General features: G+C 52.6%; 1 protein-coding gene and 1 long non-coding RNA gene across 4 annotated transcripts; both read left to right on the top strand.

The window, feature by feature from the left end:
• The first annotated feature begins 30957 nt into the window (after positions 1-30957).
• Positions 30958-39241, top strand: LOC116738088. The gene is made up of 3 exons (XR_004343685.1): positions 30958-31059; positions 38241-38340; positions 38769-39241. It is a non-coding gene; the product is annotated as an uncharacterized LOC116738088 (long non-coding RNA).
• An 11606-nt stretch (positions 39242-50847) lies between these two features.
• TBXT (T-box transcription factor T) lies at positions 50848-58988 on the top strand. Of its 3 annotated transcripts, none has more exons than XM_030314638.1 (8): positions 50848-51053; positions 51447-51711; positions 52473-52607; positions 53406-53467; positions 53589-53650; positions 55193-55366; positions 56800-56929; positions 58715-58988. In XM_030314638.1, exons 1-8 carry the CDS (start codon positions 50848-50850, stop codon positions 58986-58988), a joined length of 1308 nt encoding a protein of 435 aa, XP_030170498.1. The 3 variants fall into 3 exon arrangements, with proteins under 3 accessions (XP_030170498.1, XP_030170497.1, XP_030170499.1); XM_030314637.1 differs by having other exon boundaries at positions 55190-55366; XM_030314639.1 differs by lacking the exon at positions 55193-55366.
• Positions 58989-69972: the final 10984 nt, after the last annotated feature.

Raw genomic sequence — 69972 nt, 5'->3', positions numbered from 1 at the left:
GTAAAACTGTCACACGTCAGGCCCCGATCACCTGTCACTGCGGCAGGTGAGCGGAGAATTGGGTGGAGGAGAGGGAGGGGGAGGGGAGGAGAGCGACACACAGGAGACTAGGGGTGCTTGTGTCGTCTTATAGAGCGTGTCAGGGAGAGATCTCTTAGAAGGGAGATTGCGGACGCCCCGGGAAGGCCATAGCAGGCCAGAGACGTTTACAAGCTGCCAGTGTCCAAAGAGCCAGATGCGAACCGCGGTTTTCCGACTCTGGGGAAAGACTGTCTCGGAAGCAATGTGTTCCTGGGCATGTGGTAGGTGACAGTAGATCACTGAGGACTGAGGAACTCCTAGAATCATGGAGCTCATTCCCCAGTGAGGTGGGCGGAGCGCCAGCTGGATTCCCTAGAAATGAGCATCGTTTCTGCCTGGGAATGTCCAGGGAGAAGTGAACCGGGGCTGGGTGGCTGTTTATGGATTGGCGTCCCTGTGACGCTGTCCTCATGAGATCCCCCCACAACTGTTCTCCCTTTCGGTGTTGCGTCCCCTCGGTGAGCTGCTTCTGGAGGATGGGAAGGGCCGGGTCCCTCCTTCAACTCTCAGAGACAAACGGCCATCGGCGTCCATGACTCTGGAAGGGTCTGTGGTATCAAGCTTTACCTTGCTGCCCCCTCACGGTCTCGGCACCCGGACGCGGAGCTGTAAGGAGTTCTTAGTTCCCTGTGCGTCCTCGGGGGACCGGTGACTCTTGCCAGCTCTGTTCACTCCCAGCGCTGGCCCGCTTCCGCTTCTGAGTGTAGGAACTTCCATCTGGCCCGGTCTCGGGAACGCCTGCCTGGTACCCTCAGACCGTGCCGCTGACGACGGGGACTTGGGACCAGATTCGTGCTCCTGCTCTGGGGAAGAATGAGCTCCCGGCTGTGAGGGCGACTTTGTCCTTGACTCGTCTCTCTCGTCCCCGCTCGCGTCTGATGTCCATGGTTGTGTGGGCCCTCCCTTCGCAGAATACCCAGAGGAAGCCCCAGAAAAGCTGTGCCTGTGTCAGAACTTTGTGTAAATGCAAACATACTCCGGAGTGGGGGGACTTCTAGCCGCATCGCCGAATTTGTGACTAACGACACGGCCAGGCCAGGCTCGCCTCTTGTCAAGGTCCTTGCCCCTCCGCTTCCAACGCACACGCACGTAGTCTGGTGTTAACGCAGGAGCCACACTGATCCCGCACAGGGCTGCCGAAATCTGGAGGATTCTTTCGTTGGTCTCCTCGGGGCTCAATCACGTGGCTGTGTTTGGCTGTGAGCTGGGCTGACGCTGGTTCGTCCAAGATGGCCTTAGACCTTCTCTGTCTCTGTGTGTGTGTCCGTCTCTTTCTCCCTCTTGCTCTCTGCCTCTCTATACCTCTGTTTCTGTGTCTGTCTCTGTTTTTCTCTCTTTTCTGTCTCTCTCGGTCACTCTGTGTCTGTTTCTCTCCCTTTCTCTCTCTCTCTCTCTCTCTCTCTGTCTCTCTCCCTTTCTCGGACGGGGCCGCTGCGTTTCCTGAGTGGTGACTGTCTTCTAAGCCAAAGGAAGCAAAAATGGGTTGTCCTCTCAAAGCTGGTTTGGGAGTCCCAGAACTGCGCTCTGTCACATGCTAGGAGTCAGAGCAAGTCACAGGGCCACCCGGGTGCGAGGGGAGGGGAGACCCATCCTGCCTCTTCATGGAAGCAGCCACAGAGGCGAAGGAGCTGGGCTGCCCTCAGAGACCAGCTCCCATAGACGTAAGCCTGCGAACTCACCCAGACGCCTTCTTTTGCTGCAAAAGCCGACGTGCCGCCTCGCTACAGCCTACAAGACCCACTTGTTTTCTCCTTATTTGTCCTGGCGCCTGCCCCCCTTCACCTGAATGCGAGTTCCTTGAGGGCGGGCATTTCTATTCACTTGTCCCCTGTTGTTCTCACCGCCCAGAGCAGCGACTCGTGAGTAGGAAGAGGTGGACGATATTTGTTGAATGAGTCAGGGGACGTTTGGGCGAACCCATACCTGGGCTCCCACCTAAGTGCCCGACTGTATTGGTAAGCGTGCGCGAAGGGAGGCACAGAGACGACGCCACGTGACTGGTGGCTGCGGTGACGTGTGTGACACAGGAAATGCCGCCTTGAGTCTGGCTGCGGTTTTGTGCTTGGAGCTCAGGTGCCGTCTGGCCGAGCCCGTGTGCGCCGCACCTGTGCAGCCAGCTGCTCGGAACCCGGGAACGGCGTGGCAGGCCCGCGACACTGAGAGACCACAGCGCGAGGTGCCCACGCTGGGCCTCTTCAGTCACAGGATTTGCCAGACAAGTTTCTCTCTTCCTACGGAATGAGACCTGACGCTCAGGGCAGTGACGACCATCGTCCCCGGCATCTTGATCGTCCGTGGATTCCCATCACGTTGAGTTTTCTTCCCCCTCTTCTGGGTGGGAAACCCAAACATGCCAGTTTTATGATGACAACTATATTAAACGAATATAGAAAATATTTTTGGCTCGAATCGATCTCCAGTGCTGACTTCTTTCCTTTAACATGCTTTTGGGGCATAGAGGTAGATTAGCCTAAGGACAACACGAGCTTCGTCTGTTGAGAGTCTTAATTCTAGAAACTTGGTCCATGCCACAACAGGGCCCTCAACGTTGGGAGGTGTTCCCTAATTTTTTTTAATGTTTATTATTCATTTTTGAGGGCAAGAGAGACAGAGCACGAGCAGAGGAGGGGCACAGAGAGAGGGGGAGACACAGAGTCTGAAGCAGGCTCCAGGCTCCGAGCTGTCGGCACAGAGCCCGACGCGGGGCTCGAACTCACGAACCGCGAGATCGTGACCTGCGCTGAAGTCGGACTCCTGGCCGACTGGCCCACCCGGGCGCCCCGCTAATTTTCATACCATCGGAAGGGTATCTGCTAACGTTCTCAGTAGGGATGGAGGAGGAAATGTCACAGTTACACTGCGTCCAGGGTCATAGTAAGGAGGAATCCACGTGTCTAAACGCCAAGGACACATCAGAAATGTGGCAATGTCCTTTGGCAAGAGCACTCACCTGGCCATTCTTCCCTTGTGAGTGTCACTCTCTCTACATCGTCATTTCTCTCTCCCCGGGCCGGAGCCTCCGTGGTTTAGGGGTGAACTGTCAGCCCGCCCTGTTCTCACACACGCTCAGTTTTCGCAGATGCCGCGGGTTGAAATCTTCATGTTACTTACACCTAAATGGAAACAATATTTGTCATTGATCGATCAGGAATAATAAAACTTTTCAAACTTCAAACAGGAAAAGATGAAACAATTATGGTCATATTAAATATAGACTACTTTGACTTGACCCACTTCTAATGAAGCTGGAATTGCAAAAAAATATCGGTTCAACTTTTCTCCTTATGTTACTTTTCTCCACCGCCGGTCTGCCCACCCTTACTTTGACCAGAGCGCTGTGCCGAAAGATTAGCTAGATATCCTGAGAAGCAACAAATAACACATTTTTGGATACTTAGTGCTACGCTCTACAAATCTTATCAGTCACTGATATTGACATAAAAGGACATTTTCCAGAACTAAAAATAGTTTTCCTCTAAAAGTGATACAAAATAATAATGCATTTTGGGTTCCTTATTACATTCAGGTATTGTTATACGTTGAGAATCTAGACTGTATTTATTCGAGTGGGGAAATACTGGAATGACCAAATGTATGTCTTTTCATTCCGGAAATATTGAAACACACCGTAACGTCTCCAGATAAGAGGTGTTTCATGTTTGCGAAATGCTTTTGATCAGTGAGGCATCTCTTCGTTGGAGCTTACCTTTCACCGAGTTGAACATTTAGTGTTTTTTTACAGACCAGGGTCTCTTCCCGGGCTTCAGCTGCCTGCCTGCTTCAAGCACAGGAAGATTCTCAGCAGCCCCTTCCCAGGGTGAGTGACATGAGACCCTTCTTTGTGGCCTTGAAATCGAAGGGTTATTTGCCAACTTGATAATTAAACCAGGACTCAGCGTGGCGAAAAATGGCCTTCCTGCCCCAGACACTAACTGTAGAATCTGTGTGGGTGTGCACATGCCTGTGTGAATGTGTGGACATGTGCGTGCACGCGTGTGTGTAAACCAGGAGAATATGGCCGCTGTCTTTGCTGTTAGCACATTGTCCTGTATGTGAGGGTGTGCGTCTCTAAAAATCCGGGGCTTCTGAACTTCATCAAGTATCGTCATCCGTCCCTCCACCCAGCCGTAAATTGATCTGCTGAAACCACTTACTTCAGGATGCACCAAAATAGATTCTGAGACAGAGAAAGAGAGGAATCAGCTCCTCAAATGACTAACATTTTGGTAAATTCTTAGCATTTATCGCACCGCAACCTGATCTGGGTTTTAGAAATAGCAGTAGAGTGATTTTTCATGATGATAATGTGCAATTTGGTTTTTTTTTCCCTTAAAAACAATTCCAGTATACGAAAGTGTGTAAAAGGGCGGAGAAGTTCCAGCCAATGGGAAAATGTCAACGAAAATACATACACGTTGTCCCCTTGTTATCTCTCTGATTCACTTGGCAATGTTTCCATTTTCCTTGGTTTGGCCAGGGGCTCCCTCCCACCTGCACTCCCCGCACACAATCTGCACTGAATGGGGAGGGAGTGGTTTAGGATTATGTTTGCAAAGAGTTCCTAAAAGATAAAACAAACAAACAAACAAACAAACAAAAAAAAAACCAGTACTCTTTCCGAAGCTCTTATAATCGAACCATGAAAGACATTTTTGTAGTTGCAAGATCTTAAGGGTTCGGATAACCCCCAGAAGCAAACAGGGGAGGGTGGGAGAGGGGTCCACCTTGCTCTACGTTTTTCTTGAAATGCCAGCATCAGAGAACCAGCTGCAAACAGTCCCCTCCCCTTTCACCTGGTGAAATGAAAGCGGAAAGAATCTGACTGGTTTTGACAAGACCGAGGTGACGTTTTAGGAAAAACGAACTCTCCTAAGGAGGGGCGTGCACGTCCTGGGACTCCGGGTGATTCCCGGGTGCTCGGACCATAAACAGCCTTCAAGGCACTTCAAAAATCTGCATTTTGTGGGTGTTGGCAAAACCACCCTGGCTTCCTCCTCCGCCATCTGTTCTTTGTGTGTGAGTCTCCCTTTGAACATTTGCCTTGGCTCGTAAATACCTCTATTTATTTCACTCTGGGCTTCGAGTTGATGCTATTTTGCCAAATGCACTTGTGGTGGCTCTGTTCCCAAAAAAGTCTGCGCTTTTGTTACCCGGACTCAGCTTTCCTTGGTAAAAGCCCAGTGCAGGTTTTAGGGAACTTAGGGGCGCCCCTGGGAGCCGCCAGCCTGTCCTGCTGATGGCCACGGTGAGGACAGAAGCCACCTTTCCCAGCTCCTTTTACGACCCGCTCCAGACTGTCACTTTAGAGCCCACGTGCAGGTCCCTGCAGGCCCACTTAGGAGACGTGCCCTCAAATCCAACGTCCCCTCGTCCCCTCAGGACCCTCCGGACCCAGGCCGGTGTCCCGGCCCCGCGCCGTCACTCGTGGGCACACGACACTCGTATCCGAGAGAACGCTTTGTTTCAGGGGGCAGAAACGCTGGGGTCTCGCTGTGGGCACGATGGACCGGGTCCCTGTTTTACGGATTTTCTCGAAGAGGCTTCCTAATACCTCAGGAGGACTAAAGAAGACTTTGCGACCTCTGCGACTTGCAAAACCCTTCACGATGTAAGGACGGAGCCAGAATTGGTGAAGCATCTCGTGGCTGTGAGATGAATCTAAAGATCGTGCCATGGTGTAACAAAAGGCAGTCTCGCCCTGTGCAGGTCTGATGATGTTCTGGGAACTGTCCCTCTGGGGTCTCAGCTCCCTGTTTCCAGGCCTTTCCGTAGGTTTATCCCAGCAGCTGTCCGCTCCTTGCTCTTTCTGCCCTGGCCACCCCAGGGCCTTTGCACACGCAGGTCCCTATTCCAGGAAGGCCCTCCCCGCAGAGTTCCCCATCGCTAACCCCTCATTTCCTTCTTTAATCCAAAGGCTCACCCCGAGGACCCTAGTGGAGCTCCCACACGGCCTCCACGCCCTGCCTTATGTCTAATCACCGTGGCCCGCTTTGGTTTTCTTCCTGGGGCTCGTCACCATCCAGCGTCATGAGTACTTTATTATCCTTGTTAGTGCTTTGCTCTCCCGTCTACTCCAGACCATCATTCTCACTCTGTACAGTGTTTTCTGTGTCTAAAATAAAGGGGGGGGGGGAGGGCCTGTCATTCAACAAACACTTGATGGATTTGCGAAAAGATTAGATTTTCCTTTTTTTCTTTTAATCTTTTTTTAACATTTATTTATCATTGAGAGACAGAGAGAGACAGAGCATGAGCAGGGGAGGGGCAGAGAGAGAGAGGGAGACACGGAATCCGAAGCAGGCTCCAGGCTCTGAGCTGTCGGCACAGAGCCCGACGCGGGGCTCGAACTCACGGACCGCGAGATCATGACCTGAGCCGAAGCCGGACGCTTAACCGCCTGAGCCACCCAGGCCCCCCAAAAGTTTAGATTTTCTAGGAAATGTTGTTTTCCTCAGCTGCGCTTTTCATTTGATTTCGTTACACGGTTTCTGAGCCACCGGCACAAGGCGGACGGAGCGTGTTTAACTGGAGATAAGGTCAGACCTGACGTTGGAGGGTCTGCCATCTGGCGGCCGCTCCCCCCGGGGCCGCAGGGCCTCTGATCCCCTCGCCCCGGCCGCCCACCGTTCGTTCCCTCCTCCCGGGCCTGCTCGAAGTTTCCTGGGCCAGGCTCGTGCCTCCCCTGCCCTGCAGGCCTTCCCGGACCGGCCGCTGCTCCTGGCTCTTCCCCGAGGTGTGCGTGGGCAGCTCGGTCCTGGCAGGGACCCCACGCTCCTCGGTGGGACCGCTGTGCCCTCTGCTTCGGCACCTCCCCCGGGCTGGCCCCCCGAGCAGCGCTGTGCATACTGCGGGCTCGGCCCAGGCTGCGGGGAGCCCCGTGCTCCCCACGGCACATCTCGTCCGGTTCGTTGACCTCCTCCTCCGCCCCGTTTTCCCTCTTCCTCTCACACCCGCACCTTCCATGGGCAGCCCCTGTCATCAGCCTCTGGGTTCACAGCTCGGTAGGGACACAGGTGCCTTCAGACAGAGTCGCGATGATCATTCGGTTAGAAATGGGGTTCCCGAGGCCGTGGCCACCGGTCCCCTCCTGCACGCTGGATCCGTCGGCCCCAAGGGGCGGAAAACTTCCTCCCCCGGCGTCAGCCTCCCTGGCAGTCATTCCCACGTGTTTACTGAGCTGGGGACAGGGTGCCTGTGCCCCGTGCCGCATGTAGGTCTGTGAGGAAGGCTCAAACACACCTGCTGAGCGATCCTCTTTTCTTAAAACAATTTTCTTTTGGCTCAAAGTTCCATTTCAGGGAGCGCCTGGGGGGCTCAGTCGGGTGAGCGTCTGACTCTTGATTTGGGCTCAGGTCAAGATCCTAAGGTCATGGGATCGAGCCCCGAGTTAGGCTTCGCCCTGAGCGTGGAGCCTGCCTGAGCTGCTCTCTCTGCCTTGCTTCTCTCCCCCACTCGTGTTCTCTCTCCCTCAAAAGATAAATAAATGCGGGGCGCCTGGGTGGCGCAGTCGGTTAAGCGTCCGACTTCAGCCGGGTCACGATCTCGCGGTCTGGGAGTTCGAGCCCCGCGTCGGGCTCTGGGCTGATGGCTCAGAGCCTGGAGCCTGTTTCCGATTCTGTGTCTCCCTCTCTCTCTGCCCCTCCCCCGTTCATGCTCTGTCTCTCTCTGTCCCAAAAATAAATAAACGTTGAAAAAAAAAAAAAAAAAGATAAATAAATGCGTCCGTACGGACATAAAAATAACAGGTCTGGGGATATCTCACGGGTGGTGAAGTTGTTATGAGTACCGATGACATTGTCTTGGCCTTCTGTGGGGACCACAAGTTCATTGCCTCCTCTCCCAGAGAGGCTGTCAGCTCACCAGATGCCCCGCCCTCCCCCGGGAATGGTCACCATACGGATTCTACTCCGTCGGAATGCACGGACAGGTAGGAAAAATATACTTTTAAAGCTTACTTACCACCTACATGTAGGGTATTCTCAATTATGCCTCAAAGCACTTCACTTTTTTATCTTTCTCGGAAAATGTTTTGAGCCGCGACATGCCTGCCATGCTGCCGACTTATTCTGCGTCACCCAGATGTGGGCTTTGATGCCACCTGTCGGTCGGCGACCTTGGCTAAGTCCCTTGCGTTTATCATGTGTCAGCTTTTTTTCTAAGCTTTTATTGTGATTCCAGTTGGTTGACACGCGGTGTTGTGTCACCATCAGGTGTGCAAGATCGCGATCTGGTGACCGTCACTGTGTTCTCCAGGGTGAAGAGTCTGTTTCTTGGTTTGTCTCTCTTCTCTCGTTTTCTTCCCCCCTCTTGTTTTTCCATTTGTTTTGTTTCTTAAATTCCACACATGAGTGAAGTCATAGGGTATTTGTCTTTCTCTAACTGAGCTTATTTCAATCAGCATAACACTCTCTAGCTCCACCCATGTCATTGGAAATGGCAAGATTTCGTTCTTTTTTGTGGCTGAGTAATATTCCAGTGTGTGTGTGTGAGTGTGTGTGTGTGTGTGTGTATGTGTATACACCACATCTCTACCCACTCATCCATCGACGGACACCAGGGCTGCGTCCACAATTTGGCTGTTGTAAACACTGCTGCCATGAGCCTAAGGATGCGTGTGTTCCTGTAAATTAGTTCTTCGATCCTTTGGGTAAATACCTAGGAATGCACTTCCTGGCTCGGAGGGGAGCTCTCCTTTTAGCTTTTTGAGGAAGCTCCACGCTGTTGGCACTGTGGCTGAACCCCTTTGCGGTCCCACCGGCAGTGCCTGAGGGGTCCTTCTCCCCCACGTCCTGGCCAACACCTGTCGTTGTGGTTTCAGCCATCGTGACAGGTGTGAGGTGCGCGCGTCAGCTTTCTTATCTGTAAGATGGGAGCACTGATTCCTACCTCCTAAGGTTACTGAAGAATTCAACGAAACGAGTTACACAAAGTAGCTCATACAAACTTACCCCTCATTAAATGCACTTTCTTCTTTTCTTATTTCTCCAGCTGAGGTCAAGTTAAAAAATAATAGCCATTCTGGGGCGCCTGGGTGGCTCAGTCGGTTGAGCATCCGACTTCGGCTCAGGTCACGATCTCGCGGTCCATGAGTTCGAGCCCCGCGTCCGGCTCTGTGCTGACAGCTCGGAGTCTGGAGCCTGTTTCGGATTCTGTGTCTCCCTCTCTCTGACTCTCCCCCGTTCATGCTCTCTTTCTGTCTCAAAAAAAAAAATAAACGTTAAAAAAAATTAAAAAAAATAGCCATTTAAATGAAAAATGTCGGTAGAAATATGAAGAACTGAAAACAATGGGGAGACAACTTATGCTATCCGGCATCTCTGCTTATAAGTTTGTCCTAATTTAGAATAAACTCAGTAGTCAGGTAATGCCACAGCTAGTTTCTCTGTTTTATAAACTTAAGAAATGGTTTCGTATCAGGTCAATCCAGTGCACAGTTTTATTCTTTTATATGAGCAGGGGTGGGAAGGTTTGGTTGCCTCCTCCCGGAGCAGTGTGAGGTCCTCCCTGCGCTGCCAGGCGCTCCTCCCCACCTTGTGAGGTCCTCCTTGCACTGGCAGGTGCTCCTCCCTGGGGGCGGTGTGAGGTCCTCCCTGCACTGCTAGGCGCTCCTCCCCACCTTGTGAGGTCCTCCCTGCACTGCTAGGCGCTCCTCCCCACCTTGTGAGGTCCTCCCTGCGCTGCCAGGCGCTCCTCCCCACCTTGTGAGGTCCTCCTTGCACTGGCAGGTGCTCCTCCCCGGGGGCGGTGTGAGATCCTCCCTGCACTGCTAGGCGCTCCTCCCCACCTTGTGAGGTCCTCCTTGCACTGGCAGGTGCTCCTCCCCGGGGGCGGTGTGAGATCCTCCCTGCACTGCTAGGCGCTCCTCCCCACCTTGTGAGGTCCTCCCTGAGCTGCCAGGCGCTCCTCCCCACCTTGTAAGGTCCTCCTTGCACTGGCAGGTGCTCCTCCCCGGGGACGGTGTGAGATCCTCCCTGCACTGCTAGGCGCTCCTCCCCACCTTGTGAGGTCCTCCCTGCGCTGCCAGGCGCTCCTCCCCACCTTGTGAGGTCCTCCTTGCACTGACAGGTGCTCCTCCCCGGGGGCGGTGTGAGATCCTCCCTGCACTGCTAGGCGCTCCTCCCCACCTTGTGAGGTCCTCCCTGCGCTGCCAGGCGCTCCTCCCCACCTTGTGAGGTCCTCCTTGCACTGGCAGGTGCTCCTCCCCGGGGGCGGTGTGAGATCCTCCCTGCGCTGCCAGGCGCTCCTCCCCACCTTGTGAGGTCCTCTCTGCACTGCTAGGCGCTCCTCCAGAGGCAGGTGGCTGCTTGATGTCAGATGCAGACGACGTCATTCTCTGTTAAGTGGTTTTGTTTACTAGGGAAAGTTACATTCCTGCCTCTCAACAAGAGGATTCGATATGAATCCCAAAGTTCTTGGAACGTTTAGGGGAGTCTGTCTGCCTCGTCTGTCCTCGCATTGACTCCAATAATCTTCCCTAATTACTTGTGTCTATGTTTGATCTCCCCAAAACTTCGCAACTCGGCACAGTCCCCCGGGCCACCAAGATGTGTCTTATCACATTCTACGCAAAGCGATCGAAAAACAGACTTTGGGACAATACGTGGCTGTAGCTGACGGAGCGGCTTGCCATCGTGCAGATTTAGAGGAAACCTCTTGTTGTCCCTAGTTGATGGGGCGGGATGGGAGTTTTGCATGCAGTTGCCTAACCGTGGCAGGCAGCGTGTACTTAATCAGACCCCGCTGGTCCTGCAGGTAAGTTGTAACAAGTAAGCCAGTGCCTGTCCCTGTGGGGTCCAGCTGGCTGCAGAGTGTGAGTCCAGGTCTGGCCAGTACAAATGGCATTAATGGCCTCGAACGGGCATATGCCAAATGGAGTCATCGGTTTTAGGAACTAGCCATACCCTCCACTTAGATCAAGGATCCAACTTTTATTTTGCCTGGTTCCAGAAAAACACGTCTTGTTATCTTTATACTGAGCAAACAAATAATCACTAAGAGGAGGACAATCCGGGACAAATTTCCTTCTCATCTGATTTGCTTTCTTTTTAGATGCTCTGCATATGAATAGGTAAATCTAGGCTGATCGGTTTCGCCTTAATTTCTCAAAATGCTTCAATTTCCCTTCATTACCAAATAGACTTAAAACTAATATCAAATAGCAAAAATAATGTAAAAGTTCTGAAAATTCCAACTTCAGCCTACGAGTAGTTTACCGCATCCACCTGAGGACAGCGTGTAACTTCACCAGCAGAGACGGAAACGGCTTCCTTGTTCTTCTTAAACCATGGCATAGGTAGCCGGGCGTAATTTGGTAAAGACTTCTCTTCAATTACACCTGAAAAGTAGCTGTATCCCAGGTGACACAATCTGGGTGGTTTCGATGCGGTTAGGAACCACGGTTCTTAAAAATGCAGGTTGGCGTGCACACTCATACACGCGGGCACATAGTTTAACCACGTGAAGTGTCTGGGTTAGAAGAGGCAGCAGACGGAGTGGGCCCGAAAGACCTTTCAGAGAGCCACAGTGTTCGGATGCCCTTGAACGTGTAACGTACTGATTTCCTCGTGAGGACTAATGTGCCCTCAGTGCTAACTCGGGAATTCAGAAATAACGTTAAGATTGATCTAAATTAAACATAGAGCCCGCCAATATCTGAGACCCTGACAACTCTAAGAGCAGGAGGGAAATGATGTGGAGTCAGTACGGCTTTTTTTCCAGCTGTACTCAGATCCAGGCAAACATTTTCTGGAAAGGACTAGGTGCCAGTCGTCCTGGCCACATTTGGTTCGGTCGCTTTCTTTTTTGTTTTCTTTTTCTTTTTGATGGTATGGCTTAGTCATTCCGCCTGAAAGGACGAAGGAAGAGATTATAGGGACCAGAAGAGGGGGGAGTGGGGGGGAGGGACAAAGGGGAGGGAGAAGGACGGGGGAGGGAGGGAGGGAGGAAGACAGGAGGAAGGAGGAAGGGAGGACAAAGGGAAGGGAGGGGGGGAGGAAGGAAGGGGCGGGAGGAAGAGAGGGGAGAAGAAAGGGGGGGGGAGGGAGGAGCAGGGAGAAAGACAGGAGGCGGAGGGAGGGCGGACCAGAGGGGAACGGGCGGGCGTGAGGAGGCGAGAGCGGGCAGCCAGAACTGGGGGAGGGGAGCGTGCGGGGGAGGGGGGAGGGGGAGGGGAGGAGGGAGGGAGGAGGGCGAAAGAAAGGGGCGTCGGGAAGGGGAGCAGGCGGTAAGCGGGAGGAGGAGGGAGGGGAGGGAGAAAGACAGAGAGGGGACAGAAAAGGGGGGGGTTGCAGGGAGGGGATGGAGGGAGGGCGGAGGTCGGATGGAGGGCGGGAGGGTAGAAGACGAGAGGAGGCGGGAGGCGAAAGGAGGGAGAGGGGTGGGGGGGGGAGGAGGGAGGTGCATGGGAGGGAGCGCTAGAAAGAGCTGGGGAGAACCAAAGGGGTGGAGGGGGCTGGGGGGACGGGCGGCGGCTTGCGTTAGTGATAGGAGGGGAGGTCGTAGGGATGGGGTCGGTCTGGATTCGTTATCCGTCCATCTTCAGTATTTACGGGCTTCCTAAGTCTTTCATTTTCTTCTGGATTTCTTTCTTTTCTTTCTCCATACCTCTCTCTTTCTCCCTCCCTCTTTTTTCTTTTTCTCTTTCTTTTTCTTTCTTTCTTTCTTCCTTTCTCTATTTTCTTTCTTTCTCTTCTTTCTTTCTTTCTTTCTTTCTTTCTTTCTTTCTTGTTGTTTTTAAATAACCGTTTGAAAATGTAAAAGCCACACTCTGGCCTCAGAGTTTGCAGACCTCTGATCTAGGATGTTAACTCGGTGGTTCTCCTTTCTGGACTCAGATGATAGAAAAATGAATGGAAATACGCCATTCATCTTTTGGAAGCTAAAAGTACCAAAGCCCATCTTCTTTATGATCTTGTGTGCTTCTATTTACACCACATGCCTTATTGTGTTTAATCCTCATATGCCAAGATCCTCGCCCAATGCCTGGCATATGGCAGGTTCTCAGAAAATGTTTGCTACAGAATAGCATTCCTTATTTTCGTCTAATGCTACAGGATCGAAAGGACGGCTTCATTTCCGAGAGATGGTTATTTTACCGCCGGCCTTAACAGTGGTGTTTCCAGGGCCACCCCTCCCCCCACCCAGCAGTTCTCTCTGGAAGTTAAAGTATGGAATCCAACAGATGGGACTGATCTAAACTGCAGCCTTGATGAGCAGCATTATGTATGATGCAAACACAATATTGAAGAGTAAAAATAATTTAAGAGTGCAAGATAAATTCCTGGCTGCCTATTTTAAAAATGCATCTAGGGGCGCCTGGGTGGCGCAGTCGGTTAAGCGTCCGACTTCAGCCAGGTCACGATCTCGTGGTCCGTGAGTTCGAGCCCCGCGTCAGGCTCTGGGCTGATGGCTCAGAGCCTGGAGCCTGTTTCCGATTCTGTGTCTCCCTCTCTCTCTGCCCCTCCCCCGTTCATGCTCTGTCTCTCTCTGTCCCAAAAATAAATAAACGTTAAAAAAAAAATTAAAAAAAAAATGCATCTAAACCCAGTTTATGTTTATTTTGGGGGTATCCCGATTATAAAGTAATGTCTTATAACATCGTACGTCAACTATATTTCAATAAAAATTCACATAATGTCCTTGAGGACAAAACCAGGACTTTAAAATTTTCTTTCTTTCCTTCATTCCCACCTACCCCCTGCCCCCCACCCCCTGCAAAGTGGTAAAGTGATCACTAGTGAACACACAGGGGCTTAATAAATACCACAGACCACTGTATTTGCTTTGCGAACCGTCTCTAGGATGGGTCCTCCCCTCTTCTATGTTTCCTTTCCCGTGGCAAAATGCCGCGCCCACTTTTTCCATTCCTTTCAAGAAGTGTGCTCATCTTTCAATCTGCCAAGTAAAAACAATATAAACAATTTATCTTTCGATCCATTTTCTGGGTTTTTCCCCTCCCCATCTGGTTCAAAACACGGGATCAAAACCATAAGGTGTGATGAGCTAGTGCTTTGCAAAGTTTTGTTACGATCGACTAACACACCGTCTGTAATTATCGATTTCTTCTATCAGTAAAAGAAAAGGGCAAAACGCAGTCCATTTTTCCTATTCAGTGCCAATCGGCAACTGACGTCTTGGAGAACGCGTGTGATGTTCATTTCTGTCTCCCAGCCTGGGGAAGCGACAGAACTCGATCTTGCAGATTTTAAAGCACTCCGCCGTGGGGCTTGACGTGGTTTGACCTCTTTTTTTCCCTTGGGTTGTCACATGTTGGGGTTGACGGGGCTTCCGTCTGCTTTCCCCGTCCCGGTGGCCTGAGTTCCAATGGACTTGTGCGCGGGACCCAAGTCTCTGTGGGAGGTTCTGAGACCTGCTTCCCCGCAGCCCCACCCGGTGCTGAGGGCAGCAGTTTTGGGGATCGTTTTTGGGGGGAGCTGACCCGCTCACCCTCCCAAACAGACAGAGCTCCCATCTCCCTCCAGCCCCAGCTCCAACCCAGCCGGCCGGGTGTCAGGGAAATCATTAAGGGGGCATCCTGGCCTCTCCCGCCCACACCTGCGGGTCCTGGTCCCCTGCTGTAGTTTTATGGGCCGTGAGGAGGCAGGTTTGACGCCACGGGGCACAGGCCCTGCCAGCGGCTGCAGACGAGTCAGCTCCCCAGACAGTAAAATGTAAAGCGGGGGGAGGGAGAGAGAACCTTTGAAGTTCACAAAAAAGCCTGACTTTGACCACTTCCTTCTTCCTTTTTCAATTGGTGTCCCAGGTATGGTGAGAGGAGCCATCCGCTAACTTTACGAGGAAAGACCCACTTGCTCCCAACACTTTAGGGCCACGGGATTCCCAGCATGTGAGTCCTCGGCGGCCTCCTTCGATCCGGCCCATCTGCAGCGAGCAGGGGAGGAGGGTGTTTGAAGCCAAGCGGTGTGTGGGCGCCCAGAGGTGACGCAGACGTGTCTCTGGAAATGCGCGCTCACGTATATGCAAAGAGCATCTGGATTCAAGTTTAAGGTTAAAGGCGCAAACCCTCCCCGGGCGCCCCCTCCCGCCCCCCCCCCCGCCCCGGCCGCCTTCCCCATGGGCTGACGCTGCTTGGGGGCTTCTCGGTTTCCTCCTGAGAGGAGGTGACGGGAATCTGGGCCCCTGTATTTTCCCCTGATTTTCATCTCAATTTTGTTCTATTTTTTTTTAACGTTTATTTATTTTTGAGAGAGAGAGAGAGAGAGAGAGAGAGCGAGTGGGGGAGGGGCAGAGGGAGAAGGAGGCACAGACTCCCAGGCAGGCCCCAGACCCCACGGTGGGCTGGGTGTCCCCCACGTGCTGGGTGTCCCCTGGCCGTCAGACACCAGCAAACTAACTAGTAGTCCCGGGGGTCGACAGGACAAAGCTATGCGGAGGGTGGAGGGGGTCCAAGAGGGACGGTTTCTGAGTCTGGTGGGCGGGGGGCACACGGACGCTCGTCCTTTGATGGGCACCTAGAAGCTTTGCACACGAATCATCACATAAGAGCTCAGAGTGGGACTGCTGAGTTGAGTCTGACGTCTTCACGGTCATGGTGACCTAAGCTGTCTTCTCGTGCACGGTGTGCAAGCACCTGTCTTCACACTGTCCAGCACTGAGGGGTCCATAAAACCCGTTTATACCCACATTATAAATACTAGAGGTTGGTTTCGCATCCTTTATCGCTGGTGAGCTAGAACACGCTTTCACGGTCTCCTGGGTGTGTATTCCTCACGTCCCTCTCCCTAGCAGCCATCCCTGTGTGTGCGCGGGGGGCCGGAGGAGGGATTTTGACGGCCCGGTTTCTTTTTGCTTCCTAGGATCTCATCATCGCGCTATCAGCCCCGTGCCTGTCATAGAGGGGCAAAAAGTTACCAGTTTGTCATTTACCTTTCAGCGTTCGTGTTTTTTAAATTTGTGGAAGCCAACGATAGCTTCAATTCGGAGGTGATTGCAATGTTTCAATCTTTCCCTTTATGTCGTTTATCTTCCTAAAGCAAGTGGTATATAAGTATTGATCCGTATTGTGGTTTGTCACTTTGGCCACACATTGGAGCCCCCTGAGGAGCCTGAAAACCTAGTCGCCTGGGACCCACCCGGGGGGGTTTCACCACGCGGCCGCACTTGAAAACCTGTTTATGTGGCGTGGTAATTTTTATAATTTCACTCTCTACATTGGCTTGCTCATGAGGTCGGAATCTGACCTTGTATTGCCAAAGTATTTAGCCGTTTTTCTTAAAGCTATTTGTTAGACAATTCATTCTCTACCAGATACTACCCTTGCAAAGATGTTTGAGTGTTTTCCTTTAAAACATTTTTTTAATGTTTATTTCTAAGAGAGAGAGAGGAAGAGAGGGAGAGAGAGACAGAGTGTGAGCAGGGGAGGGGCAGAGGGAAAGGGAGACACAGAATCGGGAAGCAGGCTCCAGGCTCCGAGCCCGACGCGGGGCTTGAACTCACGGACCGTGAGATCTTAACCTGAGCTGAAGTCGGAAGCTCAACCGACTGAGCCACCCAGGCGCCCCTGGGTATTTTTCTGTGTTTCGATTCTGTCCACCCGATTCCTGTGAAAGTACTTTACGGTATCGCAGAGGACGAATCTCCCATTGTTACTTTTTGAGATGTGGAGGTCACATGTCACTCCTAAATTGAGACTAACTGGACGGAACCTAGAGGCTAACAATTCGTCGAGCCATCTGCATCGGGTGGCAGGCAGTTAATATTAAAAGCCGCTCTGTCCTCGAGTCACTCACCGTGAATACGTTTAAAGGAAATGCACACATATTCATCCCCTGGCTTTTGGTGGGGCCCAGGCTTTCCCTTTGAGGCTGGGTCTGCTGACTGGTTCGGTGTGGTTTTCGTGCGTCCTCCATAACTGGATGTGTTGTCTGCGTCCTAGACTTCCCGTTGGTGATGGTGTCAGCCCCGGGGACGGCCAGCCCAAGTGCAGATGCCTTTCCGACGCGACGGTTCTCTCCCCTGAGCTGATTCGCTGGCTGTTTCTTAGGTGACTCACCTCCATCATGTTTCCCCAAAGCGGTCAGCTTGATGGTTTTGTTTTTTCGGAAAGAACCCCCTTTAATAGTCCCATTTTACGAGGTTAGGTCAAAGCTTCGCTGAATTATAAAACCCGACTGTAACTGCGCTTGGCCTCAGTGGGGAACACACGCAGACGGCTGATGACCATCAACCTGATGGTGGATAGAGCCACGCGGCCGCCCACGGGGGGCCTGCCGTGGGCTCAGCCTGACCTGGGACCCCTCGGTGTATTTCGAAGAGGGTCATGGGCTCACCTGGTCGATGGGTTCCGTGGGGTTGCAGGGAGGTTCTGGGGTGCCCGTGGTGGGGAGGCAGGAAGCAAGCGTGGCCAGCAGAAGAAGGTGGGCCAGTGGGAACCCGCGTCTGCCCAGCGGTGGGGCTCTGGGAACGCTCCTTCTGTCTCTGCCACTCTCATCCTGTGCCCGACGAGGGGGATGCCACAATCGCCGTGAGCATTCAGCGTAAGGGGGCTATAGTGCCCCGGAACCTGGGAGTGACCCCTTCCATCACCCTCTACTCCCGCAACACCTGACGTACCCCAAGCTCGTTCTCATATCCCGAACTCGCGCATCTCTCAGGCCCCCACACTTGGCCGGGCCACCGTGACCCGGACCAGTGGCCTCCCTGTGTCCACTCTTGCCCCTCTCACACCAATTTTCAACTGGATAGTGATTTTAAAACACATCTAGGGATATCAGCCTCCCCTTCTAAGCATCTGTGTCTCCCCCCCCACCCCGCTCTTACGATAAAGATGGAAACCGTCATCCGAACTGCTCTGTCCTCAGCTCTCATCTCCCTGGCCTCTGGGTGCTTGTGGTGGTGGTGGCTGATGGGGGGTGGACAGAGTGCTTCGTCACAGGGAGTCTGGTGCCCAAACTTCCCTCCGGCCCCCTGCTGGCCCAGCCTCACTCCTGGGGGTGCGGGGATTCTCTTCCTCCAACACACTGGGTTCTCAGGCCTGGGGGTCTCCTTCCTCAGGGACACTCACTCAGCTGTAGGCGGGGTTCTGTGGTTACCTGGTTACCATCTGTCTCCCCTGGGGGACGGTGGGCCCCATGGCCAAGGAACCCTGTCACTGAGCGAATGCTCTACAGAAAAGCTTCAAGTTTTGGGAGTATTCTCAACTGGTCCTGAGTCAACTGCTCTCCCTCAACCTTAATCCTTGGTAACAAACTGTCACAGTTTCGGATCATACCAAATTGCGGCTTATTTGTAATTATATTAGACTTCTTTCTCCCCCGTGGAGCTCTGGCAGGGAAGGTGAGGCCGGCTTTGATCCGGGAGCAGGTATGTTAATGCTGCAGCTACGGGAAGCCCTCGGGATTGCCGCCCACCCCGCCCCGCTCCCGGCCTCCACGCCATTTATCTGCCCGGCCAGATTAAGGAGACCAACTTGAAAGGCGCAGGCACTTGGCCATATTTACATCAGCTGTATCCATTCTAAGGAAAAAGAAAAACTTTATGGGGGAAAGAAAAAGCCTTAGTGACTCAGGGATTCGTCAGAGTCCCCGGTTAGTACAAGGTTTGGGACTTCTTATTCGTATTTTCCAGGGGTCTGCAGGCTTTTTCGGTAAAGGGCTCAGGGTGGGGGTGGGGCGCGTCTACACTCCTCTTTATGGGGGCTGCTCAGCCCATCGAGTCTCATTGCGGGGGGGGCTTCGAGAACCACCCCCCCTCGCCCGCTTTCCTCCCACACCCCTCCCACAGCACGGCAGAGGAATCTTCCTGATGGGACCACTTGAGGGTCTAAGTCCCCCCTCCCCACAGGGCTTCCCAGGTACCTGACCGCCTCCGGCCCCCCTGCTGCCCCGCAGCCACTCCCCTCTGCTCTCCCAGCACTGGCACTCACCCGGGCCCTCTCCCCGCCCCCCCCCCCGCCCCACCCTGCTTGCAGACCCCTCCAGGGCAGAAGCTTAGATTCCCACGTATCCCCTCAAAACGGTGGGAACAGAAACTCTGGGCGGAGGGGCACATGTCTGTCCCATGGCACTTTGCACGCGGGAGCTTGGGGATCTGTACCCCGGGGCCTGGTGCACAGAGGGCCGGCCACCCCGCCGCGGGGACGGCTGTTGTGGCAAGAACGCCCTCCCCTTGAAAGGGGACAAAAGCTTGAGATACAAGTGTGGGAGTCAGTGTTCTCGAAAGTAGGGTGCTCTCCGTTACCCATTTGGGGGGGAAATCTTCTATTCACGTTTTTTTTTTTTTTCTAAAAATAAAAAAAAAAAGGTGTGAAGTGTCGCTGATATTTAACCTACGGGCAGAGGCTGGGGGCCCGTCCTGTGTCATCAGTCACAGGGCGCCGTGGCGGGGCCGGGATTCGTGGGGCCTGGAGCGCACGCGCTTTCCAGAACAAAAGGGGTACTTGGGGGGTTCGGTAATGAAAAGACTCGCACTGTATGTGACATCATGCTGAGGCCGCCCGGTGGGACAGCCGTGCTGCCGTCACTCACTGCAGCTCTTTGGGGCACGATGTGGCTTTCACGGTTGGGTAAGCAAGCATACAGATGATGCTTCTTCCACACCCCTCGGTGCCACCACCCCCCCCCCCGAAGGCAGCGGGAAACCACAGGAAATGGCAAAAAGAAAGCCTTTGAGGCCTAGGCTGAAACCTTGGTCAGTCTTATGAAGCCGGGGACTGGGCACGACAATCGAATCAGAGGCTAAGTCAGGAAAAAAATGACAAAAGCCCCGTTGAAAATGTAGATTCATATCCTAATCTCCCACGGGGGCAAAATCCCCCGGGGTGCACACCGTGCTTTGGGAGACTGGCGAGTGACCCCACAAAACCTTGGTGACTTAGCAAGATATTTAAAGGGAAGGATGGGGTGGGTGCACCTCGGTGGCCCGGTCGGTTAAGCGGCCGACTTCAGCCAGGTCACGATCTCGCGGTCCGTGAGTTCGAGCCCCGCGTCGGGCTCTGTGCTGACGGCTCGGAGCCTGGAGCCTGCTTCCGATTCTGCGTCTCCCTCTCTCTCTGCCCCTCCCCCGTTCATGCTCTGTCTCTCTCTGTCTCAAAAATAAATAAAAACATTAAAAAAAATTTTTTTAAGTAAATTTAAAAAAGTAAACTAAAATATGTCAGGATTGTCAGAATGGCATGTGCCATGACACGGGCTGTGGTCACGGCATCTCGTGCCACGCAGAGGCTACTGGTCACGTCTACAAGGGGTACTTGGAAGATTTCAGTGACAGGTGAATCACACGCCTTTATTCTATGCAGAGACGGTGACCTAAATTGGCCGGCGTTTTCTGTGTGACGAATGACTGGTACATTGCGGAGGGTTAAAAAGAAAAACTTAGTCCACATCCTTCAAGGCAAAGACAGAATGATCAATTTGTGATTTATTTGTTTTAATTCTTTTTTTAATGTTTACTTTATTTTTGAGAGAGACAGAGGTCAGAATGCGAATGGGTTAGGGGCAGAGAGAGAGGGAGACACAGAATCCGCAGCAGGCTCCGGGCTCCCAGCTGTCCGCACAGAGCCCGACGCGGGGCTCGAACCCGCGAGCCGCGAGATCATGACCTGAGCCGAAGTCGGACGCTCCGCCGACTGAGCCGCACAGGCGCCCCAATTTGTCGTTATTAGCTGTAGTCCACGGCAGACTTTAGGGTTCACTCTTGGTGTTGCACATCCCACGGGCTTCGACACACGTGCCACGTCACGTGTCCGCCGTTTGAATATCACGCACTTTCCCTGCCCTACAAATCCTCTGTGCTCTGACTGTGCACCCCTCCCGCCCTCAGTGCCTGGCACACAGGGATCATGTCGCCGTCTCCGCAGTTTAGCCTTTTCCAGAATGGCGTGTCGCCGGCGTCACGCAGGGCACAGCCTTTTCAGATGGGTTTCTTTCCCTCAGTGATACCATTTAAGACTCCTTCGTGCCTTTCCGTGGCTTGATCATTTTTTTTGAGCGCTGAACAATATGCTATTGTGGGGCGGCGCCACGGTTTATGTATTCATTTACTTACTGAAGAACATTTTGCTTACTTCCTAGTTTGGGCAATTATAAATAAAGCTGCTATAAACATCTGTGTGCCGCTTTTCACGGGGACGGAAGCTACAGCCCCTTTGGGTAAATACCAAGGGGCCCAAAAGCCAAATCTTATGGTAAGAGCATGCGTAGTCGTGTAAGAAACCGCCCGTCTGTCTTCCGCGTGGCCGCACGATTTTGCACGCCCACCAGCAGTGACAGCCCTGCCGGCATTGGGTGTCAGTGTTGCAGATGTTGGCCATTTTGGCCTTTCTAACAGGTCGGTGGTGCTAATCAATTTGCATTTCCCTGAAGACATGACCCGATCATGTGTTCATGTGATTATCTGCCGTGGGTTTGTTTTCTTGGGTCAGGTGCCTGCGAAGATCTTTGGCGCATTTTTTTAATCTTTTTATTTTTTTAAGTTTATTTATTTATTTTTGAGAGGGGGGAGGGGCAGAGTGAGAGGGAGAGAGAGAGAATCCCAAGCAGGCTCCGATCTGTCAGCACAGAGCCCGAGGTGGGGCTCGGACTCACAAACTGTGAGATCGTGACCCGAGCTGAGATCAGATACTCAACTGAGCCTCCCAGGCGCCCCTGGCCCATTTTTTAATTGTATTGTTTTCTTGTTGAGTTTTAAGAGTTCTGTGTGTCTTTTCTTTTCTTTTTTTTTTTTTTTTTCAACGTTTATTTATTTTTGGGGGGGCAGAGAGAGACAGAGCATGAACGGGGGAGGGGCAGAGAGAGAGGGAGACACAGAATCGGAAATAGGCTCCAGGCTCCGAGCCATCAGCCCAGAGCCTGACGCGGGGCTCGAACTCACGGACCGCGAGATCGTGACCTGGCTGAAGTCGGACGCTTAACCGACTGCGCCACCCAGGCGCCCCCTGTGTGTCTTTTCAAGGCAAGTCCTCAGGTACATTTTTGCACACATTTCCTCCCTGTTTCTGTTTGTCTCTTCAGTCGGCTACTGTCTTTCATAAAGCAGAGGTTTGAATTTCACCGAAATCCAGCTTAGCAACGTTTTTCATGGATTGTGCTGCCTTTAGCGTAGAATCTGAAAAACTTATCACCAACCACGGTCACCTAGGTTTCTCCTGTGGGATCTCCTAGGGGTTTCGAGGCTTTCACTCTCCTTGTGGGTCCATGATCCATTCCGAGCTTGGGTCTGAGCTGTGTATCGAGATTCTTTTTGCTTTCACGTGGATGTTCGATTGTTCTATTTCTTTTTCCTTTTTTTTTAAGTTTATTTATTCTTGAGAGAGAGAGAGCGCGCTCGAGCACAAGTGGGGGAGGGGCAGAGAGAGAGAGGGAAACAGAATCTGAAGCAAGCTCTAGGCTCTGTCAGCACAGAGCCCGATGCGGGGCTGGAACCCATGAACTGCGAGATCATGACCTGAGTCGCATTCAGACGCTTAACCAACTGAGCCTCCCCCCAGGTGCCCCTGGGTTGTTCCATTTCTTGAGAAGACTATCCTCTCTCTGTTGAATAGCCTTCACTCCTTCGTCAAAGATCAGTTGATGTGTTTGTGTAAGTCTGTGTTTATTCTGTCCCATTGGTGTGTTTGTCTATTTGTTCACCAAGAACACACCATCATGATTTTTGTAGCCTTACTAAATCTTCAAGTTGCATAGTTTTCACCCTCTGACTTTGTTCTTCTCTTGTGCTACTGTGATGGCTATTCGGGGTCTTTTGACTTTTCTTTCTTTCTTTTTTTAAGTTTATTTTGAGAGAGAGAGAGAGAGGCCGAGTGAGAGGGAGAGAGAGAATCCCAAGCAGGCTCCAAACTGTCAGCGCAGAGCCTGATGTGGGGCTCGAACTCAAGAACTGTGAGATCATGACCTGAGCTGCAGTCAAATCGGAAACTTAACCAACTGAGCCCTGCAGGTGCCCTGCTCTGTACTGTGTTGTGTGTGGCTGTTCTAGATATTACAGTCTATAAGTGACTTATCCCACACTCCTCATATCAAAGACTTAACATTTCGAGCGAAGCATCGAATGTTTCCTTCCATTTAGGTCCTTTTATTCTTTCCACTTTTTAAAAAGATTGGATTTCCTCTACGTACACTGAGCGCTGCGTCAGGTAGTGTTAAAAGATTTGTTTCAACCATGAAGTCTGATTTAAGAAACTCATAGAATGGTACTCTATCATTTCCCCCCTATTTTCCCCCAATGCATCAGTCTGCTAGGGCCCCCATAACAAACTACTGCAGACGGGAGGGATTAAACCGCAGGAATTTCTTTCTCAGGGTACAAGAGGCTGCGAGTGCAACATCAAGGTGCCAGGAGGGCAGCTTCCCAGCGAGGCTCTCCTCCCGCCCTGCAGACGGCTGCCTTCTCCCTGCCTCCTCACTTGGCCTTTCCTCTGTGCGAGCGCACATCCGCATAAGGACACCAGTCCTATTGGGTTAGGGCCCCACCCTTATGACCTCATGTAACCTTAATTACTTTCCAAAAGACGCTGTCTCCAAATATGTCACATTGAGGGCTGGGACTTCGATATGTGAATTTGGGGGAACACGATTTGGTTCATAACACTCGCCCCCTTTTTCCCTTTCTGCAAACAATATCAAGCGCCTCGAGAACTCACGGGCCATCCTCACACAGGCAGGTGGATCTCTGTGTGGTTTCGTTTTCCCTGTGTGTGGCTGAAGTGAGCGCCCCAGTCGCTGTTCAAATACTTAAGTAATTCCTTTTGATTGAGTCTGATTGTCATCCTAGGAACAGGCATGTTGCACCTTTCTGATATAGATGCATTCTCAGAGTTAACGTGCCCTTCTCTTAGTCGGCTGGATCTCAATATAACCTTAACACATTATCTTCACCGGTGTATCGGAGCCACTGGTGAAATTTGAATCGAGTTGTACATGAGACAATAGCATTACAGCAATACTCAATTCCTAAATTTGGTCAGTTTGCTAAGGTTATATGAAAGCATGACCTTTTTACTGGGAAGCATATGATGAACTATTTAGGGGTAAAGGGTCATTATGTCTGTAACTTTCTCTCAGATGATGAAGTAATAATAATAATATAATTATATCTATAATGTATGTATATGTAAACTTTGTGCCCCCAAAGATCGGAAGGCTATCAACCCAGGAGCAGACGAGGCAAGTCAGATGTCTCTCAGATTACGGTGGGTGGTTGTGTAAAACACCTGAAAACCCGGACAAGTGCTTGGGAACGGACATGACCGATTTGGCGGACGAGGTCAGCACAGCCAAAATTCCACAACGGGGTGAGAGAATGAAAACCTGCAACAAACGGAAAGGTCGTAAGTGACCGAAGATCGCGACCAGAAGTGTTTGAGAACGTTAACCAACTCTGAGATACAAACGCTTCTAGAATAAAAGGAGGAAATAAAATACGTGAAGACCTTTGCTGCAGGTGTGACCTATTACATGAGAATGGGACATAGTCGGGGACAGTGTAGCTGACATGAATTGCTTGGAGCCCACGCTCAGCTTTATGATTTAAGAAGCATTACGTCAAACTTTCAAAAACCCTACTTAAGCATGTAGAACACGAGAACATGCAAAATCTTCACCGTAATTCCCAAACTGAGCCGAGGCCATCGCATGGCAGCTCGCCGGCGACTTGAGGCTTCCGTCCGAAGTGGCGAACATCCAGCAGAGAACCGCGGAAGGCTGAGGAAGAAAAGACTCCTCCCCAGCACCCTCCTTGGTTCACGCGGGGATCCACAGGCTGGGTACTGATGAAGGAGGAGGAGAAGAGGAGAGGCGGGGGCGTGAAGAGGGGAAGGGGAAGACGAGGAAGACAAGGAAGAGGAATTGGTGAATGAAAAGGAGGCGCGCAAGCAGAGAAGGGGTGCGTCCGGTAAGGCACTGCAACCCCAACTAAGTAAACAAATGTCTTCCAGGGCAACTTTCCCAACGTAGATTTAATCACTGATCGTCACCAACGGCGACATCTCTACCGATCAAGCCATCCAAAGATCCAACACTCCCACAAATGGAGAGATTATGTGACCATCAGTGACAGTGGCTTATCACCCAATGGGATCCTCTAAAAAAAAAATTGTCCCTAGGATCGAGTCACTTTAGCAAACAAGAGGATGGCAACCACACCGGGGGGTGGGGGGGTGGCTGAGCTCAAACCCAGAACTGCACGTTAGGACGCCTAGACAGGCCTTTGCTTTCTCGCTCACCGCTCTTCCCCTTGCTGAGGGACAAGGGAACTCCCATAAGAGACAATGTGCATTTCCAAGGCATCAGCTGCCCTGGAAATATGGACAAAAACACATTATTCTGAGGTTTAAGCAAACATGTGAAACGTAGAGTAAAAGAACAATTTGCGAGAATTTTTAGTGAAACATATGATGTCAAGGAAATGTTGCTCTTGAAGTGGGATGAGTCCCTGGTGCCGTGGGGGGCGAGCCTGCTTCCCGCTGACATCAGTGGGGCTTTTTGGAAGCTTCACCCAAAAGTTCCCTTACATATCGTTGTCCTGAGCTCCGTCACATTGCCATTGGAACTCACAAGGGGGCCGGAAAACACGGTTTCTTCGGCTGGGCGCCTCGCCCCCCCACAGCGCGGCTGGGGCCCTGTTAGTTAAGGAAGACACGGGTGACAGGCGTTGGGTCCTTAGCCAGCAGGGTTGGCCACCTCGGGAGAGCCCCTGCCACTTGCTGGGCCTGGCGGTGGCTTTGCGCTGATCACTGGGAAATGGGCATCGAAAGCCTGCGACGGGTACCGAGCACTCAGCGACGCTGCTGCAGGTGGCCGGTGCTGAGGGGGCGGGGCTTTGCCAGAGTGACCTTGTTTATGTTTATTCTTGTTTCATTTGCTTTGCTCATGTGCTTTGCTCGGTTTGTTTCCCGTAGGCTCCTCGAGTCCCATTGTAAATAATCCCGCAGCAGGCGTGCCCTAGGCGAGCGACAGGTGCGGTGATATTGTGAACTTAGGCGTCCCCACCATTTCTGTATTTGAAACATTCAGCTGTCCCTGTGTCACCATCGGGTGAATGAACGAGGCCAATTATTCTCCATAAAAGGCTTTAAAATCTCATCGGCCCCCTGGATTTTTCTGTCTTTTTTTAAGCCCCGAAAATCATTCTTCATTTCAGTCTCGGAGTGGGGCTTACCTTACCGAAGACTTCACCCTCGCTGCGTTTGATGTTCTCTTGCCACATTTCGTCTCACTTGTCACTAAAAGTGGATTTCTCCTTTGCATACTGAAATTCTATTTCTGAGACCTTCCAGTTCAGGAATTTGTCCAAAACTCTTGCTTTTTTTATGGTAAGGACTTAGGAAACAAGAGAATCGTTAAGTGTCGAATTGCTTTGTTACGTAACAGGCCAATGCGCCTTGACTTTCACGCCATACGTGTCATGACGTTGACCTCCTTTTTGCTCCGAACTGGCCTTTGCTATAAGACATTAATGTATAAATAAGTAGGCTCCAGTATACTGAGGAATAATAAAAGTACAGGAAATTCTTTATGTTCGCATAAAGATCCTGTTGTGCTCTAAGTATGGGAGTGACGTATACTGTTTGGAGGGTGTGGGCTGGGTGGAGTGATGGCCGGCATTGGGGCTGCGTTGTCCCTGTCTCCTTGGTGCGTGTGGCCCCCTCCCCCCGAGCCCAGCCCCGCCCCGCCCCCAGCCGCCCTTCCGGGGGTGTTTGGGGGTGTGGCCGAGTGCACGCTTCTGCACCCACATTCTACGTTGTTAACACAATTCAACGGGGTACCTTTTCAAGGTCCCATTGGCTTTATTTGGCGATTCACGAATCAGGCAGCGTCCCATCGAGCAGACAGAGAGGAGCTCTGAGGAGCTGGACAAAACGGAAGGCTTGCGGGCAGAAGAGAGTGGGGACAAGAAACTGATAGGAGTCAAAAAAGCACACTTTCCCTCGGGGACGGCAGATGTCTCGCAAGTACCTCATGGTAGTGAGTGCTGGTCAGGCGATTCCTCACGGGCGGGCTGAAGTCTCCGTTTCCCGGAAAGCGGAAACCCCGCCGAAGTCTCAGTTTGGTGACGCGGGGCTTGGCGTAAGTGACTCCATTTTGAGCCTTGTTGTTTAAATGATGTCTGCATCCAATCTCATGCTTCCAGCGGTTGCACCTTATTCCGTGGTGAGCGTTCCACCCCGTTTTTCTTACCTGCTCTCACTGGGTGGCTTACGTCCGCAGAGATGACACCAAGGGCGAGAGCAAGTGGCCCGGAGAAGCCAGCGCGGCGGCATCAGATGAAAGAGCGCCAGGCCGGGGACCCCGCACAGGGCAAGCCCAGTGCGTGCAGGCCGGGGTGGCGTGTGGTCACGGGAAGCTGGAAGAAGGTCCTGGAGGCAAGAAGGGGCCAGATCAGACCGCCAGCCTCGTGGCGAAGGGTCCCGGGAGCTGAAAGGCAGAAACGGCCAATTACCCTTATCAGCCAGCGTGTATTAAACGTCCCTAGGTGCCAACATGTCACCCACCGCGCAGCTTGGCGGGGTGCCGTGGCCTTTGCCGGCCGGCGAGACGCACGGGGCGTGAGTTGGTCATCACCCAGAGTGACAGGACAGAAGGCCCGGAGCTGCATTTCAACCCAGAAAGACCGAGTTCCGGATGCACACGCCCCCGCCCCCCTGCACAGTCAACGGCAAGGCCGAGCGGAGGGCAGGGGGAGACGGGGGCCCGCCACACAGATTTTGCCTGGTTTTCCCCTGGAGATGATTCGAGAGAAAGAAATAGACAAACCCGAAGGAAGACTAGGGACCGGCCTCCCCAAAGCCTGCGAGGAGGAACCAGTACGTGCTCTTGTGCGTCTGATATGACACACGACACTGACGTGTAACCGGGCGGCTGGCATCGTGCGTAAGGCACAGTGAGGCCAGTGCCGGTGCTGTCCAACCAGAGGGCCTGAATGGCGGGGGGCAGCGTGTAGGGGCGACAGGGGTCACCGAAACGTGGGTGTGGCAACAACCCCGCGCCCCATTTGCAATCTTGGCCTTACGTTCCAGGGAGGACCTGGCCCCCGTCGGGGTGCAGATGTGAGGCGAGTTTCCCAGCTTTTAAGTTGTGGCGGAAATCGGAAGGCCTCCACGTGGCTGAGGGCATCACCGATCTGCGGCACCGAAGGGTGTGTGTAAAAGCCTGTCTCCTGTTCCCTCTCAGGACCTTCTTCCTCGGCTGGTGGAATCCAGGATAAAGTGGGATAAATCCAGGATAAAGCAGGATGTGGCAGAGAGGCCGGCCCGAGGCCAGGACCAGGTGAGCTGCTCCCGGACACCTTTGCTTGCCTCTCTCACCTCTTTCCGCCCCGGCCCCCCGTCCAGTCGGGCTGTCTGTACCCGAGAGAAGGCCCAAGGCATTGGGGGTTCAATGTGGAATCTAGAAGAACCCATAGTAGAGAAGAAAAAAATGAAAGGATTCAGACAAATGCTTTTTCTTCTTGTTTTTTCGTTTTTTTTCTTTTTTTCCAGACAAATGTTTGTTTTCTTGTTTTTTCGGTTTTTTTTTCTTTTTTTCCAGACAGATGCTTTCTTTATCCTGAGAATAGTGACAGAGCCCAGCTGAGTGTTGGGTAAAGGTGACCGTCCCACCCGTGTCTCCACTGACTGAGGCCAGACTTCTCTTTACCAATCACAAAGCCAGATAGCTGGGCTTAGTTTCCTAAAGCATGTCAAGATTACGTCAGTATAACCTGAGAAACAGTCGGCCTTCTTTTTTTTTTTTTTTTTTTTAATTTTTTTTTTCCAACGTTTATTTATTTTTAAGACAGAGAGAGACAGAGCATGAACGGGGGAGGGGCAGAGAGAGAGGGAGACACAGAATCGGAAACAGGCTCCAGGCTCTGAGCCATCAGCCCAGAGCCTGACGCGGGGCTCGAACTCATGGACCGCGAGATCGTGACCTGGCTGAAGTCGGACGCTTAACCGACTGCGCCACCCAGGCGCCCCAAAACAGTCGGCCTTCTTAAGGTGCATGTGACTTCTTGAAATTCGTGAAACGAAATGAACAAACTTTCCCCCAAGGACTGCCCATCATGGATTATGAGCTAGAATTGGACTCTGTTTAATACGTACAGGCTATGGGTTAAGGGGCTCGGCTGCAGAATGCTCCCAAACTCAGGAAGGGGTAAAGACACACACCTGTAATATGCGCTCATACGCGCGCGGGCGCACAAACTTACACGGCTCACGGAGGTGCACCTGTTGTCTGTCGGATGAGGGACCCTGATGGGATGAGGTTCTTGGCGGTCCATCCTGCCTCTAACATTCTGTGAATATATGTGATCTAGAAATCCAGGGATGTGTTTATCACCACGACCCTGACAGCACAGCCACACTGGAAACCCACACATGCGCTTACTTGGGCCTTTAATTTAGAAAACAAAACGCGTCCTATTGCTAATATAGTCTAGCTTTAAGTTGGATTGTTTTTTTAAAAAACATAGTATTTATTTTTGAGCGGGGGAGACCCAGAATCCGAAGCAGGCTCCGGGCTCCGAGCTGTCGGCACAGAGCCCGACGCGGGGCTCGAACTCATGGACCGTGAGATCATGACCTGAGCCGAAGTCGGACGCTTAACCGACTGAGCCACCCAGGCACCCCCATAGTTGATTCTTGAAGCAAAGCATACAGTGGCAAGTTGTTGGCATATGTTTGGGGCTGTCCAAGAAGACCGGTTTGTTTTCCTGAGCCGGACTCGGCTGTACCAGGGTTCCCCAAATGTGCTGAGTCATCGCGGTCACGGGGGCTCTTGGTAAAAACGTGCAGTTCTAGGCCTTTCCCCGAAGACTCGGATTTAGTTGGTCTGTGTTGGGACCCAGGAATCTGTGCTGTTATCAAGCTCCTCGGGTAATTCCTGTGATTACCTGTGATTCCTGTGATTAGACAAGTCTGGGACATCCTGAACGGGGTAACCTGCTGTCCCTACTGGTACCCGATTCTGTCTGGACGTGAAGTTCAAGGACGGGTCATGATCGTAGGCGTCTCCGTTGGAGCACTGACTGAGGGTGTGTTTTGCTTTACGTGTAATAATTTCTGCACCAAGGACCACTGGGGCTTGAAAATGCTCTGCTGTGCGTCCTTCCGGGCCCCCCCTTATATTCCCACTTGTTCTTATTTCTTGTTTTTCCATCTTTTTGAAATTTTCACAGACCTAATACTCTTTCATTTGGGATTCAGTTGGATGTAACTTTCTAGCTACTTGTATGGGTTTTTTTTCTCCTCGTTTTCTTAGAGGGGTGCAGTTTATGTGACTACGTTTGGATTTTTTAAATATTATCTCAAATACTATACTTGATAACACCCTTAATTGTGCTTCAGTTAATATTATCCACTTTTTTTTTTTTTTTAAGTTTATTTATTCTGAGAGAGACAGAGAGTGAGCAGGGGCAGGGCGGAGAGACAGGGAGAGAGAAGGAATCCCAAGCGGGCTCCACACTGTCAGCACGGAGCCCGAGGGGGGACTGGAACTCACGAACCGTGAGATCATGACCTGAGCTGAAACCAAGAGCCAGACACTTAATCGACTGAGCCCCCCAGACGCTTCAGTCCATTTGCTTTTTACCAGCCTGAGCCTGGGTACCTCGCTGTCTGTTGGACTCCTGCTTTTCGGTAGAATTAGCCTGCTCTCACGAACTAACTTATCCTGGAGGACCAAGGCCGAGGAGTCGAGGTATTTGCAGCATGCCCAGAATATTTTGACACGCATCCGAAAGCAGAAGTGTAAACCGGGAAGGATTTGTGCTGGATTCGCTCGTCTTGAGAAGCAGCCCAGTGTGCTGCCCGTATGGGATAGATCGATCTGTGCGTTAGAGATGTAAAGAGGGAGAGAGAGGAACCCGTCCTTGGCGGTTCTAAATTCCAGCGGTGGAGGCAGGGCATGAACGGAAACAAGCATAAAACGTTTGTTTCAGAACAAGACGGTGTGTAAGTCAGAGGAGAAGGAATCCCGAAGCAAAGCATACCTTCGCCGCTCACGTCGCATGTATTCTGCTCGCCAGCATGGACTTCTCCAGGAGGTGAGTTCCTTCCTGAATGTGTGGGTGTATGTGGATTTTCTAAATAGTACTTTGCAAACTCATATTCACTGCCTTGTCACAGATCCACGAGAGAATCGTCACTCTACATAGTGGTAGCACACGGTTCCCCAGTAAAAGGAGGGTCACAGGGGCGCCTGGGGGGCTCAGTCGGTTGAGCGTCCGACTTCGGCTCAGGACACCATCTCACGGTCCGTGGGTTCGCGCCCCGCGTCGGGCTCTGCGCTGACGGCTCGGAGCCTGGAGCCTGCTGCGGATTCTGTGTCTCCCTCTCTCTCCGCCCCTCCCCTGCTCACGTCGTCTCTGTCTGTCTTTCAAAAAATAATAAATAAACATTAAAAAAAAAAAGATGTCACAAAGGCCAATCGGCAAGAAAGAAGCTGTCAGAGTGTAGATCTAAACAGTAAACCGGAGTAACCCCTGCTCTATGATATCCTCGGGGACCGTAGGAAGTAGCCCCGCGGGAGGGGATCCTTACCCTTGAGGATTGTATAATTATTCCGTCGCGGCTGGAAATTGCGAAAGCATCTTATTGGCACAAACTGAAAACCAGTGTTGCTCTCCCAGACACGCATACGCCCGCAGAATGGAGCTAACCCTCACAAGGCACCAGGGAACCCGGGAGCGGGCCACTTGGTGAGCGGTGTGCCCCACGCCGGGCACGGCGTAGGTGCAAGGCCAAAACGTGCGGGGCTGCATAATTGGTGGACGAGGCAAACGCAAAACCAAATGTTACGAAAGCGCACTGGAACAATGGCAAAAGAGAGACAGAGGAGAGGAGTTGTTAAAACCTCTCCATCATCTGCCCCGCGTTCCAACCCCGAGGGCTTTCCCAGGCCCCTCGGCAACAGAGGCAAGCTAGTGTCTCCTGGGACAGGGAACAGGGATGGGGGTGACAGAAGAGACCACGTTCTTGGAGTCAGAGCCTCTTTCAAAGCGAAGGCCCCCTTCTCTTCTGCACAACCCCACACGCTGAGCATGCCTCACCCCAGGCCACCGTGGGGATGTTTCCCACGAAGCGGTTTAACAGACGGCCCCGCCCGCCCGACTGGAAGAATCCTGTAGATTTCTTGCAGCAAAGGAGTGAGTTTCTGGTTGTTTGCAGGGAAGAGCGTCTCCCTTTTAGGGGCCAATTCAGCTCCGGCCATTAGCATTTGAATCGGTCCACCAGGCTGTTTTGATTGAAGCGAGAAACACGGCCTTTGTTGCTGTGATTTAGGGGCGTAAGTAATTTTCCAACCCCCTTTAATCAGTTCACACAGTTGGGGAAATGGTAATATATAGGAAGGGTGTGGTCTGGCCTCGGAAATGCAGATGGGGCTCCTGTCCGGAAGGTTCCCCGTGGCAGCTCCTGGCCCTGCCTGCGGCCGCTCCCTGAGCTCTGGGGACCCCCCCCCCCAAGGGCCGCCTGTCCTTCTCATCAAAAATTGGCTGAATGTCTTCAACACGTTCTCTTTGTTTGGATTAGACCGACTCAGGTCATCACAGAAACCCAAGGGGCCCGGACGGACACACGGCCGTCGCCTCGTCTTCCTGGGCTGACCCGTGCTTCCGGCACACGGATATGGGCCAACCCGGGGGTCCCGTCCGAAACATGACGTGAAGCTGGGCTCCCTGGGTTCACCGGGCCACTTTACAACCTGTCACTGACTCGCTTAGCAGACGTGCTTCTGTGGCTGAGAAAACCCGCCAAACTTTAGGTTTAAAGAGAGGGGAGACGGCGTCTTCCAAGATCCCGTTGGCCTCGTTTTCCTGCCGCACCTTTGCTCATCTCGTGCGTGTAGACGCGTGGCGGTTTAGGCTGCGTAGCAAGGCAGCGCCTGGGGACCACCTAGCTGGGAAAAGCAAGGTCCTCGCGAAGCTGCTGCCCGGGCCGCCGGGCTCAGAGCCGAGTTTCACGCGGCGTGTTGGTTTCTCCGTGGACACTCGGGCAGAGGCCTGGGCCGAGCCGGGTGCACTTCTCAGCGCTCAGAGGCTTTAGCTCCGTGGCCCGACGGAGAGTGACGGGTTGGCTGAGTATCCCCCCCACAGAACCCCCGCCGCCCCCAGCGTTGACCAAACACCCCCGGAGGACGCCCGAGCCCCGAGGCCCCACGCAGGGGGGTGCACCGGGACCCCAGACGGCCGTCGGGGGGCGGGCCTTGGGCTCCAGCCGGGAAGGAGCTGCAGTGGTAGCCGCGGAGGCGACGGGAAGATGCTTCACCCCGCTCGGCCCGAGACCAGAGTCAACGACGACACGTTCGCCCCACAACATGCCTTCAGAGGGCACCCGCGCCCACCCGAACGCACTCTGCCCGCTACCTTGGCTACCGTACTTGCGAGCCACCTTTCCCTCCGCGGGCGAATTCCCTCTCTGAGACTGGGTTCCAGTCTCCCTTTACCTCTTCCCTCCTGTCAGCTAATCCATCACCTCCTCCAGGAGGCATTCCCGGACTCCTCTACCTCTCTCACTAGCTCCTGCCTCAGCTGGGGCTGAACTTGTCCCTCGGCGAGTTACGTTCTTCGGCTTTCTCGGAGCTCTCAGTGCCTCCGAGGCGGGTACCTCGGCTCCTAATCACCGCGTGTCCTCCCGTCGCCGGGCCCGCGTCCTTTTCCAAGAAAAGCAAAGTGTCAAGCAGCTGTTCCCCGGGAGCTGATGAAAGGCTGTATTTGTTTCTTCGTTGGTGTTTGCTGTGTCGTGTGCACAGGGACAAATGGCAGGAGGGGCTTTCAGGCACCTGTCTCATCCCAGCGGGAGAGGCACCTGTCCTGCTCCTGCGCCCGCTGGTGCCCCCAGCCCTGCCCGGGGCCCCCTGGGGCCTTGCTGCGGGCTCGCCCCGGGGTGGGGCTCACCCTGTGCCCTGCTTCACCTGGCCTCACCAGGAGGAGCACCGGGAAGGAAGGAGTCCCCTGGGGCCGGGCGGTCGTCGCTGTGAGGTCTGGAACTTGACCTGGACAGCGCCCAGGGCTGGTGGAGGCCTGAGGGGAAGTCCCCACGAGACACAGTCTCCCCACCTCCGTCTCCAAGGTCACAGGGCGCAGGATGCAGGCCGTGGAGGGGAGGGGACAGCACAGTGACAAGTGTTCATGTCCCATTAGCACTGAGAGAGAGGCAGCAGCTTGGGGCGGGGGGGGGGGGCGACTGCATTGTAGGCCCGGGGCGAGCTTCCCCGAGGACCGCCGTCCCTTCTTCCCCCCCGAGCGTTGAGGGGTTCTTGTCACATATCGCAGCTCAGCGGCTGCGAGGGTCTCGGCTGAGCGGAGACTGACGCCCTCCATCCAGGAGCCACCCCCTTGGGCCATCGATACTTCTTTGGCCCCACACTTCCCGGCTCGAGACCCACTTTATTTTTGATTCTCCGAGTGAGCGAAAGGAAAATGCAGTTTCAGGGGCTACACCAGGGGGCCGGCGGCACCACTTGTCCGTCCGCGGTCACCTCCCGCGTGGCACGCCGAATGCTTCCCTCACCGCGCCCGGCCGGCCGTTGCTTCTTCCAAGATGCGTGTGAGCCACAGGCTCCCAGCAAGAAAAGCTGTTGAGGCCGCTCTAACAACAGCACTGTGTGTTCAAGGAGTGCTGATCTTGACAGCTTTGCTTCTGTTTGCTTTTCTCTGCTTGGTGCTACCGCGAGCAGACTCCTGGAGAGGGGCAGCTGGTTTGCAGATGTGGACGCGGAGGGCAGAGCCGGAGACCCGGTCAGTGTCGTCTGGTCTGAGGCCGCACAGCGAGGCTCTGTCTTCGGGCTGGGGGGATGTGGGCCAGGGGCCAGCAGGGCGGGGGCGGCCGGGGGTGAGCAGAAATCTCCAGTGAAAGCTCTGATCAATGCCGGAGGGCTGCCTGTAAGCGGGGGCTGCCGTTTAGAACCAAGGGTGAAGAGGCACATGCCCTGCCCTCCTCCCAAACTGCACTTCCATCCCGGGGCTTCACGTGGGGACCAGAGGACAGAGGGGTTGGTGACGGTGGTTACAGAGACAAAAATAGAATCTTGAGTCTGACTCAAAGACAAAACACGATGTAAACAGCACTTGCCTGTCCGTGTTCTGGCTTCCCTGTCCCTTCCCTGCATCGCCAGGGCACTGCCCAGCAAGGCTGGCACGCAGGGGGGTGACCGGACAAGACGAGCCCGGGGCTTCCAGGGGACGTAATGCCATTTCTTGGCCGTAAGGAACTATCTCCTTCAATACCAAAGGGAATGCGAGGGAAGATTTTAAGATCGGAGTAAATAAACCCACACTTTAAGGATCCTCCTGGTCCAGCTTTACCCAGTTCTGTTTTAGAAGTTGACACTCACACCCTAAATGTCATGTTTGCTTCCTGAAGCGGGATTGCGTGTTCCCAAGTGGACACGGGCAGCGTGGAGTGCGGCCCGGGCCCAGGGGGAGGAGGATGGGGGGCAGCGTGTGCCCACCTAGGCAGCGGCCCGCAGCCCAGCCTCCCCTTAGCTTCCTGAAATGCGACAGTCCAGCTGCTAAAACAGAAGGTCCCAATCGGAAGACGAGAGGGCACCAACCAGCCCGGTGTGGCATGTGAGTAGTCTGGAAAAAAAAACACAAAATGCCAGAGAGAAGAAATAGTGCAAAAAACCCCAAAGTGCAGTTTTCGAGAATTTAGCGGTGAAGGGGTAACAGCGAACGAACGCGAAGGATGCCAGGTTTAGGGGGCAGGCTCCCACCTCAGATCTCCGCCTGAGGCCACTTTCTCCGGGAAGCCTTCCGGGACGCCCCCCAGGAAAAGGTGGGTACCCCGCATTTCCCTCCACTCCCACCACAGACCCGCTCTTTGCCTGTCTGCCTGCCCCTCCCCCACGGTCCCCCCTGTTGGAAACCCAGCGAGGGGACCCGGCCTACCGCGTTCCCTGCATGCCTCCTGCTTCTGGTTCAGTCGCTGGCAAACAGCAGGAGCTCGGTTAATTTTTCTTGAATGAATGAATGAATGAATGAACGAGCTCCCTCTGGTTCAGTTTTCCACCTATGTCTACGGCCCCCCTTCTCGCTCCGAGGCAGGATGGCACCCCAGGCGTCGCAGGGCATACCTGATTCGACTCCCGGCCACCCCATCTACCCACGAGGCCTTTGTCAGGCCCAGCCTTGGTTTCCTCATTTTGCGCGGTGAATATGGAGATAGCCACGCGAGGGTCTTGCGCGGACTCAGTTGAGTGACGTCCGTCAGGCGCTTTTCGTACCCCGGGGACGTGCTACCAGCTCTTTGAACGCTGAGTTCTTCGTACAATCCGGGTCCCGTGTGTGCAGGCGATGTAGGTGGCGGTCGTCGAGAGTGTCTCGTGCGGGCGGGAGCAGGCGCCCCTGGCCAGGCATCTCCCATCCCTCCCAGTGACCAGGTCCACCAGCTGAAGCAGCGAGGGCCCCCTGCCTCCTTCCAGGGAGACACCCAGGTGCGGCCGGGCCTCTCACTGTGTTCAGCTGCGTTGGGGGGACAGCTGTTTTCAGCCGTAGTCTGTCTCGAGGTGGTGTGGCAAGGCCTAAGGCGCCTGGATCGGTCTCTTACAACCCGGGTACCCCGTCAGCCTCCGCTTTTCCTTTCGGAGTCCTTTCCAGCGTGACTGAAATGAACAGAATTACTATTTGCATCAAGGCAACTTGTACTTTCGAGCGTAACTGTCACACTGTCCCCACAAAGATGAAGCTTAGCCCAGAGGCCGGTGACGCCTGAGGAATCAGGTGCACGCTCCGTGCAGGTCGGGAGCTGGTAAGGAGCCGGAATTTGCTCTTAACCCAACGAACTCTGCTCTTCGGCCTCCAAAAAATGTCACAGGTGGCGTTCCTCTGGGCACTCGGGTGTAGACCCGGAACTGAAGACGAGACAGGATCATCGGGTACCAGCAGTCCTCTGATCTGTTTCCCGGGTAGCCCTCAAATTCTACTCGATTATAGATGTTTTATGGATATTAGTTTCAAGCCAACACATACAGCCCACGTGTGCGCCTCCTGAGTCATTTGTTTGGCTTTTCACGCGACTGCAGCGGAGATCTTTCTTTCCTGCACGCACACGTAGGCATACACGCACACAAACCCTCCTTAATAGTGATTTGTTTTCATTTCTCTGATAACTGGTTTTGGTGAAGCTTACTTTGTCTTGTTGGCAGCAGACATGGTTTTATCTAGCCGAGATCTGTGGCTCTCAAAACGTCTTCCGAAGCAGAATTGTGGAGTATAAAATGTGAATCCGAAATTTACACGCCTTATTTTCAGAATTTTGAAAACTTTTCCGTGAGTTCCCCAGTGCTCAAAATTTCCAGCCTGAGATATAACTGCCTTACGGATTCGCATATCAGAAAAAGAGGTCGGGGTGCCTGGGTGGCTGACTCGGTTGAACGTCCGACTTCGGCTCGGGTCACGATCTCACAGTCTGTGAGTTCGAGCCCCGCGTCCGGCTCTGTGCTGACGGCTCGGAGCCCGGAACCTGCTTAAGATTTTGTGTCTCCCTCTCTCTCTGCCCCTCCCATGCTTGTGCTCTGTCTCTCTCTGTCTCAAAAATAAATAAATGTTGGGGCGCCTGGGTGGCTCAGTCGGTTAAGCGTCCGACTTCAGCTCAGGTCACGATCTCGAGGTCCATGAGTTCGAGCCCCTCGTCAGGCTCTGGGCTGATGGCTCAGAGCCTGGAGCCTGCTTCCGATTCTGTGTCTCCCTCTCTCTCTGCCCCTCCCCCATTCATGCTCTGTCTCTCTCTGTCTCAAAAATAAATAAACGTTAAAAAAAATTAAAAATAAATAAATAAATGTTAAAAAACTTTAAAAAAAAGAAAAAAAGGCATAGATATTGTAAGTATGAATAGATACACAATAAAAAATTTACAAGTCAGTCTTCAGAGAGCTACTGAATGGGGAAATCTGTTGGCAAACGTCTAGTAGATCGAGGTGTTTAACGTCAGATTCATAAGCTTAGGGGGTGGAAAGCACTTAAAATATATTTTATATGATTATGTACGTGTGATTTTTCTTGGAGAAAGGATTCACAGGGTGCTGTCTTTAAAAATTAGATTTTAAAAGAGGTCTGTGATCCAAAAATGTTTAATGCTATGAAGTTCAATGAAGTGGAAAAATCTTACATTTGCAGAAAATACTGTACATTGGTGTTAATACCATTTTAAGAGTTTATGTGTAGAAAAAATTTAAATATAGTCTTCAGGTCTCTCTCTCTCTGTCTCTCTCTGTCTCTTCCTTTAGGATTAACCTTCCAGAACACACAAGGGATGAGCCTGCTTCTTCTAGGATGGCCACAGTACCTCTGACTTTGGAACAAGCAATTCAGACTCACCACGTTGTGGTTCGCTCGTGTCTCTTCTCTGCCTGGGGGTTAGACGATGCAGTTCCCGGGCGAGCAAAGGAGGATTCGAGTGGGAGGGAAAGCAGGGGACGCTGGAGGATGGGAGGTTGCGGTCAGAGCGGGATGCCCAGCACGATCTCTGAGTCTGAGCAGCTCTGGGCAAAGCCCAGAGGTAAGAGAGCAAGCACGTGTCCTCTGTGGAGTAGGGGCAAAGGTCATGGAGATTTCGAGGCTGAGAATTAGATGGGTCAGCAGCCTGAAGAGAGGGAGATTCCCAGGATAACAGCAGGGGTTGGGGGGGGGGCGGTAAATTGTTTTCTAACTCCTTGGTGAATAAGAAAAATGGCCAAGAATTAGAGTCCTAAGAGGCGGTGGGTGCACTTGGCCTTTGGAGTTTATATGTAGTTTTCCCCTTTTCTTCGTTGCAGGAGGCCAGGACAGCAAGGCGATATTGGACCAACTATGTGGACCAGGAATGAGACCGTAGCATCACCTTGATGAAAAGGACGAAGAAATGTTGAAACTCCCAAAGAAGCAATTAAATGGCAGATTTCTTTTTCTTTAGTTCAAAGTTATGATAAGCAACAATAGCATCATCCACTAAATAACATATTCGTTATAAACGTACATTTCCATACAGAAGCCTGGAACCATGAATGAGAAGACGTAGAAAAAGGAGAAGAATAAAACTCACAGAGGGATGAGATCATGGAAATTAGCAGATGGAGAAAATACCTAAGTATGATTTATATGGTTAAGTAAGTTACAGAAAAAAATTTTTAATTATGACTAAGCACTAGGAGACTCTAAAACGAATCAAGATGTTTGAGGGGCGCCTAGGTGACTCAGTCGGTGAAGCATCCGACGTAGTAAGCTCAGGTCATGATCTCGTGGTCTGTAAGTTCGGGCCCCACGTCAGGTTCTGTGCTGACAGCTCAGAGCCTGGAGCCTGCTTGGGATTCTGTGTCTCCCTCTATCTCTGCCCTCCCACCCTCCCCACCCCCCACCCCCCGCTTACACTCTGTCTCTCTCTCTCTCAAAACTAAATAAACATTAAAAAAAAATATGTTTGAAAAAGAATGAAATAGAGCTTTTAGAGTGGAAACATAATAAATAAGAAATACTCAATGGGGGGCTAAAGAATAGATTAGACATACCTGAAGATAGCATGAGTGAACTACATAGATCAAAATTATCCAAATAATAATATTTGGAATTATCCAAAATATAGCACAGAAAAACAAAGTGACAGAATATATAATAACAGAGAGGTTAAAGGAAACAGAGGCTCTAGTGAGAAAATCCACCATACGTTTAATTCTGGCTTAGTAGAAATACCTGAAAGAATGGGGAAGAAGAAATACCTGAAGGAAAAAATTTAAACATTCCAGAATCGATGAAAGAAAGTAATCCTTCGATCTAGGGATTCCCAAGGAATCACAAGAGCAAAACGTAAAAAGAACAGCAAATGTAAAATGAAGTTCTGTAAAGAAGCAGAGAGAAAGTCTGATCATTACAAAGGAATAACAATTAAAAAGACAGATGACGTCTCAGTAGCAACAGTGGTAAATTATTTCAGTGAGAAGAAATGGAAAACTTAAATAGTCCTATAGTTATTGAATACATTGAATACATAATTCAAAAGTTTCCTCACAAGGAAAAATAAGAAAACTCTAGGCCCAAATGGTTTCACTGGTGAATTCTCTAAATACTTAGGAAATAATGTCATTATCCATCTATGAACTCTCTAGAAAATGGGGAGAGAAGGCACATCCCCCAACTTTTTTGTGAACCCAGCATAAACTAGAAGAAAACATAGAAGCTGATCGCATTCAAGAATGTAGTTGCAAAAGTCCTAAACAAAATACTAACAGAGCCCAGTAACATAGAGTTCAACTCAGTAACTTCTGCTCTAATAAAAATAATAGCAAATTATGAATAAGAAGAAAATCACTTAATCTGTTAGTGTATTTAAAAGTATTTTTGTAAAAAAATGTACTTGATGGTGAAATGTTGACACTGTTCCTTTCGAAGTTGGGAACAACAGAAGGATGCCTGTGCATCTCATTTCTATTCAAGATTGTTCTGGACGTTTCACTAGTATTATAAACAAGAAAAAGAAAGAAAAGCTGTAATGTTTGTAAAAAAATTAAAAAAAACAGACTTTTAAAAATAGAAAAGTCCTGAAGAACATAGAAAAGCAAGAATGCATCCTACTTTTCTGGAAAATGGTTCACATTGAAAGGGAGAGAGGGGCTTGCGAAGGGGGAGGAAAACTTCCGGGGCTGGAAATGGGCTGCTTGCTGACCTGGGTGGTGGTCCCTCAGTGCTCACTTGGTAATGAGATTCTACGTGAGATGGATATCAAATTTTTAATGTGGTGGAAGTGTTTCCATGCAAATTCCATAATTTTATAGAATAATTTTTTTAAAGACTCCACTGATGATAGCAATCGAAAGTAATTACCTAGGATTCAATTTGGAAAAAGGTACATAAGCCCTTTGTGAAGAAAAAAATCATCAAACATCATTGAGAGACATTGAAAAAAGACCTGAATAAAAGGAAGTGTGATGGTCTTGAATAGAAGTACCGTGCAATTTAAATGGTGTGAGTTCCCCTCAATCTAATCTTTAGATCTAATGCAAGTTCAATAATGTTTCATGGAAGTTGACGAGCTAATTCTGAAGTTCATGGGAAGGAGGTGCCATCTGGGATAGGAGGGACACACCGGAAACAGAAAGTAGTAAGGGGCGGGGCTTGTCCTACACATCAGGTCCCGATTTAAAGCTCTGTAGCAATTTAGGGGCGCCTGGGGGGCTCAGTCGATTAAGCGTCCAACTCTTGACTTCTGCTCAGGTCATGATCTCACAGTTCGTGGGTTCGATCCCTGTATACATATGGCTCCTCACTGATGGTGTGGAGCCCACTTGGAATTCTCTCTTTCTCTCCCTCTCTCTGCCTCCCTCTTTCTCAAAATAAATAAATAAACGTAAAAAAAAAATCAGACTCCAAAGTCAGACGCAGAATGGAAACGATGTCTGGCAGATTTGTTGTTGGTCTTTGCTGAAACAGAGGATGATTTAGCGAATGGTGCTGGGACGACTGGTTTTCTACGTTGAGACTGGATCTCCATCTCATCTCACGCACAGAAGTCAATTCTCTATGGATTAAAGTCCTAAACGTAAAAAGACAGGACTATGAAGCTTTAACAATATAAGAGAGTCTCTTGGGCTGCCGGGATGGCTCTCTTAAAGGCACAAAGAATGTAAAATGAAAAGGACAGTGTGATAAATCTGACCACGTTGAAACTGAGATTTTCTGTTCACAAAAAGACATCATCAAGGACAGGAAAAGTCGAGTCACAACGTGGGAGAATGTTTGCTTTTATAAAATCGACAAATGACTAGTACTGGCATTTAAAAAGAACTCCTGAGGGTGCCTGGGTGGCTCGTTGGATAAGCATCCGACTCTTGGTTTCAGCTCAGGTCATGATCTCATGGTTCATGAGTTCGAGCCCTGCACTGGGCTCTCGCTCTCTCTCTCTCCCTCTCTCTCTCTGCCCCTTCCCAGCTCGCATGTGCGCGCTCTCTCTCAAAATAAATAAATGAACTTAAAAATAAATAAATAAACGAACTCTTGTAATAGAATTTTAGAAAAAATATTCAATGGGATACTCAAAATCCTTCGTAATCAGGAAAATGTAATTCAAAACCATAACATTCTTTGTATACCTATCAGATGGGAAAAATGATGAAATTGGACGAAGGCCCATGTTGGGCAGGCTGCAAAGCGAGTGGATGCTCGCTCACTGCAGGTGGCCTCTAAAACTGGTTCAGACTTTTTGGGAAAAAATTCGGATATTCCAGAAATTCTACAGGTGGATATTAACCCAGAAATTCCCTTTCGAGGCTTAAAACGCAGCTGTGGAAACTCTTGCACAGGGGGCATCAAAAGATACGTGTCAGAATCTTCTCATGGATTCATGAGACTGACAGGGGGATCTGAACCCTGACTAGATTTCTGATGACATTAAGGAATTTTTTTTTTTTTGGAATTTTTTTTTTTTTTGGTTTTGATAATGGTGTTACGGTCAGGTATAACCAGAAAGAATCCTGTCTTTTTTTTTTTTAATTTTTTTTTAACATTTATTTATTTTTGAGACAGAGAGAGACAGAGCATGAACGAGGGACGGTCAGAGAGAGAGGGAGACACAGAATCCAAAGCAGGCTCCAGGCTCTGGGCGGTCAGCTCAGAGCCCGACGCGGGGCTCGAACTCACAGACAGTGAGATCGTGACCTGAGCCGAAGTCAGACGCTTAACCGACTGAGCCACCCAGGCGCCCCAAGAATCCTGTCTTTAAGGGATACGCGCCACAATATTTCTTTCATGGGTGAGGATCGGACATCAAAGTGATCTGGAGGTGTAGGAGATGGGGCGAGGGGTCCGATGAAATGATGGCCCACGAGTATGTCTCATTGATGCTGGGTCATGAGTCCATGAAGGTTCACCAGGGGATTTACTCTCTAGGCAGTGTCTAGGCCCGCTCGCTCAGCCCCAATGCTGGCCCGCATCACCGCACCGTCTTCGGGAACGCGATGCAGCCAAGAGAGCCAGACCCGTGGCTCCAGGTAGTGAGGGCCCCCCACCCAAGCGGGCTGACGCACCCCATCTCCTTTCCTTTGCTGCTCACGGGGTGTCTAGTTGATTCAACCTTGTGATCCGAGCCTCTTCACTTGGCCTGTGAACCCTTCTGTTTTGTGACTTCTGCAACGGCTATGCTGGCAGTGAACTTGAAGGCTGTATCTCCATCAGAGTCACTTCCCACTGTGCCACCACCGGGCGCCCCCGGAGCCCAGCTTGGCACGAGTGTCTGGGGCTGGGGAGGGACGTGGAGGAGGAGTTGATTTTGACCGTTGTGTTGAGAACAGACCACAGGGCAAGATGGCTAGGGAAGCCGGATGCAGGTAAAGAATTTGCTAGATTGGGTCCAGGGTTTCAAGTAAGCCAAGGATTATGGCAGACAGTCGAACAATCGTTCAATATGTTTGTATTTTTCCGAACGGAAGGTGTTCCCAAGGGAACTGTTCGGCACGTTGCAATCCCGCAGACTTGATCTTTGGCAGGTCTGTTACTTGGAGGGCTTATTTTCAAAAGACTCAAAAAACAAGCGGTGGCCCAGTGTCGGGCACGGAGCCCAGCGATTTTCGGAGGACCTCTCGCACCTCAGTGCAGAGCCGAAAATGGCACCGATTCAAAACGGCATCTTATTAGCCCTCACAAACCTTTGCACGGAGCCAGCATACCTACGTTACAAACTGTGAAAGAAACTCAGGCTACAGATGTCAAGTGATTTTCTCGGGTGATGGCCGTAACTGACCCGATCTCTAATCCCCTACCCTGGCCAGCTCGCCAGCGGATGATTCACGTTATTGCCTGTCGTGAAAAGTAACAAAATTCCCCCATCTTTAAGTTTTAATTAGGTTCTCAATTTTAACACAGTTTTTGTTTTGCCCCAAACACGAGCCAGCAAGTTTCCGTAACACTGCCAGGGTCCTTCACGGCCTTCGGTCTCACGAACCTTTCTCGCACCCCGGTGAAGAAGCTATCACAGTAGCGTGGTGTTTCCAAAAGCCTCCCTCTGGGGTTAATGATGATGTCAGAAAGCTAGACGACAAGCAGACGAGCAAAGACCAAGAACGTGACTTGACTCTCCCTACCCCTGTGTTGGAGTCACCTTAGTCGGCTGGCATAACGTGCGATTCTTGCTGTGTGACCCTGGGGAACTTCTCTACCTCTCAGATCTACATTTTCTTTTACTACGAAACATGTTGTTTATTTATTTACTTTTAAAAGTTTTATTTATTTATTTATTTTCTTTTTTTCAACGTTTATTTATTTTTTGGGGGGACAGAGACAGAGCATGAACGGGGGAGGGGCAGAGAGAGAGGGAGACACAGAATCGGAAACAGGCTCCAGGCTCGAGCCATCAGCCCAGAGCCCGACGCGGGGTTCGAACCCACGGACCGCGAGATCGTGACCTGAGCTGAAGTCGGACGCTTAACCGACTGCGCCACCCAGGCACCCCAAGTTTTATTTATTTTGAGAGAGAGAGAGAGAGAGCATAAGCAGGGGAGGGGCAGAGAGAGAAAGAGGGAGGGAGAGAGAGAGAATCCCAAGCAGGCTCTGCACTGTCAGCGTGAGATCATGACCTCGGCGAAAATCCAGAGTCTGCTGCTTAACCGGCTGAGCCACCCAGGCTCCCCACTATGAAAGAATTTAAAGGGGGAGGCTAACAGTGCTGACGTTCCCAGGGTTCTGTGGGATCGGGACCAGGAGAATGTGTTTAGCCCGAAGCTCTAGTCGGCTTTGCCCCTCTTCCCTCTAGTTTCCGACACCTTTGACCGCACGGCCAGCTTGGTTAAGGATTGAGATGTTCCTTCTTCGGCCCCTAGTTTACCGTCGTCCTTCGTGTGACTATCGCGTGTTTCAGATTTCCAAAGTATTTAAGCTGACCCTTTCCCCCTCCCCAAACGCACACACCCCAGGTTCCTTTTATAACTGGAATGTATGCGTGTGGCGGGCGACAGGGGGACGGTGCGTTTGCACTTGCCATGTGCTTAACCTGGTCTAGTGGAAACAGGATGGGTTTAAACGGATGGCTTCTTTACCCCAAGCCGTAGTTGCCTGAACCTGAAGGAGAGGCTCTCAGCAACCCCCCCCACCTCCCCCGGGCAGGGCCGCTGGCGTCCAGATCATGGCTTGGGGACAGTGGCCTCCGTGAACGAGAATTCCTCCCGCTTGCGTCCGGGGGTGGGAGGCTGGGCTGGGGCGGGGGGTGGGGGGGGGCCATCCTGCAGGCAGTGTGTGTTAGCACGTACGTAGAAAGGGCCGATTCTAGTTTCCGGAGGACTTTCCTCCCCAGTGGGAGGTTTTTGTTTTGCCCCATCCTCAACCACGGATGGAGTGTCTCTTCCTGGGGCCCCGCTGAGCCCTCCCGTGGCCCCATCAGTCTGCTACTTGACCCGTAGGGAGCTCATACCTTAGGCCCTTCCTCCCCATCCTTCTGAGCAGACACGAGGGGCCAGGCCAGCACCCCCCACCCCCAGCCCTGCCGTCTTCTGCCTCCTCTCCTCCCTCGGGCAGGTTTCTGCCCGGCTCTGCCTCTGGCCTCCCTTCTCTCGCCTGCCCCCAGCCAGCCATCCCCAAACCATTCTTACAATTTGATCGCTCTCTTATTCTTCCTTGTTCGTTTTTGGGTCTTCGTCTGCGGTGTTTATGGGAATCCTACAGGAAGCCCCCGGAAGGGGTTCCACTACCTTCACAGGCTACACTGCAGACCTTTTCAGGGCCTTCCTATCTATCCTTGTAGATGCTGAAAGCCCATCCCCTTCAGGAAGTCTGCTCCGGGCCTCACCCCCATCCCTACCTACCTGACTGCTGCCCCTTTCTCTTCCCACATCGTGCACTTAGCACCCTGTCTCGCCGTGGAATGTCCTGCCCGCGTGGCCTCGCTCTTGCTAGATCGGGGACTGTGTCTTTGAGTCTCTGCTGTCATGAAAAGTGGACTCCCTCCTAGCCACGCATCCCTTGCTTCTTCTACAAAGAGCTCGGTCTCTCTTCCGCTCCCGGGCCGGGAACCCTGCCCTGTCCCCGGGGCCACACCCCCAGGCTGCCTCTGCTCTCTCCACACAAATGTCAGGTGTCCCAGCTCTGAGCCCGAGCCGCTGCACGGCCCTTGCAGCAATGAGGACAACCCTTCGGGATGACGTCCACCCTCACTGCTAACTAGTGATTGTGGCGACCAGAGCTGGGCAGGCCTGGTCGCGCGTCTGTATCCCCAGCATTCTTTTCTACCAGACAATACATTTGGGATCTCATGTTGCTTTCAGTAGCAAAATAGGAGTTTCCAAAACATAGGTGCAGGTGTAGAGAAGGTACAAAGAAAGGAGACAGCAGGTCCCACAGTGTTAAGTGTATCGTCATCCCTTAGATGATGGAGTGGAGGCCCCATCAGGGCTTCTTGAGTAATTTTAACCCCTAGGGGATGCCCTGATCGCTTTCACACTCACTTTGTTAATTTCTCTTCCTTCTCTGGGCCTCATTCGATACACAGTTTCCACAGAGAATCCCTCCTTCACCTTCAAGACAATGGACTATTTGAGCCCATGAGTGTGGGAGCCTGCACCTGGCCTGTGACCGGACGTCCACGTCCACACACCGAGACCACGGAGAGCGAGCCTCAGGCACGGAGGCCTCCCTATTTAGGAGGAGTGAGTGCGGAAAGCAAGTGGCGCGGAGCTGAGTGTTGGGGGCTAAGGGCGGTGGGATTATCTAGAAGGATCAGAGGAAATAATAAACTATACGAACCAGAAGGCGAATCCGGAAAACTGCTGGGCCTTCTCAGTGAGACCCAGAAAGCTGTGGCCTCTGAGAGGCAGAGCCCTGGGGAACGGGAGCCTGCAAAAGAGGCCAGTGAGGCCACGGAGGGCGCGGGGGCTGCTGGAAGGCCGCCACAGAAGCGAAATCTCCATCGGAAGGGACACTGAGACGAGTGGACACTTCAAGAGCCACTTACGACGTGCAGAAAGGCCTGGGGGCCACAGCTGCGGGAGCCAGCGGGGTAAACGGAACGGGCCCCGGCCAGGGGCCGGGTGTGGATGCGGGGAGTCCCCAGAAGACAGCAACTGTCAGCTGGACCGACCACGGAAGGGCTCCCCCTGCATTCGAGGGACGTCGGGGGAAAGACACCCCACTCACACACCGTGGGGAAACCCGCGCCCCGCGAGCATGGACAAAATTGAGCGTCCCCACAGAGCGCACTCGAGCTCCCACCGCGGGAGGGACGGCAGCCCGGCCGGCCCACGGAGCCCTCCTCCGCAGCCTTGAACCCGAGGGGACCTGAGCAGCCGCCCTGGAGTTTTAAGGAGACGCGCCCCAGTCCCAGGCCCTGAGCCTCTCACCAGGCTTGTTTGTTTTTAATGTGTGAACTCCCGTCAGGAAACCGTGCACGGTCATGTGCCACAAAGCACACAGAACGTCTACTGAGGACGTATTTGGGTTGAAGTGCTTCTCCAGCGGACCGTCCTCCAATCCAGGGGCTGTGAGGGCCGTCCCAGCCGGCCAGGGGACAGCAGGCCGCAGCTCAAGATGGCGGCCTGACCGTCACCTTCCCGTGGCTGCACCGAGCTGGGCCAGGGTACTCAGAAAAAGACAGGTCCCTGTTCTTCTCCACAAACCGCAAGTGCCCCCCAAACAACCCAATGGCCTTAACTTTTTTTTTTTAATGGTGAGGAGTCCAGAGAATTATATCATGGAACTTTACAAACCATAATACAATTAATTGGGTTCCTTTCAATGGGAGAGACAAATAAAGCAACTGATGACACAAATGATTTGCTATTCCCCACTCTATCTACGTTGTTTTAAATTTAGGACTTGCCAAAGCTTTTGGCCGCTGGGCCTGACCAGTACGGGAGAGTGAGCTCGGCAGAAGGAAAAAAATGAACAAAAGTGAGGAAAGGCCAGCAAAATGTGAATAGTGGTTAGTGATGGAGGTTTTTATTTTCACACACACACACACACACACACACACACACACACATTATGGGTATACATAAATCTCTATTATATTCCACACTGAACAGAAATTTTACAATCAGAAAGTAAAACTTAGTTTTTCTTCCAGAAAAGGAGGGTCCCGCAATGCTGTCCCCTGCCCCTGCCGGCCTTGAGCCTGCTTTGGGACATCCATACCTACTCCTTAAAGACAAATGGTTTTGTTGCTTGAAAAGGGTTGGGCCTGGGGAAAATGGTGTCTGGGAATTGAGGGGTGTGTGTGTGTGTGTGTGAGAGAGAGAGAGAGAGAGAGAGACAGAGACAGAGAGAGAGATTTCTTGTAAAGTGTTTGCTAAGTTATTTTGGGGGTGACCATTTGCATTCTGAGGTCCGGCCATAAGACCTTTTGCAGATTTTCCCCTGAAAGGCTGGGCTTCCCAAGGAGAGACAGAAAGACAGACGTTGGGACAGAGCAGCCGGCCGCACCTCCTCCTTCCCAAGGAGGCACATTGTTACTAACCGGGAATCCTTTATAGCTGGGCCTGAGGAAGTTTTTGGCTGTAAACTGTCATGCACGGGGGCCTTCAGTGAAAAGGCTGGAGAGTTGGAGACGCTTCTCCTGGGAACCGAGGAACAAAGATCCAGAAGACAAGACCCAGAAAGGTGAAGGTGAAAAAGGAGAGTGCTTCCCAGCTCGGCACAGTCGGGAACCCCCAGCCCCTAGCTGCACCAGCTACGGGGGCCGAATTTCTGGGTGGTGTTCTTGAACCCATGGGACGTTCTTTGTGGAGAGTAAAAATGGCATTGCACGGCTTTGAAACTTAGCATTCTTTCCTGATGGGGTTTTATTCTTAGCTGGTCGTGCCCCCTCCTGTTTGTGGAGCCCGCTGAAATCGGAACCGTAGTTCTGGAACGATCTCGAAACCCTTCATCACCGGGAGCTCTACGGGGCTTTGTGGAATAATACACCGACAGAACTCGCGCCTTACCGGTCGGGGGCGTTTGGAAGCGCCGCTTCTGATGGGGGGAGGGCCTCAGAGAGCCTCGATTGCCGGATCCCCTCCCTTCTTTCTCCACCTCACACCCGGCCTCCCCCTTTAGGACAAGTGCGGACGCAGAAATGACCTCTGACACATTTTAATTCTCTCGGAAAAGACTCGCCCCCAAATCCCAAGGCCCAAAGAGCCGGGTGGATGGCAACTCGGGAGGGCCCGGCTGTCAGGGGCAAATGAGGTCCTTTCGGTGCCTCTTTCCAGAAGGAAAATCCTCCCTCCCCCGCCCCCCCCCCTCGGGTCGGCCCCTTGGGAATCGCTTGCGTCCTAGACAACAAAAGAAACCCGAGAAATGCGTACAGGGACGAGGTGCGCTGGGCTTCCCGGCTCTTCAGGACCCATTTGGAGAGGGGCGGAAACCAGCTCTGGAAACACGCCATCTCCAGCCCAGGGGGGCGGCGGGCGTACCCCCTGTACCTCCTGTACCCCCAGGGCTGGCTCCCGGGAGGCGAAGGCCCGGATCCCTCCCGCGGCTTGCCCCGGCAGGGAGGGGGTGGCCGGGGCGCAGACCCCCCGTCCTGCCGGGAGAGCCCCCTAGCTCGGGCGCGGGGCTGTCCTGCGTGGGCCGCCCCACCCGATGCACTGGCTTCCCCCCCCCCCCCCCCCGGGCCGTGGGGGCGGGGTGCGCGCGGCGAAGACCCGGGAACCGGCTGGAACCGCACGCTCGGGTTAGAGCGGTGGCCATGGGGGTCAGAGGCGCGCAGCCGGCGCTCGGATCTGCTGCTTCTCCTCGCCTCCCGGGCTCCCGTTTTAGGAGGAATGTTATTGTTTAAAGAGACCTCATTGAACTATTTCCTGCTCATTGTCACCTTTCCTTCGCTCTCCTGGCGGAGGTTCTCACCGAAAGGTCATAAACCACCCGCTCCCCACGCCGCCGGGCGCTGCGGCCCCCCGGGGCCTGGCGGCGAGGCGCACCCCGAGCCCCGCTCCCCGGGGCGCACCCTGGCCAGCCTCCTCCCGCGCCCACCTTCCGCGGAAGGAAACATCAGACCACGGAAGCCACGCAAACCCCCAGGTCCCACTCAGTGCACGCGCAAACCCCGTCATCCAAGTCCCGCGTTTACGCAGCAGGCGGGAAAACTTCCTGAAGGGACCCGTTTGGTCGATTTCTGAGTATTTCCCTCTCTGGGCGCGGAGCCCACCGTCGGGCAGAGGCTCGGGCCGCCGAGGCGCGGGGACGGGGGCGCCGGGTGGGCCGATCCCCGGCCTCGGGCGCTAGCGGAGCGGAGGGACGCGGTCCCGCGGGGCGCACGACCGAGCGACGCGGCGCGGGGGCGCGCGCCCTTCTGCGGGGGCCGGGCTCCGGGCGCCGGCGGGGCGACCCCGGCCGGCCCCCGCGCGACGGCAGCCCCTCGGGGACGCGCGGGCAGGGGCCCAGCCCCGGCGCCCGGCCCCGCGGCCCCCGCCCCGCCGCTTTGATGGAGGCGCAAACGCTTGGGGGAGGGCGGGGGCGGAGGGGCCGGGCCGGGGACGCGTCGGGCCGGGGCCCCGGCTGACAGGAAGCGGGCGCGGGAGCCCGGGGTGGGTCCCCCGGCGTCCCCAGCCCCCGCGCCGGGTCTGAAATGGCCGCGCGCGGCCAATGGGCAGTCGCCCCCGCACTTCAAAGGGCGCGCGGCCCAATCGGCCGCTCCCCTCGGCGGCCGCCGCGGCCCTATTTATGGGAGGGGACGCCGGTGCGGTCCCCGGAGACCTACTCGGGTCGTGCGTCGCGGGAGTTCAAGTGGAAGAGCCTTCCCCCCCACCCCTCTCCCCCGCCCCCTCCCCCCCCAGGTCGCGCTCCTCGCCCTCCGCCCGGGAGCCCGGCGCCGTCTCGGAAAAGCGGCCGCCGGCCGGGGTGAAGGTGGCCGTCGCGTCGCGAGTCGGGGCTTCGGGGGGCGGCGGGGAGGGGGCGGGTGGGAGGATGAGCTCGCCCGGCGCCGAGGGCGCGGGGAAGAGCCTGCAGTACCGAGTGGACCACCTGCTGAGCGCCGTGGAGAGCGAGCTGCAGGCGGGCAGCGAGAAGGGCGACCCCACGGAGCGCGAGCTGCGCGTGGGCCTGGAGGAGAGCGAGCTGTGGCTGCGCTTCAAGGAGCTCACCAACGAGATGATCGTGACCAAGAACGGCCGGTAGGCGCGCGCGGGGCGCCCGGGGGCCCGGAGAAGTCTTCCTGCCGGGACGGGGGGGGGGGGTTCTTGCTCCCTTCCGCTCGCTCGGCCGCGGAGCCCGGTGTGCCCCCGCCGCCACTCTCCCGAGGTCTTCCCTGCGGAAGTTCGGGAGGCGTCCCGGGGACACGCGCTTGCCCCGCGCGCGGAGAACCCTGGGCCAGTGCTCCCCGACCCTGCCTCCGGAGGCCGTGAGAGTGCGTGGGGGACGCCTGCGGACCTAGGGGGGCTCTGGGAAGCGGGGGCGTGGGGGCTTCTCTCTGCCCCCACATGACAGCCGCCTCTGTCCCAGGTTGCGTGCCTTCCGTCCGAAAGCTCCTCTCTGGGGGTCCTCCTGCCGCACTCCTTCCTTTCCAGGAGGATGTTCCCGGTGCTGAAGGTGAACGTGTCCGGCCTGGACCCCAACGCCATGTACTCCTTCCTGCTGGACTTCGTCGCGGCCGACAACCACCGCTGGAAGTATGTGAACGGAGAGTGGGTCCCGGGCGGCAAGCCCGAGCCGCAGGCGCCCAGCTGCGTCTACATCCACCCCGACTCGCCCAACTTCGGGGCGCACTGGATGAAGGCGCCTGTATCCTTCAGCAAAGTCAAGCTCACCAACAAGCTCAACGGAGGGGGTCAGGTAGGTGTGATGGAGCGCGCGCCGGGCAGGGGCAGGGGCAGGGGCCGCGCCAGGCGGGCCGCGGGGCCGCACCTTCCGCTGGCGGAGCCTTGGGAGGGGCTGTGCTTGCGCGCCAGGTGACCTCTGTCCGGGAGACACTGCCACCGCAGGCCTCAATTGAGCCTTCGGTGTTGTTTATAGGAAAGCGATGAGGGCAACACCAGGCCTGCAGCGCGGGGCAGGGGGCAAAGCTTCCCCTTTGAAGACTCAGCGGGTCTGGGTCTCAGGCTGGGGGGAGCTTTTGCATTCAAGCCCTCGACCGCCCTAGGGGCAGAGAAAATACCAGCCTCGAGGGGCAGTGGTCACTTTGGAGCTAAATAGGTGCTGCCGTGTGGCCGCGTGCTCTGAACAAACTTGTACATTTGGCATTTTCTGAGAGCCCAACCGGGAGACCCCAGGTTCAAGCGCCTCGCGCACAAGCTCAGGCTTTTAAAGACGTCTGCTTCCCATCCTGGAAGCATTAACAGGTTACTCCACCGGGTCAGAGGATTTCATGATGGGCATTCATTGCCTTTAATGGGGTGTAGCATATCACATTCCTTTTTTCTTCTTAACGCTAGTCGTGGGAAGCAGTGCCCGTGGGGAAACCCGCCCACTTACCGGCAAAGAGACACTTTGCTGTGAGCTCCACGGCTCTGTGCACATTGCGTGTATTTTTCTCCTCGGCAGCAGGGCAAGGGACGTTTCCTTATCTGAAGGTCTGGTTTCTCTGCTTCCCCCAGATCATGCTGAACTCCTTACATAAGTACGAGCCTCGGATCCACATAGTGAGAGTTGGGGGCGCCCAGCGCATGATCACCAGCCATTGCTTCCCCGAGACCCAGTTCATAGCGGTGACCGCTTATCAGAACGAGGAGGTGAGCGGCGGGGAGGGCGTCCGGGTGGGCGACGTTCCCTCGGAGCTCACGAAGCATGCAGAGACTCTGCGTGTGGGGCCCTGGGGCATTTTAGCCTGGTAAGTAAGGCCTCATCAGATAACCTGCCATGAGCGTAGAATCGGCCCGGAGCGGCGAAAAGTTTAGACCCGGTCCTTGGCCAGGCCTTTTTCCCTTATTTCCCTGTCAACGCGTCTAAAACTAGAACCATCTAGCAAATGAATCTCCGAACGAAAAGAGCAAAACTTTTAGGCGAAGTGCCGTGCGAATTTCTTGAGAGCAAGATGAGGGTTAGGGTTAGGAGATCTTTGGAAAGCGTCCTGACCGGCAGCGGGGAGGGGCAAGAATCCGCAAGGTGCCCAACCCTGGTCCCTGCCTGTAAATCTCGAAGTCTGAGCCCAGCGTGCAGACGTTTTGTGATGAGCTGGTTAGGTTGTCCGTGTTGGCCACCTGAGGGCCCTGGAAGGTCGCTCTTTCCCGAGCAGATCCGGGTTATGTTTTGAGCCACGTTGGTTTGATTTCTGCGCGCAGAATGTTGTCAGCCGCGGGTTAAACTTCTTCCCGTGATTTCCGCTCAGAAAAGCAGCTTTTGACAACGTACTTTGTGAAACGTTCCCGTCGCTCAGCCACCTCAGACCCAAACAGAAAGATCCACCGGGAGGGGGTCCGGTTCTGTCTGAATCTTTAAAGGGACGCACTGATGTTTCCCAATTTCCCGGTACCAAACAATCCTCCGGCTGACCAGCAGTGTACCAGTAACCGTGAATTCTTGTTTTTCAGATCACAGCTCTTAAAATTAAATACAATCCGTTTGCAAAAGCTTTCCTTGACGCAAAGGAAAGGTGAGAGATTTCTAGCTTCTACCCTGCGGGCCAAGAAATGTGCAGAAAGAGGAAATATTTCTGCAAATGCAGTTTTCCGAAAAGTTATCCTTTTTGACAGTTCGATGCGTTGTTTTGACAGAAGCGATCACAAGGATATGACGGAGGAGCCTGGAGACAGCCAGCAGCCCGGGTACTCCCAATGTACGGTTTGTTGCACTCTGTCTCGGCGTCCCTTCCCTCGGAGACTAGGCAGCTGAGGGCCGGAAGCCGGAGGGGCGACCCGCGGCGCGTTTGGGGGAGTTGACCGCCCTTCTGCCGTGCAGGGCACGTGGGCCCATGACGTTGAGGCTCCTTTGCTACTGGTCTTCACCCTCGATCCAACTGGGAGGGCCGTGGGTGCCATTCAGCACCCTTGACCGAGAAGCCCGGGGAGAGTTTACCGGGGCTCTTTTGTCCGGCTCCGAGGCAGCGCGAGCCAGGGCTGGGTCGGATCGCTGAGATCTTGGTGGGTGCCTGGACCCTGCCGTGTTGGGCAAGTGGAGAAGCCTGCTCGTTAGACACGGTTTCTCTCTTTGTCAGCGATAGGAGACTGGAGGATGGTGTTGGGAACGATGCTCGTGAGCGGTGTGGTTTTTCCCTCGGCCCGTTTCGGTTCCAGGGGTGGCCGTCACCTGAGGCTGGTTTTAGAGGGAACGGCGGCTTGCAGGCTGGGAAGAGGGCTCCCCGTCCAGCTCCCTTTTCCAGTCGCACCAGCCAGAGCCCGGGGGTGCGGGTCTAGAGAGCCATCAGGAGACCAAGTTCTGTGTAGCTGTCCTCTCTATACAGGGAAGGGGCTTGGAGTTTAAATAATGGACAGAAAAGTTCGTGTTTGCCGCCTCTTCCGGAGGCCGGATAGACCAGCATGGCACGTTTCCGGTCTATTTCTTCTTTAACCCTCTTCTCGGCTAATTTAACAAACAGCTCTTCTAAAGTGGCTCCCGCGTGGGCTGCCACCGCTCGGCACACGGGACCTTTCCCTCATTTAAGTGTTGTCCCAGGAATTGTTTGTCGTTTGGAAATTAGAGCCAGAATAGTTGTCCCTTTAGAGGTTGCGTTTCTGAATTAAAAAAAAAAAAAATGCCTTAAAAACCAGTGACTGGAGAAGAGATTGGAGGGTGAGAGGCGGGCAGGGTGTGGAGGGAGTGATTCTCTGATGCTCGACGGGGAGAACCTTGAGCCTAAAGCAGAAGAAAAGCAGGAAGAAACTGGCTCCAGTGGGGACACAGCTCCTGGGGTGGGGGGTGGGGGTGGCGGTAGGAGCAGGTGAAGGGAGGGGAGGGGGCGCCACCCGCGTGAGTCGCCCCATGTGTCTTGAGCGCGTCTGGTTCTGAATTTCATCTGTTTCCGCATTTTTTTCATGCTCAGCAGTTAGGGCCTGGAAGCTGACGGGCCTCGGAAGGTTCTGGGGGGTTGAGTCAGAGGGGGTGAGGAAGCAGCAGGTGTTGGCCGAGGCTGGGGTTCCCCAGCCCTTCTCAGGTGCCCTGTGGCTGTGGAAACCCTCGTCCGCCTATGGCCTCTCATGTGGGGCTGAAGCCCAGGTGCCTCGGGACTTGATCTGGGGACTTGGTGTTGGACACTATGAGTCCTCTCTTCGTCGGGGACCCCTCAGGAAGATACCCCCCGTTTTCTGGTCTCCGCTCTCCTGTCCTTTAAATAAGGGAGGTATGCAAACGCCAGTTACTCAGCACTCTTTTCTCACAGCAGGGGGGTGGCTCATCCCTGGAACCAGCACCCTGTGCCCGCCCGCCGCCCCCCACCCACAGTTCGGAGGGCCCCTCTCGCTTCCCTCCACTCACGGCTGTGAAAGGTACCCCGGCCTGAGGAACCACCGTCCGTCCCCCTACCCCAGCCCTTATGCACATCGGAATAATTCTCCAAGTAAGTTCTAAGTCGCAGTAGACCGGGGCTTTGGGGGTGGATGGGAGACCGCGTCTGGAAAAGCCTCTGCCGGTAGGATGGGTTCTGGAGACCAGGATTGGAAGAATGTCCTCTGGAGCGGACCCAAGCCAGCCCCTTAGTGGCTCAAGACGGACCTTCGTTTCGCATCCCGCCCCCCGCTGGCTTCGCACTGAAGGTGTGAGGTCCGGACCAGGGGGCTTGCGGTGCTGAAATGCATCCGTTTTTCCTGAGCTGCGGGTCTGTCTCTGGGGGCCCAGGTTTGGATATTTTATGGACCCCTCTAAAGTGGTGATGCTGGGTCAGATGGGCGTGAGAATTACCGGCTGAACCAGACCCACGCGTGACTTTCCAGTGTCTCTCCAAGTGTGGTGCCTGGGCCAGCGGCGTGGGCATCACCTGGAAACTACCCCACACCTACTGAATCCGCAGTCTTCCGGCTGATCCTGACGAGCGCTTGAGGACTGTGAGCACAGGGCTGGACCACTGACATCCCTTCCCTAACTTTCTCTAACACCGTGCACGGCTAGACTTGATATTGTCTGGCTCTAAAAAGAGGAACATAGTTAATGAACACCATAAAACAATTAAGCAATTAAAGCTGATTTGAAATGAAAGGAGCTTATTTGGGAAAGAAATAGTCACTGGGACTTGTTCAACCAGCGGCTGGACCCTGAGGTTAGAAGATTGTATTTTAGTTTTGTCTGAAGCAAGTGTTTCTAAAGTCCTTTCAAATCTTAAGAAATAATGTTTTGGGAAAAGACAGGCTGAAGTTACATTTATTATTTTTTTTTAACGTTTATTTATTATTGAAAGAGAGAGACAGAGTGGGAGCCAGGGAGGGGCAGAGAGAGAGGGAGACACAGAATCCGGAGCAGGCTCTAGGCTCCGAGCTGTCAGCACGGAGCCCGACACGGGGCTCAAACTCACGAGCCGCGAGATCGTGACCTGAGCCGAAGTCCGATGCCCCTGTTTACTTTTATTTTTAAAGATAATTAATCCCTAGGGCGCCCGGGGGGCTCAGTCGGTTGAGCGTCCGACTTCGGCTCAGGTCATGATCTCGCGGTCCCTGAGTTCGAGCCCCATGTCGGGCTCTGTGCTGACAGCTCGGCGCCGGGAGCCTGCTTCGGATTCTGTGTCTCCTTCTCTTTCTGCCCCTCCGTCGCTCATGCTCTGTGTCTCTCTGTCTCCCAAAAATAAATAAACGTTAACAAAATTTAAAGATAATTAATCCCCCATCCAGTGGTTGTAGGGTTCCGTTTCTACGGGGCGTCTGCTGATCTAAAGAGAAAGGAAAGGCTTGGGTTGACTTGGATGCATTTTCCAAAACAGACGTACGGCCATAAGTATTTGCCTTTGATGACCAATGAAACAGGCCAATGGCGTCCATAACGACGGCTTGTCACCTCCCACAGCCTATTCGGACAATCCGTCTGCGTGCTTATCCATGCTCCAGTCCCACGACAGCTGGCCCAGCCTTGGAACGCCCGCCCATACCGGCATGCTCCCCGTGGGCCACAGCGCCGGCCCGCCCGCTGGCTCCAGGTAACGTACGTCTGGACATGATGCAGAGAGTCCTGGGGCCCCGAATGTGACGTCCTGCCGTTTCCATCCTTGGTCTTTATTCTGCCCTTCACCTGGGGGGCGGCTGGGCAGTTATTTGTAGCCGTACCGCTAACCCGGGGATCCCAGGTTGCGTGACCGCGGTGAGGCATGGATAGAGAGATAACAGGGAAGCCAGGGCCCCCATCCTGGCTCTGGCACTTACTAGTTCCTGCGAAGGACAAGTCTCTTAAACTCTCGGAGCCTCGTTTCTACAAGAATGCCAAATGACCCCATCTCTGTCTTTAACAGAGTTGGGGTCAGCAGGTGTAATCTGAAGAAATGTTTCTAGCACCTTTTTTTGAGAAGAGCTATTAAATTAAGGGAAAAGATGTAGTTGGCTTTCCTGTGGATATAGGACCAAAGTCCTTAACGTGGTTGCTGGTAACTAGTAAAGAACAATGAATATTTTATTATTAACTTGAAAATAAGGTAGGGGGAGATGGGCTTAAAAAATCAAGCTGATTGGTGAACACATGGAGGGTTTTCATAGGATTATTATAAAAAAACTAAGACAAAGTTGAAAGTCAACTCTCATTTTCTACCGAGGAAACAGGCTCAGGGATATTAAATGATTTGGCAAGTTGGTGGCTCACGGTAGAATGAGTCTGTAGACAAGTTATCTCGACTTCGAAAGCAGTGCCGTTTATTCTATTTAGCGTATCATACTATGCCTCAGATCTTAATTCTTTTGTCTAGGAAAGAATTCTTTGATAATAAGAATCTAAGTGTCTGCCTGTAAAAAATAAAGCAAACAGCGCTTGAGGTGCGTAAAGCAGCCAACTTCTCAAGGGCGGGACGGTCGCTTAGAAACCAGCACAGAAATGGAATCACCTGCAGGTTACAGACCCCTGGCAGGGGGGGAGACCCCACAGCACCATCCGGACTGGGCATCTCAGAGCCATGTGTTCTGTCTATAAACAGGGGGCAGTAGACTACTTCCTTCAACTCAGGGTTGTTTTCAAGTTCAAATACAGCTGAAATACAGCACATGGCTCGGTAAGCATTATAACACCACGTAGAGTAAGGTCGCCTTCATTTATAGGAAGACGTTTTCTCCAAACGATTTTAGCAGGTTTGCAACCTGCTGAAGTCTATGTTCCCAGACCGAAGGGTCTAATACCGATGTCCAACCCCTCCTTCCACGGATTGGGAGACAGGCTCAAAACTGGTTACAGGCCAGTGTTCCTGACGCAGCTAGCGAAGGGCGGGGCTCCGGGTCGGACTCTCAGACCCGTACTTGCTGCACCGGGCCCCGCTGGCCGGCATTGCTGCCCAGGACAAGGTGCAGGGGACGGTGTCTGTTTTGGAGTCACCGTAAGAAGCACCTTCCAAACCATCATGCTTCAGGAGGGTGTTGTCTGCCTCTCGAGGGGCGGTGCAGTGGGGTGGGGGCGTGCCGAAGCATCCGACTGGGGGGATTCGGGGATTCGGGATTCTGCACGAAGGCGCCGAACCACGAGCCTGGCGTCCTTGGCAGCGAGAGTTGCCGTGTGCGCGCGCAGCGCTCTGCGTCCGGCTCCCACGGTCGTGTGTCTTGTTGATAGGTGTGCCCGGCGCTTGTGCACGCCTCAGGGTGTGGTTGACTAACAGCAGGTGACCTGCTTGGAAGACGCCGTCCGGCGCCCTGGTCGGCAGTCGGGTCGTTGGCCGTTGCTGTCCCTCCCGCAGCCGGTCTGGGGCCCCACTCCTGGTCTCCGCCTGACTGTCTCCACGTTTGCATTTCAGCCAGTACCCGAGCCTGTGGTCCGTGAGCAGCGGCTCCATCACGCCTGGCGCCCAGGCCTCAGGGATGTCCAACGGGCTGGGCGCCCAGTTCTTCCGGGGACCCTCCGCACACGCGGCGCCTCTGGCCCACCCGGTCCCGGCCTCCCCCTCCTCGGGATCCCCGCTGTACGAAGGGGCCCCCGCGGCCACAGACATCCCTGACAGCCAGTACGACGCCTCGGCCCAAGCCCGCCTCATAGCCTCGTGGACGCCCGTGTCGCCTCCTTCCATGTGAATCGAGGCCTGTGTCGTAAACGACGCGGGACTTCGCTGTGGCGGCCGCGAGTGCGGGCCCGATTCACCTCCCAGGTATCGAGGTGGCCGCTCCTGGGTTGAGGGAAGGAAACAGGCCCTGTCACCCTCCCTTTACGGTTAGGAGGAGGGACACGTGTCCCGCTGTCCCTCAGGAGTGCCGTGCCCGCCGCGCACCCGCAGGGAACTCCGCACGGACGCAGCGCGGCGGCCCGAATTTACCGCGATTCGCGATAAACGCCATTTGCTGGGGTCAGACACGTGGCGTTTCTCATACGGCCCGTGCAGCCTCGGCCCGCCGGCAGTTGTGAACCCCACCGGTCCTACTCGTGCAAGAGAGACGCACACTCAGTTCTCTTCCTTGTGGCTTTGGAGGACTTCCCAGACCCTCTGTGGCGGCGGTCACAGGTGGGCCTGTGCCGGGAAGGACAGGATCATGTCACAGCCGAGGACAGCAGGTTGTAGTTGAAACGCAGACTTGCCCGCTCTGCCCACTAGAACGTGTTCATTTTGAGCATCGGTAGTTAATCTCTTGTGTTGTTAAACCTACGATCGTTTATGTTTGTCTTTTAAGTAGCCAAAGACAATCAGCAGGAGGCCTTTTTCTGCAAAATAAAAGCAATATCCAAATTTGGTTGGTCTAGTTTTTATTCAGACTCCTCTTTTGGGGGAGCGAGAGTCTGTGATGGCCTGACGGCCGGTGGCAAAGACCTCGTCCCAAAGGAGCATTGTAATCTGTTGTGAACCTTAATGCTTCATCTAACGAGCTGCAGAACTGCGTGTGAACTGCGTGTATTCACTCGTTGCTCATTACCACAAAAATGCAGAAGGTGATAATTGACTTTCAAGAAAGTCAACACCGAGAGTGGGGGATGACATTGTGGGCGATGGCCAGGGCTAACATGAACTGACACAAAGCGACAGTTGATATGTGGGAATAGGGCATTGGTAAATATCTTCCCTGCTGGCGTTCTGAGCAGAGAACCAGACGGCTCGATCGGGGCAGTCTTTCCATCTAGTGGCTGAACCCTTAGTTTGATGCTGCGTATTTGAACCTCCTATTCAGAATTGCCAAGAGCTACAGATGGCCAGTCCGTCGGAGCTCGGCCGTAAGGTGACACTATGGATACACGTGCTGTCGTGGACGTTAAGGGTGAAGAGGAACGAGGCAGAGGGGCTTCAGAACTTCCTGAGGGAGTGGGAGAAGTGTTTTTACAAGTCAGCACTGCTAACTTTTTAGTGCCCTTCGTGAACTCCTTAGGTATCATGGCCAGGGGCCCAGCCCAATGCTGGGGCTTCCTTCGGCTCCACTGCTCTTTCTAGGACCCGCGGCGATCCATTTGTCGTACTGAGGGCGAACCCAGAACTCAGCGCGAAGGGCTGAGTGGTGTGCAGTGTCCTTGTGCCTGCTTTCCAAGCGGGACACGGCTCTCGTCCACTCTTTGCCCCTAGTTTTCCTCGATTTCATAACCACTGCTCACGTGCAGACCTATCCCACATCAGAAGGTTTATTGACAAAGGTGTTACGAGCATAATTTTTGAATTATGCGCGAGTAGAAGTGGGAAATGAAACGGGCCGTAGTCTGCCCTGTGGCTCCTGCCCAGCACAGGCGGGGTCTGCTGGAGAAGCGCTGGGCTTTGGAGGGACGGACAGTCCCCTGGGATCCCGAAAACTTGCACTCCCCTGCAGCCAGCTGCTCTGTGAAGGCTGGCATCAGGGTCTTGTCCCCCAGGACTGACCTGAGGAAGCAAGAGGAGACTGGGTGGAGGGTTCTTGTCTTGAGGACATGTTCCTGGAGGTGGCGGCCAGGGAACACGGCCCTGCCCCATGCTGGGGACTGCAGGGAGACTGAGTCACACGGCCCTCTCTCCAGGGGCCTTCCACTCTGGCCAGGGAGACTGATTTTACATGTAGAAGAGGGACACGGGAGTTTCTAAAGGTGACCCCCGGTTCAAATTCAGGGATTTAATACTGAAGTAACCAAACGGTGATTTCCTGCTTGTGCGGTGGGGCGGTGACAGCCACGTGGTGCAAAGAGCCCACAGTTTGGTGCAGAAGACCTGGATTTGAGTGCCCGTTGGCCTCACTTGCTGTGGGACCCCAGGAGAGTGAGTTGTGCACTCCGGAAATTCAAGTTCCTTATCTGTAAAGACGGAGGAAGAACATGCTTGTCTGCTGGGGTTGTGGTGAGAAATGAAAGAGATAAAGCTGTTGGAAAGTGGGTAGAAACAGTGATTTGTGCTACAGCATCATAGATAAAATTCTAAGCCAATAAAACATAGTTGCCCAGCTCTACTTATGGAATCCTTAGAATAAGGTATGGGTGCATGTAAGAAACATCTAGTCAACATCCTAGGCCATCTGTCCTGATTTGGACTGAAAATTTCTTTCTTATCTGGAGGGACATTCCTAGGAATTATTTCTCTACCAAGATTAAGGCAGGCTCTCAATTATTCACGAACAAAAAAAGATATACAGCCCAATATTTGAAAAGAAATTGTATAATCTGCATCCATTGTCTGTGGCTTCTGGGGGGGACTGACCCCTGTGTGTATATAAAGTGAAGGTGGTCTTTAGAAACTGTTCTCTACAACTTTTAATGTGTGTGGCTGGCTTGTTTTATTAGATCTTTTTCCTTTTGGGGGGAAGGTGGTGGTGATAGGGTTATGCCTTCTAAAAAGAAAAATACTTTTTGGGGCACCTGGGTGGCTCAGTTGGTTGAGCATCCGACTTCAGCTCAGGTCATGATCTCACAGTTCATGGGTTCGAGCCCCATGTCGGGCTCTGTGCTGACAGCTCGGAGCCCGGAGCCTGCTTCGGATTCTGTGTCTCCCTCTCTCTCTGCCCCTCCCCACTCACCCTCTGTCTGTCTGTCTTTCCCTCTCAAAAATAAATAAACGTTAAAAAAAAAAAAAAAGATCTGTTTTATCCAGAACTTGAACTTTTCAGGGCAGCACTTTGTCCCATTGGCTACCTTCTGGGTCAGTTGAAAATGCTGTGACATTCATTCAACGGAAGAAAGACAACCCAAAAGACACCAGGAACTTTCACCACCAGTGCACAAGAGGAAAGAGGACTGCGGAGGAAGAAAAGAGGCCACCGGGCAGTGTAGAGGCAGAAGCGATCGGAATGTTCGAAGAGGCTCTCTGGTTGTTGGCAGGGGCGCTGCATTCGGGTCCACGTGGTAATAGAGACAAGAGACGACAGAGGACAGCCATCGAGTTTGAGAGGACTTGATGGCAAATGTTAGAATATTAAAAAAGAACACGAGAGAAACCGCAACATCTCTATGAGAAATCCGGGATCGGAACACGACTTTCTGATGGAGTGGTTTGGCTCATCTCTGGAAAGACAAAGCAGAGGGCTTAGTGGAACCCACATGTAGCTCGTAAAAAGGTGGTTGCCTTTGAAGGTAAGAGTCAACCGCTCATCAGAAAGGACGTGAAGCTGGAAAGCCAGAAATCTACAGAAGTGCTAGAAGGGTCTAGAAAGAAGTCTCTAGAACGGAAGAAGAAAAATAATGAGGAAAAGGGAGGTCAAATACGAACCCCCTTGGGGTCGGGAGAATAAGTCAGACTACAAAGGGCACAGAGAATATATGAGAATATGTATCAGAAGATCGGAAGGATGTATCAGACCACACGGAGCACGGAGCTGTTGCTGCTAAGAACAGAAGACTGACAGGGCTGCCTTCAGAGCTCTGGGGACAGATGGACAATATTGGACAGCTCAGGACGACTCGGAAGACACTTTCCCTTCCATTGGGGATGAAAATGAACTGCGCTCCACCCGACTTCTCCAGGTGGGAGTGCAGTTGCGAAAACAAGCAGTGGAATGTATCAGGCGACCCTGAGTTGGCCGGTCACTAGAGCGAGAGGGTCAAAATTGAAGAGGAAACACTGACAAGCATTTTCTGGGCAAAACTCCGCGCGCGACAGAAGGTAAGAGAATGTGAAGCCAAACCTGAGTGGGGGAAAGGTTTCGGTTCCGGGACAGTGACGTGAAACTCGCCGTGTTCAGGTGGAAAACGCGTGGAAATGCCTGCACCTCCAAGTTGAAGGCAACATGTTGTCTCTTTCTTCTACACCCAGAAGTGCCCCCCGTGGCGTCATCAGCGAGGCCTCCTCTGGGCCCAGAGCCAGCTCCTTGGCTACGAGGGGCCAAAAGGCTCCACTGGCCACACTCGTGAGCCAGCCGGTGTTTTCTTTCCCCTTTATTTTTATTATTATTTTTTATTTTAAGTAAACTCTACACCCCACGTGGGGCTCGAACTCATGACCCCAAGATCAAGAACCACACGATCCATCTGAGGCAGCCTGGTGCCCCTCTCTCTCGTTAAACAGGCAGTAACTCTGGGTTTTTTCTCCTCTTGACCTTCATTTGCATAGGTTTGGGGTTATGGAGGGCCTCAGGTCTTAAGAGTGAATAACTTTTGGACCGAAAAGAGCGGGCCAATCTGCTTAGGGCCTTATTTCAGACAAGACTTTATTCTGATATCTTTTGTCTCTTTCTCAGAAAGAATCCATCCCTAACGAATGAGAAGATTGTTTTGCTAGATACCCTCTCTTACCTTGTTCTAGGAACAAAGCCTAGGCTCGCACGCGAGTAAGGATTGTGACCCCTGATCCCAGCGTGTCATGTTTGACACCTGTGTAAACATCCGCCTCCTATCAAGCCTCTATGTATGTGCTCAAGGACTGTGTGGCTGGAATATTCCATTTAGACAAAGAATTCCATGTGCTTCCAAGTCCCTGCTGAGTTTCACGTTGGTTACGAAATTCTCCAATTCTCTTTTTTTGGTTTATTTATTTATCTTGAGAGAGAGAGAGCGCGCGAGAGAGCTGGCATGTGTGAGTGAGAGTGAGGGGGGTGCCGAGAGAAGGAGAGAGAGAGAGAGAGAGAGAGAGAGAGAGAGAGAACCCCAAGCAGGTTCTGTGCTGTCAGCACAGAGTCCAACTCGGGGCTCAATCTCATGAACTGTGAGATCACGACCTGTGCCGAAACCAAGATTCAGACGCTTAATCACCTGAGCCACCCAGGCGCCCCAGGAAGTCTGCAGTTCTCAAGCTTTATCAGGTTTTGACGTGACAATGCTGTGTAACAACCTCAAAATCTCAGGTGCTCACAAAACCAGACCCTTATTTGGGTTTAGCCCAGCCCTGCCTGGAAGAGAGACACAGACCCTGATGTTATTTGTCAGGGTCTGCAGATTGGGGTCTGTGGTTCCCTTCCAGGCAGGGCTGGGCTAAGTATGGTCCATGGGGTTTGTTTTTTTCCTCAGGGACCAGGCTCAAGGGACACACCATCTGGGGATGCGGTTCTCACAGTGGAGGTTAGAAGTGACAGGAGATCCAACGGAAATTTCCACGCTTCTTAAACCTTTTACTCATAGCCCGCCAGCTTTAACTTTCACCCATAGTCTGCGATTCCAATCAAGTCACACGGCTAAGCCCCGCGTCAGTGGGACGGGGAACCATAACTCCCCACCCAGGGCATTCGGTGGGAGATGAGACCCAAGAGTCAGGAGACGGTAATTCAACTTATCGTCAACTCTCTGTCCATTTCTGAGTCAAATAATTCGGGGTGAATCCAAAAATATGTATATTTTTTCTCATTACAAATGAACACCGCTTTTTAACTAATAGCTTCTTATGCCTTTTATGTGTTTAATTTAGACATACTGGGTTTCAGTTCTAATGAAGGCACCTCACGTGTTTGGTAAATGATCCCAAATGGCATTACAATGTACTATTGAAAACACCCTCAAACAGGAAAAACGTATCCCCCCTTTTATCCTGTTCTTCTTTTTTAACCTATGATTACTCTTCGGCGTCGATTTATAGAGAACCTGTGTTAATAAATAAACATTATCTGGGGGCGCCTGGGTGGCCCGGTCGGTGAGGTGTCCGACTTTGGCTTCTAAGTGAGGTGAGCTGTCTCACCAGGTAAATGGCGGCAAAAAGCCTGATGGTGTGAGAACCAGTGGTGAGCATTCCCCGCAGAGTGGTTTCCCCCGGTGAGAGTTTGAGTGGAGGTGTTTTTCCAGCTCCTCCCTTCCACGTACACTCTCTCCTAGAAGTGACCTGCTTGCAGAGGTTCTGGAAGGTGGAGGTTCCCCTTCCCAACCCCGCTCACTATGGCCCTTCTTCCACTTAAAAGGAAAGGTTTACTGCTGACTCACCCGGGATCTTCATTGACTCAGGTGTAAAAGCTTCCAGACATCAAACGAAGAGACCATTGTTCAGTCCCAGGGCATCGTAAAGGTCCCAGACGACCCCCCCCCCAATAAATCCCAGGGAGAATCCTCTCGGTAGAAGACGCTCGCTTCCCAGCACCCAAATGGACAGCACCGCTTTGGTTCCCGCACCCACAGAAGCCAGCTGGCCGACCCGACTCCCAGCGTTACATTCCTGGGACTTGGCAACAGCTGCCATGTTGGGTGCTTATGACACGCCTGTTACTATTCTAAGTGCATCGCATGTGTCAACTCAACCTCCTAAGAAACGATCCCCTTTTTGTAGAAAAGAAGGTAGAGGTGTGAACGGGCAGGAAAGGGAGAGACGCGTGGACCCCCCCAAGCCTCCACAGCTGTAACTGTCCTGCCCCCTTCTGTCGGTCCGTATATACTGAATACGCATGTGTGCTAACACACAGCGTTGGGTGGAGAAGGAACGCAGTGGATGAAACCCCGTCACTTCGTCTAAAACAAGAGAAAAAGTTCTTAAAGGAAGACACTTGTGAATCATGCTAAGTACGTGGGAGAAAATAAGCCGTGTCTCAGGAGGAAGGGCGACCTGGGCTGGGAGCCCTTAAGGTAAGGTAAGAAGAGGGCTTCTCCAGGGAGGTGACTGAAGCCAAGCCTGAGGTCACACAGACCTGTGGGCAGGGGCAGGTCTGTGGGAGCACTTTCCTGGGGCCGAGCAGCAAGCCAGAGACTCTGAGAGTAGAGACAGCCGTTCCGCTTAAGGAACGAGAAGGGCAACATGGACGGAGCGTAGGGAGCGAAGGCGGGCCGTGGGGAGTGGGGGACATGGGCAGGCCGGACCGGGCAGGTCCCGGTGGGCCAGCCGAGACTTGTGTGGTTTTCTTTTGAATGTTTCATTTATTATTTTGGGAGAGACAGAGACAGAGCACAGCGGGGGGTGGGGGGAGAATCCCAAGCAGGCTCCGCGCTCAGTGCCAAGTCCGATGCCGGTTCCATCCCATGACCGTGAGATCACGACCTGAGCCCAGATCAAGAGTCAGGTGCTCAAGCGACTGAGCCCCCCAGGCGCCCGAGACTTGTACGTTTTTAAAATTGTCGTAAAATACATACGACATGAAAAGTTGACCGTCTTAACCATTTTTATGTGGCATCACGTACATTCATGTTGTGCAACTATTCCCACCATCCGTCTCCAGAACGTTCTCATGATGCCAAACTGAAACTCTATCCCCTTTAAACACTCGCTCCCCGCCCAGGCACCCACCCTTCTCCTTTCTGTCTCGGGGGCTGTCCTGACTCTAGGGGCCTCACAGAAGACAGATCATACAGGATTTGTCTTTTTGTAACTGGCTTATTTCACTGAGCAGAATGTCCTCAAGACTTACCCCTGTAAAGGGAATGTCCTTCCTTTTTAAGGCTAAATAATATCCCGTCGTTTGTACGGACCACATTTTGTTTATCCACCCATCTGTCCGCGGACACTTGGGTTGTCTCTACCGTTTGGCCGTTGGGAATAACACTGCTATGAATCCAGGAGAGCAAATACCATTTTGAGACCCTGCTTTCCATTCTTTTGGATATATGCCTAGAAATGGGGGTGCTGCTGAGTCACATGGTAATTCGATTCCTTTTCTTCTTAATGTTTTTATTTTTATTTTTTTGAGAGAGAGAGAGAGAGAGAGAGACAGTGAAAGCGGGCTGGGGGGGGGGGAGCAGAGAGAGAGAGGGAGACACAGAATTGGAAGCAGGCTCCAGGCTCTGAACTGTCAGCGCAGAGCCCGACCCAGAGCTTGAACCCATGAACCACAAGATCATGACCTGGGCCGAAGTCGGATGCTCAACCGACTGAGCCACCCGGGGGCCCCTGGTAATTCTATTCTTAATTGTTACCATGATGTACTACTTTATTTGGTTTTCAAACTTTAAACCAATCTTGCTTTCTTTGGATAAATACCATTGATCATTATGTAATATACTTTTTATACATTACTGGATTCATTTGCTAATATTTTTAATAATGATTTTTGTTGATCTACTTCTGAGGGATATGAACATGACCTTTTTTTGGATAACCTCTTTATCAGTTTTTATTATCAGAATAATGCTGATTTCATAAAATGTTTTGTAAAAATGTTTTGTAAAATTTACCAGAGAAGTCATTTGTCCTTGGAATTTTCTTTTTTCTTTTCTTTCTTTTCTTTTCTTTTTCTTTCTTTCTTTCTCTTCTCTTCTCTTCTCTCTTTTCTTTTCTTTTCTTTTCTTCTCTTTCTTTTCCTCTCCTCTCCTCTCCTCTCCTCTCCTCTCCTCTCCTCTCCTCTCCTTTCATTTTCCTTTCCTTTCCTTTCCTTTCCTTTCCTTTCCTTTCCTTTCCTTTCCTTTCCTTTCCTTTCCTTTTCCTTCCCTTCCCTTCCCTTCCCTTCCCTTCCCTTCCTTCCTTTCCTTTCCTTCCTCCTTCCCTTCCCTTCCCTTTCCTTCTTTCCTTTCCTTCCTTTCTTTCTTTTCCTTTATTTTCAGCTTTTAAAGAGTTACAACTTTCATTCATGAATCTATCAACTGTAAGATTGAATGAATTTCACGAAAGAAGAGATGTCAGTCAGGAAGGGCCGGGTTCATGATGGCTTTGCAATGGAGACCATCACGCTTGGTGCACACCTGGCGATCAGCACAGAAGAGGAAAACCAGACAATGGGCATTTGTTTCACGTTTTGTGAGGGCTCCTTATAATATTTCCACTGCTCATGTGAAAAGCATTGACCATATTTCAGGAAAAGAGACAGCTAATGTTAAAAGTACTTATTTAATATTAACAATCTGGTACCGTTCTAAAATTTGGAGGAAAGTATTCCATTGGTCCAAAGATCTTGCCCCAAGGAGAACTGAGATGCTGATCACATCAACCTTTTCACGAGGCTTTCGTAGAAAAGTTTACTTGAGTCTTTCATTTGGGATTAAAATACGCGGAGTTTATAACTCAAATTCGTATGAAAAGTTGCAAAATGTCTTGGGCTCAGAAGGCGATTTTTAAATCATCTCTGTTTCCATATAATGTTTGGATTGTAGTAAACATTGTTAACCGGATCCAAAGAAAAAGCTGGTTTAGACGATGCATGCGTGCTTTATTTTAATCGTTGGGAGAGTCTACTTTAATTATTTAATTAATTAATTATTTATTTATTTAAAAACTACCTAGAAAGACTGAGTGGGGTCAAGAGTCTGAGTGCCACGTTGAGGATGATGGGATTTTTTGTTTTGCTCATTTATTTTTGAGAGACAGAGTGTGTGTGAGCAGGGGCGGGGGCTGTGTAGAGAAAGAGAACAGAGGATCCAAAGTGGGCTCTGAGAAGAGCGAGCCCGACACGGGGCCCGAACCCACAAACTGTGAGATCACGACCTGAGCCGAAGTTGGATGCCTAAGTGACCGAGCCACCCAGGTGGCTGATGTTACTGATATATCACTGATTTATTTTTCTATCTCTCGCATTTACAGCGGTTCTAATTTCTGGGGTCCATGTCTCTGCCGAGTTTCGCCATCTCTCTACAGATGGAATGGACTTCTTCCCACTGGAAACCCCCTCAGCGTTTTCATTGTCAAGTCTCTGACTCTTCACGATTTCTGAGTCTTGACAATTGTCCTTTTTTTTTAAAGAAACCATGGGTCACTTTTTCATATATCTTGTAATTTCAATTTCCTGCTGGATATTTTTGTAGAAAAGAACCGTCGCGGTTGAAGTTAACGACGCTGCCTCTTACTCTGTTGGGCTGAAGAGAGGACAGGTTGACCTGATTTCTAGTGGAGTGTGGTCTGGGCTTGGTTGCAGTTTCTTAAGTTCGGCTCGCTCCTGGCTCACGTAATTTGAGGGATGGGTCAGCAGAACCTGGGATCTGGAGTTGGCATGGTTCCAGGGCCTGTCTGAGCAGCTTCATATCTGAGCTGCGATTTCTGAAGACCTGGAATGCCTCGGAAGGATCGCTGTCAGCCATCTCGCTCATCCCCCCCCCCGCCCCCCCGTCCGAGTGACTCCTTGCACTTGGGTGAGACCCTGCACACCTCACCGGGCAGCCCCCCTCCCCGATCCCAGCTTTTGCTCTCAGAAGCCAGTGAGGCATGAGGTGGAGGCCTGTGGAAGAGGGTTAGAGGCTGGTGCAGGACCGGTCGGTGGCTCAGGCTCCTCGGGGTCCCAGCCACGCAGATGTAAAACATTCCCCTAGATCGTCCCTACCGCCGTCCTTCGCACATTCCTCCCATCCTTGCCGTTCTGACGTGGATGCCAGTGTTCTCGGGTGTTTCCCCCCTACAGATGGTTTGTCACCGTCTAGAGTTTAGTCCATTTATGTGTCTTTGTCTCCTGAGAAATCTGAACAAAGGCTGTTATTTTGTAGCTCATGTCCCTCTTTTTCTTGCTAAGTTGCAATCAACGGTCTCAGGAATTTGGTTTTTACTGAAACCAGAAGCAAAGACTCCCCTTGTGTTATTCATGTATCAATGCATTCTGGTTACTTTCCTCCGATTTCTTTTCTTCCCTGCGGTTTCAATGTCTAATACTGAGCTGGCGCCTTTCTCATTGCTCACCTTTAAATGAAACGAGTTTCGGGGCGCCTGGGTAGGCTCAGTCTGTTGAGCGCCCGACTCTGGGTTTCGGCTCAGGTCATGATCTCACAGTTCCGTGGGTTCAAGCCCCAGGTCGGGCTCTGTGCTGACTGTGTGGAGCCTGCCTGGGATTCTCTCTCTCTCTCTCTCTCTCTCAAAATAAGCTTAAAAAA

This window comes from Lynx canadensis, chromosome B2, assembly GCF_007474595.2.
Source record: "Lynx canadensis isolate LIC74 chromosome B2, mLynCan4.pri.v2, whole genome shotgun sequence".
Lineage (NCBI taxonomy): Eukaryota > Metazoa > Chordata > Mammalia > Carnivora > Felidae > Lynx > Lynx canadensis.
The sequence above is the reverse complement of the archived record's forward strand: the minus strand, read 5'-3'. Positions and strand labels throughout refer to the sequence as shown.

Bases quoted from the DNA above. Each gene is read 5' to 3' on its own strand.
- TBXT (XM_030314637.1), top strand. From the start codon at position 50,848: ATGAGCTCGCCCGGCGCCGAGGGCGCGGGGAAGAGCCTGCAGTACCGA. The intron at 51,712-52,472 runs GTAGGTGTGATG...TGCTTCCCCCAG, and splicing joins AGCTCAACGGAGGGGGTCAG to ATCATGCTGAACTCCTTACA. The intron at 53,468-53,588 runs GTGAGAGATTTC...TTGTTTTGACAG, and splicing joins TTCCTTGACGCAAAGGAAAG to AAGCGATCACAAGGATATGA.